This window comes from Mustela putorius, unplaced genomic scaffold, assembly GCF_011764305.1.
Source record: "Mustela putorius furo isolate JIRA1106 unplaced genomic scaffold, ASM1176430v1.1 tig00003836_pilon_pilon_pilon, whole genome shotgun sequence".
NCBI lineage: Eukaryota > Metazoa > Chordata > Mammalia > Carnivora > Mustelidae > Mustela > Mustela putorius.
In genome coordinates, this window is record NW_025421989.1 from 18,816,922 (window position 1) to 18,889,010 (window position 72,089).

At 43.8% G+C, this 72,089-nt stretch overlaps 1 protein-coding gene across 2 annotated transcripts; it reads left to right on the forward strand.

The window, feature by feature from the left end:
• The first annotated feature begins 1,175 nt into the window (after positions 1-1,175).
• Positions 1,176-59,671, forward strand: PTCHD1 (patched domain containing 1). 2 transcript variants are annotated; one of them, XM_004769181.3, is made up of 4 exons: positions 1,176-1,812; positions 2,232-2,583; positions 40,235-40,895; positions 52,784-59,671. In XM_004769181.3, exons 2-4 carry the CDS (start codon positions 2,233-2,235, stop codon positions 54,436-54,438), a joined length of 2,667 nt encoding a protein of 888 aa, XP_004769238.1. In that variant the 5' UTR covers positions 1,176-1,812; position 2,232; the 3' UTR covers positions 54,439-59,671. The 2 variants fall into 2 exon arrangements, with proteins under 2 accessions (XP_004769238.1, XP_044945342.1); XM_045089407.1 differs by lacking the exon at positions 1,176-1,812 and having other exon boundaries at positions 1,974-2,583.
• The last annotated feature ends 12,418 nt before the right edge of the window (positions 59,672-72,089 follow it).

The following is a 72,089-nucleotide window of genomic DNA, read 5'->3' on the forward strand; positions in this document are numbered from 1 at the left end:
TGAGGAGAGAAAGTGGACAGGAGTACAGATGGGTAGAAGGACCTAGGGAGCAGACAGAGCAGAGCGGGTGCGCCCCCGGGGTGGGCAGCGCAGCAGTTGCAGGTGCTGATGAGGGAATGTAGAAAGGAGGGTCTGGTGTGGGGGAAGGGAGAAGAGAAACCAAAAACGGCGGCTTTCCCAGCCCAAGACTTCCTGTTTCTAACAGGCAAGTTCCCAAGTTCAGTTTGAGAAGTGAAGGGCCGTTTGGCATTGGGGAGTCTGGAATGGGAACGTTAGGGGAATACCTCCCTGAATCGCATTCTCCCACCCATTTCTCTCTCCCTCTCCTCTTCTTCCCCCCTCCTTCCAGTCCTCCTCCTCCTCTCCCTATTCCGTCTTCCTTCTTCAGTATGCTTGTCCACGCTCCGTAGTGCGGACTACACTCCAGGGACCGCGCCTCCAGTCGCCACCGCCTCTTCTTTGACCCTTGGCACTGGGAAGCCAAGTGGGAGCGACAGGAGGCGTGGAACGGAAAAACCGAGCGTTACGAGCGCAAAACCTTGGGACCCCCTCACCGCGCACCGGTCCCCACCCCCCTTAGCCGGACCGAGCGCCTCAGTGGCCCAGACTCCGAGATCCGGCTCGGTTTGAGTTGCAATGGATGCACCCCGGGGCTTAGAGCGCACAACGAAACGCGCTAAATTGTACCTGTGCGTGGCCGTTCCCGCCGCCGCCGCAGGTCTATCCCCGGCCCGAAGCCGGCGCCCGCCTTCCCGGGAAATTCTCTGGAGGGGGAGTGCGAGGGGAACCATAGTGGCTGCCTGGTAGCTCAAGGCTGGCGCGCACACGCACACGCCCAACTTTGCCGAGACGTCGGCGCCCCCCGGGCTCCCCCGCGCCCCCTGCGGCTCGGCATGCTCGGAGACCAGTATCTCTCCAGGTCTGAGATAAGGTGTCCCCCACTCCCACGCTTGCGTCTTTGAGAATGAGAGGGCGGGGTGTTGGAGAGAAGGGGAGTAACGCTACGGATTCCCGGTTCACAAACACTCTACGCCCGCCCGCAGGGGCGCCTGCTCCAGCCCCGCCGCCACCAGGTCCCCCAGACCCGCCTGTGACGACAGAGGGAGGAGGAGGAGGCAGGGCGGAGAGCCGGGAGTCCGGGAGCTCCACCGACTGACCATCAGGACCCGCACTTTTGTTATTGGGGGACGGGGTGGGCGCGCAGGTTGAGGGGCGCACAGGAGAACTGCCCAGCCCCAATACACTCTGGAGCGACCCTAAATAAGGGCGAGAAGAAAGAGTCTCCCCAGACGCCTTTTGGGTAGACGTGCCCCAGACGCACATTCGGACCCCGTGGTCCCGCGGCAGCTGCAGTGTTGGGGATAATTTAAATGGCTCTTACTTGAGAGGAGGCGTGATTTCCACGTTCGAGCGTCTTCGCTCCCCACCCCCTCTCCGCACCAGCCAGTGCGCGCCACCACCTGAGCCTGGCGAGAGCCCGGGCGCACGCAGTCTTCAGCCTCCTCCTTTCCGCCTCTGGGGGTACTTGGCTCTGAGCGGGTCCACCCGACGCCCCCCGGGAGAACTCTTTACTTTTTGTTTGGAAAATCGGGGCCATTTCTTTATTCATCTCTGGGTCTCCCTGGAGGAGGACAGGGAAGGGGAGGGCGTGCGAGGCGGGCCGGGCCGGGGGAGGGGAGCGCGGGCAGGGGAGGGGACTGGGTGTAGCCTGGAATTCTCCGTCCTCGTGTTCCTAGGCTGGCGCGCAGAGTCTCCCCAAGATAGCGCCGCCGCCGCTCCCCGCGCCACCCCGTCGTTGGCCTTGGGGGTCGGGTGAGTGGGGTCATGACGCGCCGCGGGGGCTGCTCCGGGCCCCTCCCGCGCTGAGCCGGGACGCGGCCCCGCCGCGCGGAGCCCCTCGGGCTGGGAGGCGGCGGGGGGTGGGGAGGGCGCACGGGGTAGGGCGGGGTGGGGGCGGCGCGGAGGCCGCCAGGCTGGGGGGCTCTCTGGGCCGGCGCGGCCGCGGGCAGGAGGGCGTGTCTCCGGCCCGAGGGGACCCTCCCGAGGCGCGGCGCGGGACTCCCCGATGGTGGTGCCGCGGCTCCGGGAGAGCTCCGGGTCTCGCCTCCGCCGCCGCCGCCGCCGCCGCCGTCGCCGCCGCGGGCGCCACCACCGCCGCCGCCGCCGCCGCCGCCGCCCGAGCCCGCGCCGAGCGTGCGCCTCGCCCTCCTCCCGCGCCCGCTCTGCTCTAGGATGCTGCGGCAGGTTCTGCACAGGGGCTTGAGGACGTGTTTCTCCCGGCTCGGCCACTTCATTGCCAGTCACCCGGTTTTCTTCGCCTCGGCGCCCGTGCTCATCTCCATCCTGCTCGGCGCCAGCTTCAGCCGCTACCAGGTCGAGGAGAGCGTGGAGCACCTGCTGGCGCCCCAGCACAGCCTCGCCAAGATCGAGCGCAACCTCGTCAACAGCCTCTTCCCGGTCAACCGCTCCAAGCACCGACTCTACTCGGACCTGCAGACCCCCGGGCGCTACGGCCGGGTCATCGTCACCTCCTTCCAGAAAGCCAACATGCTGGACCAGCATCACACCGACCTGATCTTAAAGGTGAGAGGGGGGCGGGCGCGGGCAGCCTCCGCTGGGCTAGCTCTGCGCGGGGGTCCGGTCTGAGAGCGCCGCCTCTCCCATCCCAGGCGGCTGCCGCAGGGGCTCCCCTGCACCGCGCGCCCCTCGGAGGCCGCCCGGAGCCTCCTAGCCTCCTGGCGGGAAGCGTCCGGGTCCGGGCCCTGCCCTGCCCTGGCCGCTGTCGCCGCCACCCCGGCAGCTGCTGCAACAGTTGGGGCGGCAGCAGCCACGGTACTGTGGTCGGTGCGCTTGTTTTGGTCGCAGTGGTCTTGGGGGTAGGGAGGCTTGGGGGTAACTGGGCCAAGAAGGAGCAGAACAAGAGAAGACATTCTAGAAAGTCCTGGTACTTGAAAACAAAATATTACGCTTGGGCGGGGGCGATATTCAGAGACCCCTCTCCCCTCTCCCCATTCTTTACTCTCTTCCTCTGACCTTTGGAGTGATTTCAGAAAGGCTGCCCTGAGGGGCCGGGAGGGGGCAAAGGAATGAGAGGCGGGATGGTGAGGAAAATGCCTCCTACCCACCCTGGAATAAGTGTGGTGCCTGGCGAGGACGCGGGGCTGCCCTGCTGCCCTCTCCCCAGAGCGAGGTGGCCATCTCTGTCTTCCTGGGTAGGAAATGATGTCTGTCATTCGCAGTTATTTTGTCTTGCACAGTAGCTCCCCTCTTCCGAAATGCAAAAACTTCTTTGGGAAAACAGGGATTCGATTAATCCACTTTTGTTTGGGTGCATTTGGGTGTGAGGGTGAGGGGCAGAGCCAAAAGGGTGAGGACAGAAGCCAGGTTGTGTGGCCCTGAGAAGAGCACAGGAAATCTAGCAGCTGGTTAGAGGGTGACACTTGTGGAAACAGGTTGTGCTGTCAACCCGAGGTGGAAATTTGATGTGAAAAGTGAGGTTAATGGTGATAACTTTCAAGAAGTTCCTAAGAAAAGCAGAGGAGTGAGGACTAGAGATGGGAAAGTGGAGACCTTCAGAAAGAAAAGCAAAAATAGGTGAGAATGTTCCATCCAAGTCCCTGGTGGGAATTGTGGGGCTTGTTTATTACTTAAGGTGCCCCTGTGCGGAGGGTGACGACAACCAGTCCCAGCTGGAGCCCTGGGGCAGAGGCACAAAAAGGGCTGGTTTTGTGAGGGTCTCTGGTCCAGATCGGGGATTAGAAGAAGCCAGTTAGATTTCTAGTCCTCTTATGCCACTGGGAATCAGCCAGTGAACCTAGGGAACTCTCTCTTCTTTCCCTCTACAGGTAACCCTCTATATCCCTGGAGACCCACTAATTTTCCTATGTTACTTCCCTCCCTCTCTCTGTTGATGTGTTACCTATCGGCAATTAGTAATGAGGGGAATCCGACCAGGGACCCAGTAGAATTAGGACCTTCCCACGTTGGATGGCTTGTGATATTTTAAATGGCACACACATCATCACAGAACCTTAATAACAGTGGTCTGGAAATATTTGATTTTCTCATGATTATGCTTCCAATATCGAAGTGAGGTTGTTTTGGGTTTTTTGGTCCCAATACTTCAGTGAACATATTCTGACACACAGAAAAATACTGCCCCAAATGCTTTCCCAAGAAAACACATAGTAGTTTCATCGCTGGCTTAAGGAAACTATAATTTAGCCAGTCCTGACAGCTGGAAAGGTACCCTATATTTTGATAGATGATCTACTAAATGATGTTTCTCTTTGTATTTCCCCCCCCCCCAACGTGATGTTTCCACTGGCTTCCCCCCCGCCCCAACAAACCATCACGCCACTGTGACAGGCAGTCACCAGTTACATTCACTCTCAAGGTTAATGAGACATCAACAGGCACATCAGACCTCTTTTCAACAGGATTGTTTCTCTCCTATTTGATTTTGATCTGTTCAGGACACAAAACCGTATTATCAGAGAAAGTTGGTACTGGAGAGAAAGAGGGAAGCTGTCTTTGCCTCCGTGGCTAAAGGGCAACTTTAAAGGACAGCGGTCTTGTCAGTAAATTGTTTTCGGATTCGAGATGGTTTTTCATGTGCTAGGTGTCTGGGGAAAATCAGAACCAAGTCAAATAGTGGTCAGAAGCCATTTCAAGCTGATGGCTCTCTGGTCAAGTGAATTCATACAGTTTATAAAAACTGAAACCTAGAAAACTGAGGGAATTGCCTCAATTTTATCTATCCATTTTTTTCTTTCTACATCTAACTCCTGTATCTGGACAGTTTGGAGGTGGGGGACAGAAAAATGGACCTCCAATAGTCATGGTAATATGAAGTGAGGGAACGATCACTTATTGTCATCTGTCTTTCTTTCCATGAGATGAAGATGTGTCCTTTACAAAAGGTGTTAAGAGTCAAAGAGTCACTGTTTCTGACCTTTCTAGTGTTATTCTGATACTTCGCTGCTGGCATGAAGGGTAGCCCTGACAGCTAACATTGCATACAGCACCATCCAGCTCCTGCCTATTCGATGGCATCGCATTTGAAACGAAGTGAACAAAACACAAGCTGGGTTTTATGAAGGCTTTCTCAGGCCCCATTATGAAACCAGAGGAAGTACCTTGCAGGGCTGCGTCCTTTACTCCTCATGGTTCTCTGTGGTTGGACCCATTCTATGAAGGAGATCATTGGGATATTAGTCCAGCTACTTTCTGAGAAAAATAGAATGGGAAAGGATGATGACAAAAAGTACAAGTCCGGGTTGATTTTTCTGAAATACAACTGAGAGTATCAGCAAGAAAAAAAATCTAAACTGATCTTATTTGGAGGAAGCTTTCTCAAATTTGTGCAGGTGACATGGTGCCATGCTCAGTCTGTGCAGCATAGATTTCCACCCCAAACTATGAGAGGGGTGACTGTCCCTAGCAATGGTTTCCTCTGAGGTCTGTGAAGCAAAGAGGTGATGTGGGGTTAAGGGGGGGTGGGACCTGATATTGCTAGTAAAGGATCAACCACTAATTTCTGGACATCTCTAAAAGTCTTCATTTCACTAGAAGATTAAATTTAGCTCACTATTATATTTTAACAGAAAATCCAGGATGTTCATCTCAGAGCAAATTTCAGAGTAGCACCTCATGAGCTTTTATAAATCTGTTTGTTCTTGATCACCGAAAATGAAGTGGAAGAAGGTCTTGTTGGTAATTGATCTAGGCTGTGACCAAGACACTAGTTGATTTATCCCAGAGTCATCTGGTAGAATGAAGGACCAGTTTAGCCCAGTCCTCATAATAATAATATCACCTTTATATCACTCTGTACATTAGAAACACACAGTACATTTAAATAGAGCAAAAACCTCAGGGTAAAAGTGCTGCGATCCCATTTTACAGAGGAGAAATCTGTTCCTTACAAAATTCACTGAACTGTCCACAGAAAGAAGACAAGGACAGAAACAGGACAGGACGGGGTTTTGATTCCCGGTCCAGTACTCTTCACTACAATTTACTGCCTCCCATATGATAAACTACTTGAATGATTAAAATGTACATTTTTAAAATCCAAATGAAGTATACTTGACTAAAGTCTCATTCCTATCTCCCAGTGTCATCTTAGCAGTGGTAACTGGATGGTGAAGACATTTTCTTGACTGATTCTGTCTGGTGTCAGGGAAAATCCCCATAGAGAAACTCTAGATGCCCAAAGTAAAGCATAAGATACTTGGAAGTTACAATACACAAAGATAGAAAGATAAATGTTTTACTGGCAGAATCTCTGGGTGATTGGATGAAGCTATTCCCTATCTGAGCACAGTTCACTCTCCGGGGAGATTCAACTCCAGTGCCTTACACAGTGCCTGGCACATTGTAAACCCTCAGTACTTGTCAAAGGGACCTGCCTTAGTTCATTCAGACATTTATGTGATGGGTAAGAAGACTCCATAGAAACTACCTTGAAATGTATTTTCAAAATGACTTGTTTTTATTTTTGCAGTTTCTAGGCTTCTCTTTTTCCATAATACCCTTCTTCTTTCCTCGATAACCTCTGTAGTCCTATTAGAACGTATGTCAGTTTTCAAATTGTGTGGGGGCATTTCCTTTGCACAACTTCTTCTTCTTCGAAGGAACCTCCTGGGATATTTTACTCCAAACCAATGGAAGGACACATCCTCACTATGCAGACATTCTCCCGCTTACAGAGGAATCTTATTAAATTCAAATATTGAGTTTCAATTAAAAAAAACTTTTTACGTTTAAATACATTAAATAGAACTAAGTGGCAAAATGAGATTAACAGCATTTAACTTGGAATTAATTAACTCAGGCTTTCCAAGAAGGGCAGCAGAACTGCTCGCTTGGGGTCATGAAGACCTGGAAGCTGGATCCAGATTCCAGTTGTCTTCAAATACTGTCTCAGCACTAGTAGTCTCTACCGGAAGAGCCATTGTTCCTCTCTCTACAGTCTAAGAATGGGCCAATTCCAGCTGACTTTTGAGTTCAGAAGGAGGTTTTTTTTTTTTAAATTTAATTTAATTTTTTTTTTTCAGTGTTCCAAAATTCATTGTTTATGCACCACACCCAGTGCTCTATGCAGTCCATACCCTCCTTAATACCCACCACCAGGCTCACCCAACCCCCCAACCCCTGTCCACAGTCTCATGGTTCCTCTCCCCCTCCAATTTCCCCGAACTCACTTCTCCTCTCCTCCCTATGCCCTCCATGTTATTCCTTATGCTCCACAAGAAGGCGTTTTTATATTTTCAAAATATTGTAACAAAACAAAACAAAAACAAAGAATATGAGGCAGAGATGGCATATGGCTCTCAAAGCCTTAAACTATTTACTCTGTGGTTCTTTACATTGAGAAGTTCCTGTACTGTCTTCCAAACCCCTTTACTGGAGCAATTTCTAGAAGTGAATACTGTTAAGTCACGTGGAAGGCAGCGGTTCTCACCCAGGGGGTAGTTTTGCTCCCCAGGGAACACTTAACAAGGGTAGGACACATTTTTCACTGTCACGATGGCCGGGGGCGGGGGTGCTGCTGTGGGCTTCCGATGTGTGGAAGTCAGGGATGCCGTTAAACATCCCGCACACACAAGGCTGCACCCCACAGCAGAGAATTATCCGGCCCCAAACACTGCTTGAAGAGGTTCCTCCGTGTTTCTCTGGCTTTGTTAGGGTTTAAACTTTTTCTGCTGCATGGATTACGTCAAATGTAAAATTGCCAAAGAGAAGTTCACATCTTACAGGACTTCGGCTGGAGACAAATACTAGGACCTCTTGAGGAGATGCTTTCAGGCGCGGTCGGGCAGAGATCAGATTCTCCCGTGTTATTTTCCCCAAGATGCTATTTTCTTGCTCTCCCTCACACCTCTGTTCTTTATAGTCTAAAGCCAAGAGCCGCCCGAAAGGCAAAGCTGCTCCATTGACACTGGCCTTGAGACCTTTCTGAGTGGCCCTGGCTGGCAGGCCAGATGGGCGAGCTGTAGCAGTCGTCCTAGCGCACTAGGCGGGGCTCCTCCTGACAGTGTGTAAGCCCCCACCCCCTGGAGCCGTGACCTCCTGAGGAGGCAGGAAGCAGTGCTTTATTGCCTGGTCCAAGTGCTTGGCTTTCCAAACACAAAATGAGAAAGGAGCGAGCTTGTATCCAAGGAACAGTGGACCAAAGGCCCCTGGGTTTGGAGGCCGCCTTAAAGGTCACCTCTGCCAATGCTGACACTGGAATCTGCTCTTAGCATCTCAAGGTGCTTTTCCTGGTGACAGGTGCCATGGCCATTGGAGCACTCGGTGAGCTCTGGGAGCGGCAGGTACTCTGAGAAAAGATGGAGTCTGAGCCTGAAGGGGCAGCGTGTGTGGAGCTCCTGGGCCAGCCACATGCCCTTTGCCCTTTATTTCGGCACTAGGGGAAAAATTAAGGAGAGACTGAAATGACTCTTCACTCTCCTTTTCTCTCACAGGAGGTGCATCCCAGTGATCCAAGCACTGTATCCTTCTAGGGCAGTCTGCCTTCTAAACACATTTCCATGGCGTGAGTAGTAGCCTTGAATGCTCGTCAGGCTTGTCTCCTTTAGATTTGGGGAGCAATCTCTTACCTCCCCAGGCAGATGAGCACTGGGTGCAAATTTGGGTAAACCATTCCTTCACGCTGAAATGTACAAATAAAGCTGTAGCAGGAGACGAAGCCCACCTTTTTGATGCCACACAGTATCTTGATAGATGCCTATTAGAGTGAGAGAAGCGTGGTCCTAAAAAATTTACACAAAAACAGAACCTCTCAGAAGTCACCAGACTTACAAACCTCACAGAAAGAACAGCTGAGCCTTTAAGGGGTGACTCCTTCCACTAAGAGGAGAAGGAAGCTAAAAGAAGCTGTCTGTTTTCTGCCCGAGAGGGCACAGCATCCCCTCCTCTCCCTGCACGGGAGCCAGGAAGGCACAAGGGACCAGGGAACGTGATCAACTCTGACTTTGTGAGATGCGCCATCTGGTACCTGACTTTGGGGCTCAGTGTGAGCCCCAAGTGATACTTGAGATAGGCTCAAAGCAGCCCTTTGAAGTCAGCTGCTTGGTAGCACATCTCAGCAAGCAGGCCTGTCTGCCGTGCTGCCTGTGCCGCTGCCACAGGCCCGGAAGGCCGCAGAACTTCCGAGGACTCCTGCCAGACTGATTTAATGACCAGCAGGGGAGGTGAGTAATCTCTAACCTTTAGAAGATGAAAAAAAAAAAAAAGGGAAATCAACACCAGTTGTTATTTCATATGGGAAGCCCTGAATAATGTGTCGTGCCTTCGACTTCAGAATTCATATTTTGAACAAAAGGATGCAATGAGGGATGAGGGAAGCTATTTTTATCCTCTTGCTCTCTAAGAAATCCTCCTGAGAATATTGTTTCTGGTATTTTGAAAGATCCCCATTGTTAGGTCTTACACTTTAAGTTTGACTTGTGGGTTCCAAGTATAGTTGAGAGGAGGATTTCCATGCAAGCGGGTAGCTTGGGAGGTGATATCCAAAAATCCCAGTAAGAAAGTGGGGACATGAAACAAGGGAGTGGCGGGCAGCCAGTTAGGGGAGCCAGGGGTCCACTGCGGGCACCTGGGGCTCGGTGTGTCTGGGGATACATGAGAGACACTGTAGAACACAGGTCCAAGTTACCCCACTGGTGGGTGAAAACGCCAGATATTTATTCCCCAATTCTGCAGCCATCATCAGTTGGTCCAGCTGCATCTGGGGGCACTAAATGAGCCCGACAGTTCCAGATGCTGTATGTGCCCCCTAGAATCAGAATTCTCCTTGTTGCTTTCTGAAAGCCTCAGGCAAAGAGCTGCAGGTGTTTACAGTAAGAGGACTTGGCATGCAGAGGGAAGGGGGAGCTGAGAGCGTGCAAGTGGGGCCCTGACAGCGGCTGTCTGCCCCAGGGTCTCAGCCCATCTAGGGTTACACGTCTCGGAACTCAGGGCCCCCATTCCTAGGCCATGTTCATCCTTTCACTCAACAAAATGGCCATGCCTGCATCTCCACGAAGCTACAGGCAAGAATGATCCAGCAGAGCTGTTTCGTTATTCTCGAATCCGAAAACCCATTTTCATTTTTAGTTCTGCCCCTGGATGGTAGTAAAGATGATTCCCAACAGGGCTTGGACACCACCAGGACTGGGGGTTTCTATGCCAAACCCCCAGGAGTGAGGGGCCCAGATCCAGCCACTTTTCATGAATACAAGAAAAGTCCACAGGCTTCTTCTCAGAGCTCCACCTCCACCCGTGGACGCGAGTTGCTCTCCTCCCTAGAATCGCATTCACTCCTTACTTTGGGTCCAGCTGGCGTGCTTCCTACTTTGCGAGGCCTTCCCACATTCGTGGCTCCTTCCCTCCCTCAAGTCTATCTGGCTTTCAGTCATCTCCACATTCCTTAACGCTTAACTATACCGTTATTACATAATGTGCTGTATTGTCACCTGATACTCTCTCTTAAATAAGATCATAAGCTCGTCAAGGGCAGGAACAATGTCTCCTATTCCCAAATTTCTCCTGGAACCTAGAGTATGCCGCAGGTAGTTGATAAAATATTGCCAGTTCATGCCTTATAGGATGGAAAAGGTGCTCTCCCTTCCATGTTGATTTATTTTGGTCACACTAGAACTGCTAATTTTTCAACATTGAAAGTGAAATTCTTTTGCCCAGTTTTCCATGGGCACCACAACTTTGCCAAATACCACAGCTGCGCCAAATCCTAATTGTCTCAAGGGAAAAAAATTCATCTCTGCTATAGCATCATTATTATAAGTACTCAAAAAAAAATCTTTGTAACATTCAATACCTTACTTTTGTGAGGTTCCCATCATTGCCTCTTGTCTTTGTTCTTGTTTTGGCTTGGCATCTAGGCCAGTGGTCATGTGGAGTAAAAGATGAATTGTTCTTGGACTCTTTAAGAGGCCAGTCACCTGGACACCTTGGGAAAACACAGATTCCACTTCAGCCCCGGGGTGGGACCCGCAACTCTGGATTTCTAACAAGCTCTCAGGCGATGCTGCTAGTCGGTAGAGTGCAGGCTGAGTAGCAAGGCTCAGACTTAGTCCTTGTGAACAGAACACTGGATTTCGAGTCAGGGGAGCCAAGCTCAAGTCCCAATTTCCCTAACTTTCAGACTTTGAACAAGCTGCTGACACTCCCTGAGAAGCAGGTTCCTCATCTGCAATAGCGTCCTCTGCACCCACTCACGGTAAGGACACACTGAGATAAGGTATATGACGGCACTGTGTAACCACAGCCTTCTGGAGCCTATGTTATCATTATGGCTCTTGGCCTTGAAAATGTCTGTTATTCCTTCCTACGTGCCAACTCCTCCAGAGCCATCGTCGTCCATTGAGTAAATAACACATGTAAGCATTTGATCCAGCAGGCCATAATGGGTGCGCGGTCTCCATTCTTAATACTCAGATTGGCAATTTGTTGGTTTTTAATGACTCCATCTGAGTCGTAACAGAAGACCGGATTCATCCTACTGCTGAACACGCAGCTCCTACCTTCTTGGGCAGGCAGAGCTGTCAGTGGGGATGGGTGGATTGCATTTTGCCCCCTTGAGGTGCTTCCCTGGGGTTCAGAACCTCATCTTCATGCTTGACAGGGCTTCACAGGCAAAGGAAGCCTTCACTTCCTGCCCAGGGAAATGTCTGGAATTAAAAGCTCTGGGAGACTGTGGGCTCCCACTTCAGTGCTCCCTTCAGCACTCCTCACAGCATGCCAGACAGGGATTCTCCAGCTCTCTAGGTGAGACAGTTGATAACTCTCCTCTCTCACTTAATTTACATGACTACAGTGTTTCCCTGCGAAATCTTGCCCACATAAGTAGATCTGCAAGCACTTCAAAGGGAAAGGTGTTGTCAGAATTGCCAGAGATCAGGAGAACCAGGCAAAGTGATAATTGTAAAGCCCTTTGAAACTGTGAAATGTAAAATTTTGCTGACTGGGGTTTTTATTCATTTAGGTCAGTGCATTTCCCTACCTTCCCCTTTCTAAAATTTCTTTTATGGGATTATAAAAGAAATCTATAATTATTTAGGATCAAAATCAAATCCACCAAGGAAAATTCCCTTGCCTACCTGGTTCTCTACAGCCTGAACTCTTCAAATGGAACTAACCTCAGTGTAAGTGAGGATTAGTACATCTTCTCAAATTTGAATATGCTTTCTAATTCCCTGGGAATTTTATTAACATGCATATTCTGATGTAGTGTCCGTCTGAGACAGCAGGCCTAAGATCCTACACTTCTGACAAGCTCTCAGGGCTGCTGCTGCTGCTGGTTTGAGAACCATGCTTCGTGGACCCAAGGAATCTTTGTGTATCCTGACTTATTACTCAGTGCCATTTATTTATTTATTTATTAGATTTTATTTATTTATGACAGAGAGAGACAGCAAGAAAGGAAACACAAGCAGGAGGAGCAGCAGAGGGAGAAGCAGGCTTCGAGCTAAGCGGGGAGCCTGATATGGGGCTTGATCCCAGGATGCTGGGATCATGACTTGAGCTGAAAGCAGATGCTTGATGACTGAGCCACCCAGCCGCTCCGCTCAGTGCCATTTAACTGCCTCCATATTTATTTATTTATTCATTTATTTATTTATTGACAGACAGAGATCACAAGTAGGCAGAGAAGCAGGCAGAGCGGGAGGGGGAAGCAGGCTCCCTGCTGAACAGAGAGCCTTATGCGGGGCTCCATCCCAGGACCCTGGGATCATGACCTGAGCTGAAGGCCGAGGCTTAAACCCACTAAGCCATCCAGGCACCCCAACTGCTTCCATATTCTAAGAAAGGGGCTCTCCAGCTTGAGCAGGGTATCCCCTGGAAGGTCTGTCCCAACACAGATTCTGTGTCTCACCCGAGTTTCTGATTCTGTAGGTCTGAGCTAGGGCCTGATAATTTGCATTCCTAACAGGTTCCCAAGGTGATGCTGTTCCTGTTTGTTCAGGGAACATACTCTAAGAGCCACTTCTATAAAGTTGCTTAGTAATTAGCTGCCAGGTCTAATTCCAAAAATACAGTTTCCCTGTCTATAGAACCCAGCCCACAGGTATAAGCAGGTGCAAGATGTAGTTGCTCAGCAGTTAATTCTGAATGCTGTGTAAAGGCTACTTCGTAAGTAGGAACCTTTTAAGTTTTCAAATTAAGGCAAGTGTATTGGACAGAGAGGCCTGCTCTGCTGCCTGTCTGCAGGGGCTGGAGTCTGGGGGGAATGGGGCTGAGAATAAGAAAAGAGAGTCTGAGATGGAGCAGGGGGTGGGGGAGGACACAAAAGCCCCCCTACCCACGCATATGCTGTAGATGTTATTGCTACCATCACTGTGTGATTGCCCAAGTTTCCTTTTTCCAAAGACTTCCCACACAGGGTCACCTGCCATTTGCTTTTGCAGAAACTTTCTTTTACATCAAACCAGAGGCACAGTGGGTACAAATAGGAGCTGCATGTTGCGTTTCTGAGGCAAGGACCCAGCTCTGTGGTTGCCAGAGGCGAGGTATCCGCCGGGAGGGCCCTGACAGCTACTGTTCAGTTTCAGCTACTGTCTGATGTCAGTGCTGTTAAAGAGAGTTAAAGTAGAGCTGGAGTGAAGTTCAGTAAGTACTGGTTTGGGCATAGTAGAATAACAACTTCAGAGCCCCCAAGTTCCATGTTTGAGGCTGGAACTGTTAACATGTCCTTGATCAAAGTCACTTAACCTCTCTTCAGTTTTTGCTTCAACGTGTTAAGAGTTTGGAAGTTGTGACTCCCATCTTTACACTAAGAAAAACAGACAACCTGAAAATCAGTGACTTCTCTTGGACACAACAGAGAACAGGGAAACTGTCTTACCCAAATCTGTAGAAGCAGGCACATCCATACAGATGTAGTCACAATCTGCTTACCTGAAGCAGAAGGCTCCAGTATAAACACTTAAATGGTATTTTGATAAATTGATGGAGCCTGAGTATGAACTAGCATGAAAGTGAGAGACTCCTGGGAGCTGCAGCCACTGTCTTTATAGGGGGAGGAATCAGGAGGCTCATATTTTCTTGGGCCTTATCTCCAGAAGCCCCACCAGATTCCCAAGGTGAAGATCTGGCAGGGAGAGGTGGATGAGTAATCACTGTGAAATCCACCTGATCTTCCCCATAACAAAGGCCTGCTCTGTAAAGAAGAGGATTTTGCTAGAGCACAATTCTGAAATTTTGTCCTAGGTTCCTTCCCACCGAAGCCTCCTTCAGCCTTTCTGTCTCACCTACGTGGGGTGGGGGGCGGTGTAAGAGTCCATATGTGTCAAGACTGCAAGGAAATAGACTAGAAGCGCTACATCCAGGGAAGGAAACAGAGGACGATGTTGGGAGGTGGGTACAATACCACTGAAGAAATATTTGTGAAAGTCATGCCCAAAACACAGGCCCATTAAAGACTGACAATGCATCAGGAGATTATTATATAGCATTTCCCCTCCCTAAATCTTACCACCATATCAACAAGTTTCCAGTATAATAATAGTAGATGTCAGCTGCAAGACATAAATTCTCTCGAGAGGGAGTACTTTAGGGAAGTCCAAAGTCAACAGTACAAACAAAAACTGTGACAATTGAGGAATTTGAAACTTCTGGTACATATAGCCACAATAAACATTAAATATATCCTGACCCTAGAGTAATGTAAGTCCTCACTGTAAAGGCCCGTTTACCTCCATTGGTATTAATTGATAAAACATGAAGAGCTTTGGAAAAGAAAACAAGAATTCTAAAAGAAAAAAATATAGTCTAAAGAGACAAAGGAAACACTGGTACCATACTCAGATATGACACAAATGTTAGAATTATCAGATAGCAAATTTAAAATAACTATGATTAATATGTTATGGGCTTTAATGGAAAAAGTAGACATTAAGAACAAATAGATGATGTAAGTAGACAGATGGAAACCCTCAGGATGAATCAAAAGGAAATGCTAGAAATTGAAACTGTAGCAGGAATAAAGAATGGTTCTGATAGACTCATCAGTAGACTCAACACAACCAAGGAAGGAATCAGTGACCTTGAGTACAAGGTAATAGAAACTTCACAAACTGAAGGACAGAGTTATAAGAGTGAAAATGCCCGAGAACATAAAAGAATTGTAGGATAGTATCAAAAGTTATAATACATGAACAATTAGAATGTCAACAGGAGAAGAGAGAACCCAGCCGAAAAAGTATTTGAAGTAATAATGGCAAAGAACTCTCCAAAATTAATGGATACAAAATTACAGGTCCAGGTGGCTCAGAGAACCCTAAGGATAAATACCCACAAAGCCACACTTAGGCAAATCATATTCAAACTAGAAAAAAAACAAAAACAAAGAGGAAATCTTGAAAGAAGCCGGGTGTGGGGGGCAAGGGAAGGAACACTGTGCATATAGCATACAAAGATAAAAATTATAGAAAACATCTCATCAGAAACCACACAAATAGGAAGACAGTGGAGTGAAATATTTATAAAGAGTTGAAAGGAAAAAAATCTCACCAACCTAAAATTCTATATTCAGCAAAACTATTCTTCAAAGAGCAGGAGATAGAAAAAATTTCTCAAACAAAAACTAAAAGAATTCACTGCCTGCAGACCTGTCCTGCAGGCAGAACTGTCCTGCCTGTTCTTCAGGCAGAAGAAAAATTATATGGGTCAAAAACACATATCTCGGGGCGCCTGAGTGGCTCAGTGGGTTGGGCTGCTACCTTCGGCTCAGGTCATGATCTCAGAGTCCTGGGATCAAGCCCCGAATCGGGCTCTCTGCTCAGCAGGGAGCCTGCTTCCTCCTCTCTCTCTCTGCCTGCCTCTCTGCCTGCTTGTGATCTCTGTCTGTCAAATAAATGAATACAAATCTTTAAAAAAAAAAAAAAACTCATATCTAGGGGCGCCTGGGTGGCTCAGCGGGTTAAAGCCTCTGCCTTTGGCTCAGGTCATGATCTCAGGGTCCTGGGATGGAGCCTCACATCAGGCCTTCTGCTCAGCGGGGAGCCTGCTACTCCCTCCCCCCATCCCACCTGCCTCTCTGCCTACTTGTGATTTCTGTCTGTCAAATAAATAAATAAAATCTAAAAACTCATATCTACAAAAGAAGAGTGTTAGAGAAGGAATAAAAGTGAAATAAAGTCTTTTAAGTTTTCTTTTTCTTAATCTAAAAGGTAACTGTCTAAAGCAATAATAGTAACAATATATTATGTGATTATAACATATAGATTAAGTGGAATGAATGTCAGTCACATCACCACGGACAGGAGGGAGGAATTGGAAATACTCTATTATAACCCAACTGTACTACACATAAAGCATTACAGTATTATTTGAAGATGAACTTAGATATAAATATATATTGTAAGTACTACAGCAGCCACTAAATTTTTTTAAAAGAAGTAAAATTGATATCCCAAGGGAAGAGATAATGTGGAATAACTTAAAATTCTCAATTAAAACCAGATGAGGCAGAAAAAGAAGGGGAGAAAAAGAAACAAAGAACAAATGCAACAAATAAAGAATAACTACAACTATGTAGATATTAACCCAAGTGTATCAGTAGTTACTTTAAATGTGAATGGTGTTAAATATGCCAATTAAAAGACAGAGTGACTCAGAGGAAGCCAAGAAAAAACAAGACCCAACTCTTTCTTGTCTATAAGAAACCCACTTTAAATATAAAGACTGAGACAGGTTAAGAATAAGTGGGTAGAGGAAACTATACCATGTTAACACTATCAAAACAAAGCTGGAATAACTCTATTAATTACAGATGTGGCTGACTTTGGAACAAGGAAAATTATTAGGAAATAGAGGGCATTACATTAAAGATAAAGGGATCAATTCTCCAAGATATTAAATCCTAAACATGTATGCATCTAACAACAGGGCATTAAAATACATGAGGCAAGAAAATGATAGAATTGAAAGGATAAAGAAGCCTACTGTTAGAGTTGGAGCCCTCAACATTCCTCTGTTAGTAAGTGACAGGGCAAGCAGGCAAAAAATCAGTAAGTATACAGATGACTTGGACAGAAGGAAGTGGCAGGATGTTTAATAATCTGGGGAGAGTCATGACTCAATTTTTATAAGGACAACTCTTCTAGAAGTATAGGAGTTAAGTTGGAAAAGCAAGATGTTGGAGATAGGGAGATCCCCCCTCCTCCACCCAGAGAACTTTCGCTTCAAGTCTGTAAGCAAGAGGTTTTGAATAGGATTGCTATAGGAGAAAAAAGGACCTAGACTAGACCACCATTTTCCAAAATGTGTTTCAGGAAATTTTCCTTTGATGTTGCAAAAACAACAACAACAATGACAATAACAACTGGATTCTGTGACAAAATAACATTGGGAAACAATGTTTATGGTATCTCCATATCAGATCCTCCATACTTAATGCAAATTAGCATATCAAATGCTTTCAGAGGAAATCTATTTAACTCTGTCCAGCTCAGCATTTCTCAAGTTTATTTGGTCATGGGTACTTTTTACTTTTTTGGTGACCATTACTAACATCCCAAGGAACTAATATGCTTCATAACACACTGAAAACACTGTCCCTAAAATAGGGAGGTGCAATTAATAGGACTTGATGTTCATTGGATGTGTGAGTAAACAAAGGGGAAAAGGTGACATTGGCCTAGAGGTTTCCCACCTGGGTAAGTAGAAAGAGGATGCTGTTAACCATAACAGGAAGCAGGTGGGAGAAAAATCTGGAGGAAAAGATTCTGGTATATAACTGTTGGATATATACCAGTTGAAATAGTGCCATAATATGGATTTGCAAATCTTTAGGAGGCAACTGGAAATTCAAATCTGGAGTCTAGAAGAGAGGTGAGGTATTGATGTGAACCTGTGATTGGACAGCATAAAGGTGAAACACCAAACCATGGCCATGGAATTCATTGCCTAAGAAGAGTGCATTTGAATGTGAAAAAAAAATCAGAAGTGCCAGAGACAGAATCTTGAGTAATATCAGATCTAAAAAGTAGGCAAAGGTAGAGGAGTCAGACAGATCCTGGAAACCAAGGTTAAGAGGTAGTAGGAGAGAAGAAAGTCATGTCATGAAATTCCTCATGGCAGAGAGGTAGGGTTCAGGTCAAACCACATGTATTTACTGAGCACCTTTGTTTGCCAGGCATATGGTAGATGATGCAGCAGTGAAGAAAGCACACCCACGATTTAATTCAAAGGATTCCCTTTGAAAAGGTCAAGATGCTTAATCATCTTAGATATTTTTTAAGTATTACTTGACCCCATATTATTGCCTTAACTGTAAATATCTGCTAGGAGTTAAGAAAGGGAGGACTGAAAAGTAGCCATTGGATGTACACGCTTAGAAGTCATTGTTGAGTTTTGGTTGAGTGCTGGGATAGAGTCTAGTCTGGAGTGGTTTGAGAAGTGAGTGGGAGGTGAGGAAATGAAGTTAGCAAGCATGAATCACTCTCTGAAGTGTAGCTGGAGACAGAAAATGTAAAGAGCTCCTTACAGAAGGGGAGATGTGGCAGAAGCTAGAAGTGATGTGGGGTCACTGAGGCCTTTTTTCTTTTTTAACATGAGGGAGACATGAGTGTATTTCAAAGCTCATGGGAAGGAACTAGTAGAAACAGAGGATGTATTAGAGGAGATTAACAAGACTAGGAAGAGGAAAGGAAAGCCAGAATCCAGTGGAAGAAACAGATCTTAGAGGGAGGGTCATGGTCTTGATTTCCACAGGACAAGAGGACAGAAACGGATGTGGTGTCAGCAAGTTGAAGGTAATATCTAAGTGATGGCTTGGGTTTTCTCTGCAAGACAGAAAATAAGGTCGGTAGTGGAAAATGCATCTCGTCAAGCGCTAAGGAAAGTGAGTATTTGTCTAATATCTAGGTGCTTGGAAGCCAGTTGACAAGGCAATGAGGTAGTAACAGGTAGTAAATTGGAAGCCATCTCTTGAGCAGAATTTGGGTTTGAAAACCAAGAGTTTTACTTTCCCTTTTGTCTCAAGATGGGCAAAAAGTATAGAGAAGAAACTGAAGTGCAAGGCAAGTTAAGAAAATTCACATTGGGTAGCTCTAAATTTCAGAAAAACAACACAGGTTATGTAGAAAGAAGGATTTCTTTTCTTTTTTTTAAAGATTTTTATTTATTTATTTATTTGAGAGAGAGATTGAGAGAATGGGTGGGAGGAGGAGCAGAGGGAGAAGCAGACTCCCTGCAGAGTAGGGAGCCCAATGTGAGACTCCATCCCAGGACCCTGAGATCACGACCTGAGCCGAAGGCAGATGCTTAACCGACCGAGCCACCCAGGTGCCTGAAAGAAGGATTTCTTAACTCTAAAAGTTGCTTGGTATTTGGATGACTCATCAGAGGAGACTGAAATGACCTAGAATGGTTCAAACAGAGGTTGGAGCTGTGACCTCCCAAGGGTGACAGTCTTCAAATTCCATCACATACCTAAGTGGTTTTCAGCCCTGACTACATGATAGAATCACTGGAGGGATTCACATATACCAGGTCTCGGTCTCACTCCCATAGATTCTCATTCTATGTGTCTGGGAACAGGGTGGCCTCCTCCACATCCAGATTGGCAGCAAAAGCAGCGACATCCCCAGCACGGTGTGAGAATGGCAGAATCCCAGGTTCCACCCAGACCTACTAGATCAGGGTCTGCATTTTTACAGGATCCCCAGTTGATTTGTGTACACATGAGAATCTGATATATGCCGGACTAAAGCATAGTCTAGAGTGGGGCCAGACATGGGTATTTTTTTTATAAACATATATTTTTATACCCAGGGGTACGGGTCTGTGAATCGCCAGATTTACACACTTCACAGCACTCACCATAGCACATACACTCCCCAATCAGACATGGGTACTTTTTTAAAGGTCCCTGGGAACTTCTGTGCAACCACAGTTGAGAACCACTGCTACACAGAAAAAGAGATACTTTTAAAGCTGTATTTAGCTCATGTGATAAAATGTCAGCGCATTCAATGTGCAAGCCCACCCATTCAAGCCTGGAGAAATCCAAGTAAGACCCGTAGTTAATAGCAGTGTAGCAAAGTGAGTTTCATGGTTTCGAACATGTGCTTTCATTATATAAGAAGTTATCATTGGGGGAAACTGGGTGATGGATACATGGGAACTCTGATGTATACTGACTTATTCTTGTGAATCTTAAATTATTTTAAAATAAAAAGTTAAGAAGAAAGCATTTTAAGCAAAGAGAGAGCCTGCCTGGGATAAGGAACAGCTGTTCTCCATCATCCTCTAAGAAATAAACAGGCTCCGTCATTCATTCGGAAGGGAGCCATTGGAGGATTTAAAGCAGAGGGGATGACAGGTTTGAATTTGTGTTTTGGAAAAATAAATCTGGTGGCAGTTTGGAGGACTGACTAAAAGCAAAAAAAAAAAAAAAAAAAAAAAAAAGTGAGTTAGGAAGCAGAGTCTGTCGTCCAGATTATCAGGGCCAGAACCAAATCAGGAGGAAAGGAAATGGAACACTGGAACACAAGAGGATGGATTTGTGAGATCTGGGAGGTGAAATCAACAGGATTTGTTGAGTGACTCAAAGACTGTCAATGCCGGCTGTGTGTATAGGCCCCCAGGAAGCTTTTTACAATACAGATGCCTGAGCCCTCGCCAAGAGATTCAGATTCCAAGGGGTGAGGCTGGGCCCAGGCAGCTGAGTTTGTAGCGTTCTACAGGTGGTCCAAATGAGCAGGGTTGAGAGCAGCTGGCTCCGGCTGAGGAGGCGGGAAGTGCAGGGTAAACCTCACAGGTTTTCAATCCAGTCCTGCCGCTAACCAGCAGAGGAGGAGGAGGAGGCAGCAAAGAGACAGCCAGGATAAATTAGGGAGGTAGCCCTTCCTCTTCCACTTGTTTTATGTTGAGTAAAATTGTAAAACTTGGGAGTTAAAATGTATAAATCCATAATCCTTGCAATCTAGCTCTCTTCTTGTGCCTTACATAAACAAATCTATTTTTAACTGAAAATAAAACCTTAGTTCAATTGTGTCATCTAAACATCACCTCCGCTTATTAAAAACAACTTTCCGTTAACCCCAAATTTTGAAACACTTATACAAAGAAATCTTCAGGAGGCTTGGCTAAATGCTTTGACAAAGAGGTGAAATTCCTTGTTTTTTACTGCTCCTGGTCCCCCTGCAGACTCTAGAAAAGCCTTCCCAACCTCTCTCCTAAATCCACCCAGATATTCTTTCCATCTTCCTCCACCCAAGTCTTTCATGTCCGATGGGTTGGTTTTGCTCCTGTGAGGCTGCGTTTTGGAATCCATCCAAACTCTGCAACAGGTGTGGAGTGTGGTGTTGGTCCCGCTCTCTTGGGGGCCTCAGGCTCACGGAGCTTCTGAAGTCAGCACTCTGGGCTACTAAACCCCCAGACCGCATGGAAGGTGTTCTGGGAGCATGCACAAACTTTCAGAGCCGCAAGTGGGAAGCAGCCGATGGCTAACGGACTGTCTTTTACAGGGCGACCTGCCAAAGCCACCAGTCTCTGCTCATTATAACAATCTGAGGTTTCCCTACTGAGAGTTGCTTGCTGCCTATTGGGAGCTGTCTTTATAAAGTTGTGTGCAAAGCGCCGTGAAATGCTTCCATTTCAAAATGGTCTGCTCTTTAGCATTTCAGTTTTCCCGTTTAAGGGCTTTTTCTTTTGCCCATTTTTTAAAAAAGATTTTATTTATTTATTTGACAGACAGAGATCACAAGTAGGCAGAGAAGCAGGCAGAGAGAGAGGAGGAAGCAGGCTCCCCGCTGAGCAGAAAGCCCGATGCGATGCGGGGCTCCGGGCTGGATCCCAGAACCCCGGATCATGACCTGAGCCGAAGGCAGAGGCTTTAACCCACTGAGCCACCCAGGCGCCCCTTTGCCCATTTTTTAGCTTAAAAAGAGAAGTTACAGAACCCACTCGTAACCATTATAAAAGCATAGAAGCACATCGCAGAGTTTAACTATTCTTTTAAATGGTTAATGTGAAAAAAATGTTAAGATACAGGGATACTTCTTTGTCCTTCTAGTCCATCTCAGCTTTCTACTAGCTTTGTTATTTACAAGGTAACAGAATAACACCTAAGCTCATCCATTTCTTAAATGAATCGAAACCTAGTTTGCAATCTGCAGGCTTGTTTATATTGATTTTGATAAAGCTACTAAAGCTTGGAAAAAGAGTGGAAATGATAGACTGAGAGTTTAAAAAGCTCTTTATTCCTAACTCTAATGTCTTGTTCATTCAGGAGCTGCATATATTAATATCTGCCCGTGTATTCCCCTGAGGGCTGGGCTGGAAAAGCATTGCTATGCTATTTAGTTTTCCATGTAAATTGCTGCATCTTTACCATTCCACATACCAGGACATATGCTCATTGTAGCCGGCATCTTTTCCAACCTGTTCCGTTTCCCCTTGTGTGTTTGCCTTTTTGTTTTGCTTCCTCCCCGCCCCCGCCCACCAAGTCTTGGCGAACTAGCTAGTACTTCTGCTCAGTCCAGTCAGTCACAGTATTTAAGCAGGTTTCAGGACACAGACATGGCACCTGTTTAATGCATGCCGGTGACGGCAAGGCGACGGAACGAGAGTTCGTTGGCTTGTCCAGAATGTCTCTGCTTTGGGTACGGTGTGCCTGCGTGGTGCTGGGAGGAGCGATGTAACAAAGAATAAGGCTCAAAGAGCTGAAAGAAGGTGTCCTTATGATGTGGCAAGTGATGACAGATGTGGCCCCATGCAGAGGACCAGTGAGGACCTCATCTGCTTTTCCAGGGCAGACTTCCTGGAGGAGGTAATGCGTGAGTCAGGCCCGTCACTCCTCCCAGTGTTAACAACTGGAAGGGAGGGCTGGGGACGGGGACTTGACTGCTCACTCGGCAGCCCTTTCCAACGCAGCCCGCTTCTTACAGCTGCTGGGCTGCAGCCGCTCCTCCCTCCAATAGAGGACGGGGCTCTGAAAGGTGCACTGCAGATCCTCGCTGCCTCACGTCAAATAAGGCACGGCAGAACATCGTGACAGCAAACCTTGCCGTCACGCACCCCACCCCAAAGACACATGCTGCTTCTCACAAAGAGCGAAACGAAACTTCCCTCATGTCAAGAAATAGGCAGTTGCCGTATGACGAGAATACCACTAGTCAGGCAGGAAGAATATGGGATTTCCAGGCATTAAATGAAAACTATCACGTGTTTCATGAATAGCAACCCAGGGGCGAAAGTGCCAGCTGCTCTTTCTGACTGAGGCGGGGAGAGGTTCCACCATTTACTAAGAACCCGTGATGTGCTCTTCTGCCAGGCGCTCTCTCTCCACTGTCTCACTCAGAACTCACCGACTCTTCTAGATAGTAATGCCATTTTGATGAGGAGGAAACAGGCTCAAGAAGGAGACTCTGCTCAGGGTTATCAGGTGGTCACTAACTTAGTTCGCTATAAACACAAGTCTGTAGGACCCCGATGTCAGGTTCTTTCCAGCATACCAGGCTGCCTCTGGAGCTCTTCTTTCTGGAAGTCTTTCCAGTCAGTCTTAATTGTCTTGATGTAGATCTTCTCTTACAAATCAACAAGGAAAAAACAAAACAACCTGCTCTCTGAAGGGGCAAAAGGCTGGAACAGGCCCTTTGCAAAAGAGGACAGCCACGGGGCTCATGTGATTGTGCAAAGGGGCTTCGCTTTAGGCATCGTGGAAACGCAAATCAAAACCAAAATGAGATACCAGCACACACTCACCAGAACGGAAAACATTTCAAAGGCTGATATACAAAGCGGTGCTGAACATATGGGACAAATAGGACTTCCACCCATTGCTGGTGGGAATGTAAAATGGTACAATCACTTTGGAAAACTTTAAATACAGGCTTACTCTGATCCCTAAATTCCACTCCTGGGTCTATCTACCCACCCTGTGCTAGCCTGAGACTGGCGCCCCCTACTGGCTCCCGAGAGCGGGGCTGGCATTTCTCTTCCCCCCTTTTTTTTTTAAAGATTTTATTTATTTATTTGATGGAGATCACAAGTAGGGAGAGAGGCAGGCAGAGAGTGGGGTGGGGTGGGAGGGGGGGAGCAGGCGCCCCGCCAAGCGGAGAGCCGGATGTAGGGCTTGATCCAGGACCCTGGGACCATGACCGGAGCTGAAGGCAGAGGCTCAACCCACTGAGCCACCCAGGTGCCCCTGGCATTTCTCTTCCTAATTCACTTCCCCCAGGGAGCTTGAAATTGGGCCATCAAAGCTGTTTTTATTAGAGAATTCACTGTTAAACATGTAGCAATGTGCCACTGTATATACCTGAAAGAAACATCTGTGCATGTCCACCAAAGGATGTGCACAAGAATGTTCGCAGCACTTTTATTTATAAAAACCCCAACCTGGAAACAACACAAAAGGTCCTCAAACAGGAAAGAACAATGACCTCTGGTATCCTTCATGCAATAAAATACCAGACGGCAAAAAGAAGTAACAAACTACTGACGAGCACAACACGGATGAATCTCACGAGCTGTGGGTTGAGTCAAAGGTGGCAGACGCAAACAGCACTGACGGCTGCACAGATCAGAAGCTCCAGAAAAATCAAAGCGAATCAAAGTGCCTAGAACTCAGAACAATTGTTCCCTGGGCGGGGGTGGTGAGAGTATTGACCGGGAAGGGAGCTGCAGATGTCCCGTCCTGATCTGAGTAATACTTACATAGGCATGCACATCTAAAATTCACTGAGTTGTACTCTTCTGATGTGTATACTCTGTTATATCTCAGTGATGAAGAGTGTACACACACACATTCTACTCAGTGATCCTGTGAATGAGGTCGAAGAGTTAGACTACTAGCCCAGCAGTGCAAAGCATCTAGCCATGGTGGGGAATGACAAAGAAGAGGGCCTGAATTTCGCTGGACAGGTCATCCCAGTTTTCCTGACATGCGACACAGTGCCATCATGAAGCCTGTCTTCACCTGTCCCACAGTGGGGCCGACGCATGAAAAGCTGGCCACCAGCAGCACACACTCCCCGGGCACATCGCTGCCTGGGAAGGAATCCAGTGAGCACATCAGCTGTCTCTCCCACACAGAAACCGCCATCACAGCAGAAATCCAGAAATGTAAAGATAGGGACTCTCATCCAACTTGGGCAATATTCCAGCATTTGCCATCAACAGAGAACACTGAAGCCTGGGACCTTACCTGCTGACACACCCCAGAAGGATGCAGAGAGCCTGCTGTGTCTCAGAGTGGGGGTTTTTTTTTCCCCAAATAAAGTAAAAGTCAAAGCAGTGCCTACTTCCTTCCTCATCAGCAAGAAGAAAGAGGAGAGATCATGTCATCTTACACTTCCCTGCTCCCGGCAGGATGCAGGCCTAAGCCCTTCTTGAGGAGTTATGGTGCCTTCTTGTCATCAGCATACCCTAGACCCAACATGTGATTGGCTTCACACTTGAATGAAAAGACTGGACGATATCCCAAAGGAGGGGGAAGGGCATCTACATTCATGAACTTTTCAGAGCCACCTGAGAAATACTGTTGCGTACCTACTGTAGGCAGCTGGGATCATCCCCCAAAATGTGTCCGCCGTCAAAGAGGAGCTCGAAAAATCCTGACTTTACTTCCCATGGGTTGTTTTATTTTGATATAACCATATTTGGGTTTTGAGAGGTTTTTTGGGTGGGGGGCTCTAAATATTTTTTTATTTTAAATTTCTGTTAGTTATTTGCATACCAGTGTACTGTTCACTTCAGGTGGACAATATAGCGATTCAACACTTCCAAACGTCACCCAGTGCTCACCAGGACCAGTGCCCTCCTTCATCCGCCTCACCTGTCTCACACAGCCTGCCCACCCACCTCCCCTCTGGCAACCATCAGTTTGTTCTCTAGAGTTAAGAGTCTGTTTCTTTGGACATAACCCTATTTCAATACACAGGAAATTAGCAGTTGGTTTTAGAATGCTTTAGTGTTTTGAGAACAGTAGGAAACTCTAATTCTAGAGGCTTTAACCATTGTTAGACATTATCGTAGCTTGGGTTCCCACAGAAGCTGACCTTGAATCAAGAAATCAAGTAAAGGTAGTGTCTTCTGGAAGTGAAGGGCAACCAGAAAGGGGTTGGGGGTGGTGGCGGTGAAACAGGCTAGCAAGACAGAAAGGGGAAGGAACCTAAAAGAGTATGTGATCAGGCAGGCCATGGCTGGAAGTAAATGGAGCATAACCCCACTGGGAAAGCTCTGGGAACCAATTTAAAACACACTCACCCATGAATTGTCCCACCCATAGGGAGGGAAACTGGGTATTTCCATGCCAACTCCCATCTGTCATTGGTTGAAGTCTGTTCCCAGGGGGTGTTAATGCCCCAGAACTTCTGGTCTGCCGAGCAGATGGCAAAGTGGGCTCTCTGACAAAGAAGCATGGGTGCCGGCATTAGCAGGCAGGCAGGTGTGCTCTCAAGAGGTAAGCACTAGAGGATACAAGCAGGAGGCCAAGTGCCTCTGCTCCAGAGGAACTTGAAGCAACTGGCCAAGATCTTCTGAACCTGTGTGGTCCATGACAGCATTTTAGAAGTGTACATACAGAAAAGTAGAAGTCCACACATCAGCTGGCTCTGCACATTAATAAATCCACAGTGAACAGATGACACATTAATACCCAGACCTAGGAAATGGGAATCAAATGTTGAATCAGTATCATGTATCTGAATTCTGTCATCAAATTTGAGTATGCTGGCTTATTCCCTGGGCTAAGGTGTCCAGATCTCTAAAAAAGGTAGAGACGTCAGTGTTCTGCCTCCTTCATGCCAATATGTACACTGTGGTTCAGACCTCTTTTTTTTTTTTTTCCATCTCCCTGCCTCTGCTTTCCAGCTTTCCCACTGGCTGTCTACCATACCGCAGAGAGAATAATCTGCCCACAGTTCTGATCATCTCATCCCCTGCTTGAAACTCTTCATTGGCTCCCAGTTGGCCTGTAGGACAAAATCTGTCTCTCAAGTTTAGCAGACAAGGCCCTGTGTGATTTGGACTTGGTTTGCCTCCAGCTGTCCTGTGTTCTCCCACCAGCTTGAACCACTTCTGTTTCCCCTGACATCCATTTTGTGCCTTTCAGACTTTGCCCAAACTGTCACTACTGGTACCATACCACCATGCCAAGCCTCTGCCTGTAGTTAATTTCTCCTCATTCTTCAGGTGCTAATGTATAAGTCAGTTCCTCCAAGAAGTCTTCTGTGGTTCCAGCAAGGTTGCCATAGATGCCCTTTCTCACTTCTCCTGTCTTTAGAATTCCACTCAAATCTTGTAAATTTCTTGTTGGTGTCTTTATCTCTCAGAGTTTGAATGCTCTGCAAAGGCAGAGCCCTGTCTTGTTCACACAGCTTGATAGAAGATTTACTAATAGCTACGAAGAAATATTCCTTGAATAGGTGAATGGGAAGATCTTCCCCCATCTGGCCCCATTTCCTCTCCAGCTTTGCATTTCACCGCGCCCCTCCCACTGCTACACACATGCTGTGCACATGCACTTGCACACACACATGCCAACATCCTGGTCTCCCTAAGAGCCCCTGAACACCCTTTAGCTGCTTCTATCATGGAACTGTAACATTTTACTTCATTTTGTGGTTTGTATATGCTAACAAATTCTGAGACCCTGCCTGGAGTCCTTCCGCTAGATTCTTAAGTTTCTTGAGGGTAAAACTGTCTGGATGTTCTTAATCTTCCTGGGGCTTATATTATTATCCAACTTAGTGTAGACACTTAATACATGTTGAGTAAATCGTTCGTTGCTATAACTGGTGATGAAATGGAAAAGACTTTCTCCCAACAAAACAAAAATGTTCCAGCCTCCCACCTTCTGCCTAGCACGGACTTTACATGTGCAAGCCTTGAAAAATTTAATCAGCCAATCTGTGAGCCATTGCCAGCATTAAAGCAAGACAGAATCACCCAGAGTGACATCTTTGGACATGAAAGCAATCTTTGCTCCTGGCTGGGTGAAACCATGTCACCGAGACAACCGAGTGGAAGCCATCTGTCAATTCCAGCAGGGCTGGTGTGCTTAGGGCACGTAGATGGGATGTTATGAAGATGCTATAGATGCACTCCACCTCTGCATTAGCAGAACTGGGCTACATGAGAGCTGAATTCAGCAAAACATCAGAGCCTCACCATGGAAGGAAGTTGCAGTGGTGGGAGGGTAGGAAGTAGTTAGAGGCGGAAGTAGTTTTCTCAGATTCCTTTCCTGGAAGACTGGTGACAGGTTAGTGTTACCTGTAGTAAAAGTCCAGGTTCCATCAGCAGGGATGGATCTGCAAACCAAAGGATGGCCCTCTCTGCACACTGGAGGCATCAGTCGATGACATCACATCAGTGCTCACATCCCCTGAGACACTCAAAGATAAGGAGAGTGGATCTCTTGTGATGGTCCCACACTATGCCTGGTGTTTCTGTGAAATTAACAGTGCCCTCCTGCACTCTTAAAAGTGTTCCAGTCTGGATGATAAATTATATGATAACCCTACCCACCGAGAGCATTAACATCAGGCAGGGGGTACAGAATCTTCAAATAGACATGACATTAGATGTAGGTACATGAGAGTTTTTATATGTCTCTAAACTTTCTTGTATTTAAAAAGAATGCCCTCCAAAAACAGAAAACTAACAGCTATACAATAAAAATTCAAACTACTCTAGAATGAGGTATAATATATAATTATTTCAGTACCCAATCTCTTACCTAAAGTGCTTCTGCTCTTATATTTTTTAGATTATAGTCTAACCATATCCACTTATCTAATGAGATCAGCCATTTGTCTGCTCGTGTAAGCGACAGGACTGAATTCAATGTCATCTGTTTATTTAAGATGGAAATGATATGCATGTAGCACAGTAGCCTTTGGGCTACAAATGAGGTATCATTCAGTGTCACCAGAGAAAATATAAATCAGCAAGAAGGAACAAACACAGAAAGCTCAGTCAGTACATCTCTGTTGGACTTCCCCTCTGTGCCAGGGGCACAGCACAGAATGAAAGAGAGTCTGCCCTCATGGAACATATATATTCTGGTATTAAACAGCCTTGGGAGAGGGGTGATTACCACATCCTGTAGTTATCCCCAACTTTAGTCTAGTGTTTTACAAGAAATTCCCAAATTGCCAGCCCTTCCCACTAGTATGTTCTGTAAAGTACTTTTTTCTCTTTTCCCTTCTGTTTGCATACGGGGCAAGAAGCAGGCAGTCACACAGGAAAGACGCAAGACAGAAAGGATGCTTATTTGGACTGATGAAAGTCTCATCTCTTTAGACATCTGTCTTCATCTCCAGCCAGTCGTACATGCCTGTCATTGGTAATGGGGTTGTGGCTTCTCCCTGAGGTTTCTGTTGTAAATATCCGGCATTGGCTGGGCCTCCGTGTTCAGTACTTGAGTCTCGCTGCTTCTGCTAGGCTGCTTTGTCTTGTCTGACCCCTTGACTTTGCTACATTCTTTCAACTTTCAACTACACCCTTTCAACTCATAACTTCTGCTAAACATCTCCCACTGTGGCTGGACTGTGCCAAAGCCTAATACCCAAACACAGGTTCATTGCTATCCAAATGGCCAAGGCACAGAGATGAGGGTGTGAAGTCTTTACTCTGCTAAAGGAACACTCATGAGGGAACAATGTTCCAAGCCCAAGATTTAAATGTGGGCTGATCTGCAACCTACACCTTGGACCAGGAGCAAGTTATTTAAGCTCCTTGTGGCTCAGTTTCCCTACCTGCGAATGTGGATGTACCATCTACCTCCCTGAGTGGCCACAAGGATTAAATGAGGTAATAGATGCAGCATTCTCTGCATAAAACCCAGCATGTAGTGAGCACTTCAACCCTTTTAGTTTCCTCCTCCCCCTCCCCCCCACCGCAGTCCCCTGCCTGATCTGATGGGCATGGTGATCGAAGTAGGCAGCTCACCTGGAAAAGGTGGGATGGTGTCAAGCTGGAGCAGATCCTGGATTTGGAAGTGCCAGCTTTTAAACACATACAACCCAGCTGTTCTCTTCAAATCTGTGTATTGCGTGCATCTAACCCTTAGTCTCTCAGTGCCGATGTGAGCAAAAATACGTCTTTACATCCCACTGAATATGCTTTTCAAGAATAACTGAGAAACAGTTGTTTGGTAGTTGTTTAGTTAAAGAAAAAAGAAACATTGGTGGGGGGGCGACAAGGCAAAATGGAGGATAGAAATGGGGCATTTTGGTTTTGCTAACAAACCTATACAGGGTGCCACTCGTAGGTCAGGGATGATATCAAGCAGTTCGCATTCAGTTTCTCATTTATCCTTCCAGCAATCCTACTAGACAGGCACTCATCATAGGCCCTGTAGGGCCCACTTCACCGATGAGGAAAGGGAGGCACAGAGAGCTGGTACAGCTTAGTGACCAGGAGGACCAATTATCAAGTGGCCAGGCCAGCATTTGAGCCCACACAGACTATGTCCACCAACCCAAATTAGGCCACCAATGTTAGCACTTCGCAGAAGGGTCAAGGTCCGGGGAAACAATCACAGACACCATCACAGCCTTGACTGTTGGCTCCAAAAGACCTCTTTGCAGATACAGAAAAGGAGGGCAGCGGAATCACTTTTGTGATTCTTAAGGGCAGTAGTTTTGTTAGAAAAGCTTGATAACAACTACTATACATACATTTATATATATATATATATATATATATATATATATATATATATTTGCAGTGAAACAATGCGGTGTCAAGTAATAGACTTCTTGATGAACTATCTCTCGTGATCAGTCTCAGAAAGCTCATAGTCCATCATTCAGGAGTGCCATCACCATGACATCAGGTGGAACTTTTTTTCTTGTGTCTTCTTTTATAAGCCATAATTTACACTGTTCTCAAACTCAGTGCTCATGATAAACTTAGTAAATCGTTGGAAGGGGAAAAAAAAGCACCAAAGAATTCATCCAACAGAGACATTTTTTCATAATTTTGTGGATTTAACATCATTATTAATTATTTATAGGTTCAAATATTTCAGGGATGTAGGTTAAATGGTGTTTCACTTTTTTATTTTTCTTAAGCCGAAACTGCTCTAAGTGTGACTTCTGGCTATATGGGGGGGGGGCTCATCATGCAGTCTTGTATGTGGATGTGTGAGACCTTTCCCAGCCCAGAACTTCTGTCTTCTTCCTAAAAGCATGTCCTGGTACCATGAAACTGTACCTTGGAATCTAAATAAGATTGTCTAGTGTGCCAATGAGGGGAGCCCTGGTTCCTTCAGGACTCTTGGAAAGGAAGAGGGGCCAAAGGGCGGGGAAGAGTGGCCCCTCACTGAAGGTCAGTTAGGCGAACTATATAAAATTGTCACAACACACAACCACTTTGTTTCCTACATAAACGGCAATTCCATATGGCTGAATTCAATAATAAATGCCAGTGCAGACACCTTTTCTATCTTCCCACACTTCATCTTCCTAATGACCTTGTGACCCCACTTTACATATAATGAAATGGAATTAAATGCATAAAGTCATTGTCTGAGTTTGGGTTCCTCCAAAAGTTGACCCAGAGTCAAGGACTCGGTACAAGGAATCTACCTGGAAGACAATCCCAGAAAGCACCAGTCAGAGAATGGCAACATACAACAGGGAAGGCAAGCAGTCAGTTATCAGGCCCTTGTCAAGCTAGTTACCCTCTAGGCATGGCAGCTTAATCCTCCTGGGAAACTCTGCGAACCGGTGAGGAACACATGCCACAGAGTCACCCCACCTTGGGGATCGGGAGCTGGGGTATTTATACACGAATTGTTTTTAGTCAGAACTCCAGGCTGCTTAGGACTAAGACAGTATGTTACTGCCCCAGTATTCCCACATCAGCCTGGAAGGCGGGCCAGAAGGCGGGCCAGTGTACACTGAAGTCATGAGAAGACAGGGGCAGGGCCCAGCCATGTCTGCTATGGTCCCAGAGGTAGCACCCACAGAGGCAGGATTTGCATCTGTGGCACCCTTACCTCATAACCCATGTCCTTCCCAAGAATGCACAAGATATTGTCAAAACCCAGGAAAGATCAGGGCCTGCAGGATGATCAGGAATCAGCTCTAGGTCAGATGTGGACAGCTGTAAGACGCTCACCAGCAGAAATACCACCCAGGGCTTCCCCTGCTGCGTAATCACTGCAGTCCCCTTTGCAGAGCCCTCTAGAGTTTACAAAATGCATGCACTCTATGACTTCGTTTGGCCTGCCTCTTGCCCATGACAGAATAAAATCCAGTCACTCACAAGATTATTATAAGCATATCCACTCCAGAGCTACTGAACACCTGTGGTAGGAACTGTTTTAGGTAGTGGAGATGTAGAAGTAGACCCAATATGCAGACATGCTGGTGTGGTTTAACTCGTCTTCTAGTGGGGACAGCAGAATAAAGGGACACAAAGAGATGTGTAATGCAACGTCATGTCACAATTAATGCCGTGAAAAACTCTGAGAAAAAATGATGGTGATGATGAGGCATACTGGTTTTTAAAATGGGGGTGGGGTGGGGTCAGGGAACCCAGTTACATCTGAGCAGGGAAGGGAAGAAAGTGAGGCCGTGTGGAAACAGGACAGTCCTGGCAGAATTAAGAGAGAGACAGTCCACGTGACTAGCACATGGCAAGACACGTGAGTCCCAAGATGTCAGCAAAGACAGCGTACCATCTTGTTGGCTACACTCAGGACTTAGGTGTTGGCTCTCACTGCCGGGAGGGACCACTGGAGGATTTAGAGCAGGGAAATGGCATGATGTATGTTCTTGAAGGCTCATTTTTAAAAAAATTTCTCTCTAACTCATGTGATCAGCAAGACATAAAACCAGGATTTAAATTCAAGTCTTCCGACTCCTGATCCAGGGCTCTTCCCACTCAGATTCATGGTCATTTTCCAGACCTGGATGTCCTTGGTACTCTGTTTTTCCTGTCCCTTGAAGAGTTACTTGTGCTCTCCTGACCAAATCTTAACACTGCTGTTACACATTCCCCAGGCATGTGGCTCTTTAGGACTTCCCTTTATCTCTTGGCCAATCACCTTTAACGTTCTACCACTTCTGAGAGCATCCTGTCCTCTTAGAGATATTCACCAAAACTCATGACCCACAAATTTGCTCTACCAGAGCTTAATCCTGACCATGAAAGTCAAGTGAGGACATTGGGATTAAAAGATAATCACTCTAATCAGAAAGGTTAGAGATCACAAGTAGGCAGAGAGAGAGGAAGGGAAGCATGTTCCCCGCTGTGCAGAGAGCCCGATGCGGGTCTTGATCCCAGGACCCTGAGATCATGACCTGAGCCGAAGGCAGAGGCTTAACCCACTGAGCCAACCAGGTGCCCTCTAATCAGAAAGTTTAACACAACACATTTCCTGGGGTCTGCATGATACCAAGGAATTTTTTAAATTAAGACCGCCTGAAAATTTCCCCCAGACTTCGGAAATAGAGGGTACCAGACCTCTGCCTCACCACATTGTCTTTCTCCTCCAGACCAACATGGAATTGGGCCAAATCTGCAAGGAGATATTATACTTGCCTTTTCCTTCATCATTACTGTTTTTTGTTTCTAAAATCTCAGATTTATTTGCTGTAGATCAAAAGCTGCATTGCTTTTTCAGCCAAGGCTGCAAAGACAAATAGCCTGTTTGGGCAATTACAATGTGGGGCTCTCTTGGCTGCTTTAGTGTCAACACCAGCAACAAGAGTGTTTACCCCCTGGTGTTAGAAGAAGAAGAACAACAGACACATCCCACTCTCCCAGAGTTCCACTGGCATGATAGTACCCATAGAGGTACCCATTTGTCTTTTGACACTAGAGCAGGCCAGGCCAACAGTGGGCACACATGTATAGAAGAAGCGTGTAGACAGATAGTCACTTGTTTGGCTACATCCACAGCTTAAATTTGGTGTCCTCCAAACATGAAATGTTTCAAAGGCAGAATGATATTTCTGTTCACTTATTAAGGGATGACTAACTTGCTTTTGGCTGCACTACAAATGAATCACGGTAACAATCCCCAACTTGCGACTTCTGGTGTTCTGATGTAATGCATTTCTATTAAAAGAAGAGGAAAGAGAGTGGGTGAGGGTGAGATCATGCAAAGACAGAACATAACACCGAGGGAGCTAGTGTAATTGATGAACTGCTGAGACCAAGTCCATCCACTTTGAGGTGCTTTCTCATGTCCTGGGTGAGGATCCCTTGCCAGTCAGTTCCTACCCATTTACAGTTGCAAAATATAGACCCAGATTAAGACATGGAACTTGGAGGAATTCAACGAAGGAAAGATTTCATTTGGGGGTGAAAAGCAGATATTCCTTGAAAGCATTTTTAAAGCAGTTTTGATTTAGTGTCACTTTGAAGGTAAGTACTTGGAGGCAAATGATGTAAGTTAGAAAAGCTAACAACCTCCCTTTTTAAAGTGTTTTAATGGGGGTGCCCGGCTGGCTGGCTCAGCTGGCAGAGCAGGCGACTCTTAATCTCAGGATTCTAAATTCAAGCTCCAAGTTAGGTGTAGAGATTACTTAAAAATGAAATCTTTTTAAAAAATTGTTTTAATGAGCACAGCTCATTTGTAACCCTCAGAAGGAAGGGGTAGGAAGGTGAGGCAAGGAAAGGAAGACAACTGATCAAGGTGGACTATCAGACTGACTCTCCCTAGGGAGCTGGGGACCCTCACCACCTGCCAGTCTCTCCTCACAGGCAAGGATGCTGGGAACAGCTTGACGCAGCTCCTAGAGCCCGTTAATTGCCCTGCTTGGCAGAGTGGCTTTCTGGCCTTGATCCTCCCCCTTCTCAATAAAAAACAAATACAAAGAGGAGCTGAAAGGTATCGTAGAAGATCCTGTGAACCCACAGGTATTTTTCCTATGTTAATCACCACTCAGGACCAGACACTTCCTTCCTCCTAGATCCCTTCTGTACTCTCTACAAGGTGCCCCTGCTGTCTTCTGAGGAAGATCTCAGTGTGCCAAGGAGAGGCAGAGAGGAAATTAGACTCTGGCCTGTCGTGACCGGCAGCCCACACTGGCTTTGTCCCAGGCTCTGGCAGAAGGGGATTAGAAGAGCCAGTGCCTCCCCAGAACGGGAAATCACTCAGAGAACGGAGTCTTGTTTTGCCTTTTTTTTTTTTTTCCCAGTAAACCTATTTTCCCTACCCTGTGGTTTTTTTTCTGGATTTCATCTACTATGAGATCTGTCATTGACCTAAAAAGAACTTTGGTGTGTTGAAAAAGCATACTTCAAGCAGCTACAATAAATCTCAAATTGATATTTATGAAGTTAACTTTCTCTCACCCCACATCTGATTGTATAGTATATGTGGATGTCACTCATCCAAGAATTATGTCGTGTTGGAACCAAAAGGGTCTGTCCATAAAGATTAGCTAAACCAGCCTCCTGTTTTTTACTGATAAATCTGAGACCTGAAGGAATGACATTCCTAGGGTCTCTGGCACTCCCACGGAAGCAGCAGAAGCCAGACTTGAAGCCAAAACTTCTTATTACTGGATTCCACTCTGCCCCTTAGCCTTTCTTCTTGGTAAGTCAGTCTGTGAAAAGTTTTATTTGGCAGCTACGGAGTCTGGAAGGAAAATAAGAAAAGGCAGTAACCTCCAAGCCCATCCCCTTCACTACCTGTTAATATGGCCACGTAATGCTGCCATCTACAGATGAGGTTTGGCTGTTAGGATTATGTCTGGTCTCTCTTCATGGGCTCCCGATCCTCAAGCATGGCCATCCCACAGCTCAGTCACCGCCATGGCCAGTCATGTGAACCGGATGAGCTACCAGCGCTTCACCCCTCCCCAAATCCTCTTAGCCCTCATTCAAACTTGTGCTGGGCTAAGGCCACGAATCTCGCTGCCCCCAAGTTCCTACCTCTGCCCTTGACTCACTGGGTCAGCGTAAGTGACCTATTGACATCCTTGAGGCCTCAGCTGCTCCAGCTATAAAATGAGGATAATCATTTAATGATTCCCACCGAGTCTTATTTTGAATAAATTTTTAAAAACTGTAAAGAAAGTACTTAGCAGACTAGTCACAATTACTGTTATCATTCTTAACCTGAGGGGCAATGAGAGCAAAGAAGCTAACAATTGAAATGGTATGGTCAGAGTCTGGGAATGAATCTCAATCTAACATTTAGTTCTGGCCTCTTTGGCAGCAAATACAGAATAGAAAATATTGTGATCAGGATTGACATTGGATTGGGCTTTACTAGCACAAAGGGTTGGCATTGTCTACTGTTAGAATATTCCCTTTGTTTCAAAGGTTGTATCTCTTCAGTGATTTTCCATGTGTGAGCACGAGCACACTAAATTCAGGGAAATTATCCTATTATTGGCAACATGGCAGATTTGATGAGTATTTATTGAATGTGTGCTGAGTGAATAATCTAGAATCTATACATAGTTACGGAAACATGGATTATGTGTTGATTCACATGACAGATTCAGACTATATTAAGGTCAGAACTATTACTTCGTGTCACTTTCCCTTGTTTTTTTGTTTTTTGTTTTTTTCCCCTGAGGGTCTCCTACGGAACTAAATAATAATATTGCATGGCTGGAGGTTGTCCATGTCATGGACAGAGGTGTCTTAGTCACCTTAGTCACCTAAGGTTTTCCTGGCTCGCTTTCCCCTTTCTGGCCCCAAGAGAAAACATTAATTTAAAGGCAAAGATAAAGTCACTATAAACTAACCTGTCATCATTTTCACCTTCCTTTCCCAGTGCAGAAATTTAAAGTAAGTATACGGGGGGGGGGGGCAAAAAAGAGCACAGCTTCAATCTCTGGCTTCCTTTTTGCCTTGGGAATATATCTAAGGACACCTATTAATGTGTATGCTGTTCTCAGTGGGGCTCCCTTAGGAAAGTAAATCAGGGCATTCTAGAACCCCAACAAGGTGCTACCCAGGTAGCATGTGCAATGTGCCTGCCGACAGCTACGCACATGGCCAAGCACACACACATGTGTATGCTTGATACGCAGTCGTAAGAACCAGAGATCAGAACTGAGGTGTTTGGGGTTTTCTCCATCCCTCCTATTATCTTCTCACCTCTTATCTCACTGTAGAATCCCACAGACGCCTCCAGCCAGGTGAGTGGGCTCAGCCAACGCCCCCTCTCTGGCTGCTTTGTCATTCAGCAGCTCCCTGCCACTCAGAAGCAAGAGTGACACATACTCTACCCACCTCTCCATTGGAAATTCAAAGCAGCTACATCTCAGGGCAGCTCTGGTGCTGAGAATTCAGTAACGTTCCTTCTCAAAAACTTCATTAAGGTCTCTTTTACCAAGTCTCCCTCCTACGATGTGGTGGTATAGGAGTTAAGAGTGTCTGCTTTCTTCAGTCTGTGGTCCCAGGGATGGGAGCAGCAGATCTGCCGAGTTGGCAGGTCACTAAATAGTTTCTAACTCCCCACCCAGCAGGGCACGGTCGCCTTAGAGATTAGATGGAAAATATCCCCCTCGCTATAACTGGGTCCAGCCCTGTGGCTTAACACCATGTTATTTGGCAATCTTTTCCTCTTGACATATTTAGTAATCATTCTAAGGGAGATTTATTAGACTGTTCGTAGGAACAAACAAAGCACTAAATATTACACATATACATGCTTTCAATACCACTCCTTTTCTAGCCTATTCTGAATCTTTCCCCAAAGTCTTTCTTCAACACTTATCAAAACCCTCTTGTCTTTAAATTCCCCCTTGGTTCTTCTCTCCCCTAAAATAACTTTGTATTGGGGATTTTTTTTTTTTTGTAGTTAGAAGTTCTTGTAATCAAAATTCAGTGGGCCATACTTAGAGAAGAATGGATAAGAAGACACATTCAAAGTTTAAAAATCACTGAAGACATTTTGCTCATCATTAATTCCAAAACACCAAAGCAAAAATTTAGCAGATGGTAAGAGTTTTGTGAAAATAATATCTTAGGTATCTCTGGGAGATCGTGTGTGTGTGTGTGTGTGTGTGTGTGTGTGTGTGTGTGTATGAGGGAAAGAACTCAGAATTATTTCAGCCAAACATAATATGGTGAAGTGTTTCCTGAACCGGAGGGTTGGTGCCCATGAGGAGATGTGGGGGAGGGCACACTGAGAATTAGGATTAACAACTCTTTCTCTGTGCTAACTAAAGGACTTTGACAGCTGGTACCCCTCTGACATTTTCAAAAAGCATAATAAATATCCCACTCACCCTGGCACATGCACAGCAAAATATCTTCACAAATAATCCATTTGGGCAGATTTAAAAGAAACTATATCAGGGTCATGGAGACTCTCAGAAGGTTATGACTTCCAATGGCATAGTCACGGTGTGGCAACTGGGTGTTAAACTTGATTCCCTTTACATATGAAATGTTTTTCTTTGTTCATTAGATACAGAGTGACTATCTCTGCTCCTGCAAGGTCCCACTCAGTGCTAGGCACAGGCACACTCATTACTTAACACTCAATTACATGCCTACCACTGGCCTTGTGTTGCAGACTGGGCTCATTTTACAGTGAAAAGGCCTAATTTTCTCACCTTAGACTGTAAAATACATATACTCCCACATATCTGAACTTGAGCACTCGTGATTTTTTAGGCCACCTTAGCACTTGGGCAGTGCAAGCACCAATTCAACCATTAGTTGCTAGCAAGAACTTTGATTCAACTACTGGCATTGTTAACCTAGAAGTCTGAGGTTGTGGGCCAGGAGCACAAGTTCTGGAGCCAGGCTGCCTGGCTCTCTCTTTTACTATGTGTGTGACCTTGGGCTAGCAACCATCTCAGTTTCCTCATCTGTAAAATGAGCCTAGTGCTTGTACCTATATCATAGTCTCTTATAAGGGTGAAATGGGCTAATCTGTGTAAAAGGCCTAGAATTGTGCCTGGCATATAGTAGGAGTTGTTAAATGAAGGCTTGTAATACAAATGTAGTGATCTGAAGGGACACGTGCACTGGAATGTTTATAGCAGCAATGTCCACAACAGCCAAACTATGGAAAGAACCTAGATGTCCATCAACAGATGAATGGATAAAGAAGATGTGGTGTGTATATATACAATGGAATACTATGCAGCCATCAAAAAATGAAATCTTGCCATTTGCAATGACGTGGATGGAACTAGAGGGCATTAAGCTGAGTGAAATAAGTGCATCAGAGAAAGACAATTATCATATGATCTCTCAGATATGAGGAATTTGAGAGGCAGAGCAGGGGGGCTGTGGAGGGTAGGGAAGGAAAAAGTGAAACAAGATGGGATCAGTAGGGAGACAAACCATAAGAGACTCTTAATCTCAGGAAACAAACTGAGGATTGCTAGAGGGGAGGGGGTGGGAGGGATGGAGTGGTTGGGTGATGGACACTGGGGAGGGTGTGCGCTATGGTGAGTGTTGTGAATTGTGTAAGACTGATGAATCACAGACCTGTATCCCTGAAGCAAATAATACATAATATGTTAATTAAAAAATAAGGAATTTTTTTTTAAATGAGCGCTTGTGTTCCCAGTGTCCACTTTGATCACAGGTGTATAGAGCTTGGACATGGCAAATGCGACTTGAGATGAGGTGTGCAGAATAAATCCCACTGTGCTTCCTTAGCATGACCTCCGTATATCCCCCCCAGACTCTTGCAGTTCTGTCTCCCCTCCCATATAAGCAGATGAGGAAAGCCGGAGAATATGAGGTCCCTCAAGGTGAGCCTCTTGTCTTTTATGGCACCAAGTGACTGAATTGGATGGGGAAGTCATTTAGGGGCCCTAGAGATCAGCAGCAAGGGATTGGCCTCCACGTGAATTTGTGCCTTAGTTCACTTGGTACATTATATCTTCAAGATGGTGGTCGTATGTGAGATTTTCAGACACTTACAGACCAACTGAGTCACAAATAAAGAAGAGAACACGTGGAAATAATGCTGGTGCTTTACGCCAGTGCTTCTCAAACTGTACCTTTACCAGAATCCTCTGGAGAGCTTGTGAAAACCCAGATTCCCGGGCCCTAGCCCAGAGATTTCTGATTTACTGGGTCGGAGGTGGAACCAGACAGTTTTCACCTCTGACAAGTTCCTGGGTTGTGTTGATTCTGGTTTTGCATCCTTGCTACCTGTTTCTATTGTTAAGTCTATAACATTTCATTTGAACTGTTCAGCTTGAAAATGACACAAGTGACTCCGCCCCCCCAGTGGACATATTTGAATCCACAGAGCTAAGGTCATGCATCGAGGTCTTATTTTTGGTAATAAATTAACTTTCATTTTTTTATCCCATAGTTGCATGCGGCTGTGACCAGGATCCAGGTCCCAAGGCCTGGTTTTAATTACACGTTCGCCCACATATGTATCCTGAATAATGATAAGACTTGCATCGTGGATGACATAGTGCATGTCCTGGAGGAGCTAAAGAACGCTCGGGCCACCAACCGGACCAATTTTGCTATCACATACCCTATCACTCACTTAAAGGACGGGAGGGCAGTGTACAATGGACACCAGCTTGGAGGCGTCACTGTGCACAGCAAGGACCGGGTAAAATCCGCAGAGGCCGTCCAGCTCACCTACTACCTGCAGTCAATCAACAGTCTCAATGACATGGTGGCTGAGAGGTGGGAGTCCAGCTTCTGCGACACTGTCCGACTGTTCCAGAAATCCAACAGCAAAGTCAAAATGTACCCTTACACATCCTCCTCACTGAGGGAAGATTTCCAGAAGACCAGCCGTGTATCAGAACGTTACCTGGTCACCAGCCTGATCCTGGTGGTCACGATGGCCATCCTGTGCTGCTCCATGCAGGACTGCGTCCGCAGCAAGCCCTGGCTCGGTCTGCTCGGGCTGGTGACCATAACCCTGGCCACGCTCACCGCGGCCGGGATCATCAATCTTACCGGTGGGAAATACAATTCCACCTTCCTGGGAGTCCCTTTCGTCATGCTAGGTAATTACCGCTCTTCGTTTTTTTATTTCCTCCTGCTGCTGGTGGTGACTGGGTTCCTAAATGGCAAAGAGTAGCCACCTAATGACTCTGTTTTGTTTATCGTGTCTTCCTTTTGCCCAAAGTCCTGGGACCAATTCTGTAATGTTCTGGCCATTGGCAAGGGGCAACCTTATTGGGTAAATGTGCCAGGAGTCCCAAGCCATGGGTCCCAGCCCTGGTTCTCCAGTAAGTAGCGGTGTGGCAATTAGATGATATGAATCTTCTCTGGTGCTGCAGTGTCTTCGGTGGGGCTTCCCCAGAAGCAGACCCTGACACAAGGATTTAGATAGAAGTCGTTAATTTGGGAGGTGAGCCCAGGAAGCCCCGGCGTCGGAGTGAGAACACAAGTCAGGGAAGGAAGACAACTCGGGCTGTGTTCATGGGCCGCTTACTGCTTTAGGCTCCAGTGGCTCAATCCCTCAGGGGACCTTTGGGAGACTTAACAGAACGCACCTCAGAGAGGTCCTCCTTGAGGGGTGAGGAAGCTGCAAGCTGGCCCATGTACCCAGAAACCTGTGGACGAGTCACTGACAGCTCTCCCCAGGGAATACTGAGCACAATCCTGCAGCCCCCAAAACCCCTCAGGTGGATGGTGTTTGTCACGAGAAGACTTCCTTGAGCTGCGGAATAGTGAATCGGAGGGCACATGGGTTGGGCACTGACAGGGTCTGCTACCCTCAGTTTCTCCACCCTAGTGATGGAATGGAGGGGAATATCACAAAAAGGGACATGATAAATGTACAAGAACTTTGAAAGCAACGAGTGAGAAATAAATAAGAAGGTATCTTTTTTCCCTGTCCTTGCTATAAACTCAGGAGAATGTTTTAAAATGATGGTGTGAGAATCCCAGTATATTCTCTCTTAGGGGCTGCGAGAATTTCCTGATAAAGATCACAGTGAAAACAAAGCCAGAGTGGTTCTAGTACAACACCAGTTGCTCTGTTCATCTGGTATTGAAGATGGCATGCCCAGCAAGCCTGATGGCAGGGTTCCTGCAGGCCAAGGGTTCCAGGGGTTCACTTCTCCCTTTTCTGTGGCCACTTCTCATCAATTCCTTTAGCAAAATTAAAATGTCATTTGGAATCAGATACTGACATGACAAATGAAGTGGCATTTTTCATTGAATGAGAAAGAACTATGGTTGAGTTCATTAGAATCCCTAATGCCCAGTTCAGGGGTAGCAGAAGGAAAGAAAAGAATTTACTCAGGAGACCTCAGCTGCCTTACAGTTAAATGATAAGCAGGTGGCAGGGCTGCAAGGTCACAAAACAACATGCTGCCCTCCAGGCTCTGAGGCCTGTGGGAGTACAGACCTGGACAATAAATACGTATATGGTAGCTCAAGAGAAAGGGAGCACTGCAGAGACCGAGCAAGTCGCACATTCACCAGGTCGCTTTGCTCATCGCTGTCAAACACAACACAGAAGAGGGCTGCCATACTTCTTCCTGAATTCAGTCCATTAAGAAGGCAGCATAACTAGCCTCTTGAACCCCAAGACGATGTGAGCTGATGGTGGGCTCCATGTTGGTTCCTTGAAGACTCAGTGTCACTGGGTAGTAGCTTCCATGGATGCTTGAGTCAAGGTTTCTTTAAATGAACATGTTATACCCATGATTAGTCCCATGTTTGGATTTTATCTTTCAGCTTTTTGTTTGAAAAATGCAGTGGTTTTTGTTGTAATTTTTTTTTTTTTTTTTTTTTTTTTTTTTTTTTTTTTGCGGGAGGAAGAGAAAACAGAAATAAGGAAAGAGGGGAGAACTGAAGGAAGTAGGTTTTTAAGATCAAGAAGAAAGACTGTCAGAGCTAGAAAAAGGACTACTGGCCCAGGTTTGATGACACTTCAAGTTGTGATTGCTGAGGCCAAAGGATGATTCAATATTTAAAGCTTCCTAAAAACTAATTGCATTAAGTAAAATAAAACTTCAATATTTAGAGCTTCTTAAAATTATTTCTAAGTAAAACAACATAGCAATAGTCAAAACTTCTTAACATTAACCTCACCAAAAAAAAAAAAAATCCATCTCACTAAGTAAAATGAAATGGAACATCTGAAACTTCTATAAATTAACTTTATTAAGTAAACTAAGTTATGATATTAAGATTTCTTCAAACTTCTTTTGGTACTTCCTAACGAAGTTTTAAACATGGTAAATCAAAGCCAGCACAAAAAGGAATATACCAGCTAGAATCGGTGCAAGGAAAGACGTAAGAGAGTGGATGCTGTTAGCCAAGAAATGGCCTTAGAAAACAAATCCAGAAATAGTAGCGCTGCAACTCCACAGAGACAGAGGATCACTGAACTTGACGTCAGAGTTCAATTCAGAAAAATCTGGTGCTCGTGGTGAAAGAGACCAAGCGCCGCAGGTACCCAATACTCTCTTGTTTGCAATTTGTGAGGAAAGTTAAATGCATTGATTTGATGGCAGTTTTCCCTGCTGACAGTCAGTATGCAACCTTCCTGTACATTTTCAGCCCAAAGAGATCTCAAATTACTTAATCACAACAAAAGAAGCTATGCATTTTAGTAGCTGGGGCCCATCAGCAATAAATAGTTTGCACCATGTAATGGGTGCTTAATATGCTCATAAAGCCAACAGTGCCTGTGTTTCACAGATAAACTCTTCATTCTCAGAATTTGATTGTAAAATGAAATATAAGCAAGAGCATGTTCATAAATGCTGCATTAAGAGCCCATGTTTAATTCTGGATTTTTGATTACCAGTCCCAAAACACCAATAAATATTTCAAATGACCAAGAAAAAAATGCGGTGCTAAGGGTTTTGCATTATGAGTCAATAAACTGTTCACCCAGTTTTAAAATCTGCCTGTCTATAAAATGGCTATGCCTAAGCTAAGATTTAAGCAAAACTTGATTTTCCATGTTATAGAAATACAATATCAAATTAAAATGTAAAACTATGTGGCCTCATTTAAAAGGAAAAGCATCTCAGGAAAAAAAAAAAAAAGCCTCTATACAGATTTCCTTGGCCAACAACAGGTCTATAACGTAATAAACATTATATTTAAAATTCAACAAACTAAACATTCTCAGTGTGATGCCGGTCACATAAGGCCAGATCCAGCCAAATGCCAAAATGGCAGTAGACTGACTTAGAATGGAAAATTTTAAGACCACGTGTGTCAAGCAGTATTAACCTGACAAAATTCCAGAATAGGAAAGAATTTGGATAAACTCTGAGAGTTCGCCATAATGGGATGTGACTGTGCGTTTCTAGCCAAAACGATACGTGACATCTCTGGCAATAAGAATATATCCTACACAGATGAATCATTTTGACAATGATGTAAGCATAGATACATCATGATTTAGAATGTTTTTAATCAGCGTCATGCATATTAGACAATCCCACTTCTGCCAAAACCCCTGTCCGTATGAGTCAGATCAGTTTATTCAGAGCTGAAATCCTTAAAGGTCTACCTCATTATAAATGTCCATTGACATTTTTTAGTTACTATAAACTTGGAGAAGAGTTTATCTCATCCATACCCATTATTCGTAAAGTACTATCCTTTCTTTCCAAACTATATTAGTATCAGGTACTGAATGAAGTATTTGAACTGTCATTTGTAAACATCGAACACTCATCATTTTAACCTGTTATGGAACTTCCTTTAAAGGATGAGGCTTTACACCATTGCCCTCCACTTGGCTATGATTTAAGAAATTGGCAAAGATTTTGTGCATGCAAGCTCTCCTTACAGGCTTACTATTTGCACAGCTTTCCTGGTCAGATACAAATCAGGAAGGGAATGGAGTGTTGGAGAATATAGGAGGGAACCGAAGGAAGGTTTCTTCCTTCTTAATGTGGAAGGTTTGTGACTTCATGTATATTCTGACCAGCTGAAAGGAGAGAACGGAAGTTGTGGTGAAAGAGAGTTTTGGTATTAGTTTGAACGTGGTAATCTAACTTATAAGGGGTGCTTTGCATTTACCAAGATACAAAAGCCATGGAGATCAGATGAGACAAAAAAATGTTCTTCAAAAAAATATTCCTCAAGCCGTTTCATAACAGATTGCTAACCACTATATGACCACAGTGAGCTACTGGGGATTCAAAGCTCTTTCAAGTGTTTGGGACTTTTGAGAAGGTCAAATGCCACATCCGGGGTGCCCTCTTCCTTCTGAATTTTCAAGCCTGGCCACTCAAATTCAAGGATGGGAAGGGAAGAAAGGATGTAATTAAGTGATAGGAGGAGAATAATAGCAGAGGCATTTGGTTCTTTTCAAGTATATTCCAAGATTATCTGTATTTAACAGAAACCAGAAGATCGGCTCAGTTTTCTGAGAATTTGTTCTCATCTGATGCCACCTGGAATATGATGCAGTATAAGGAGTTTAGGCTTTGAAGAAGTGAAAGTTCTTGTGCAGGAAATTTTGTTCTGAGAAATCAGAATTCTTTTTTTTTTTTTAAAGATTTTATTTATTTATTTATTTGACAGAGAGAGAGAGAGATCACAAGTAGGCAGAGAGGCAGGCAGAGAGAGGAGGAACCAGGCTCCCTGCTGAGCAGAGAGCCCGATGCGGGACTCGATCCCAGGACCCTGAGATCATGACCTGAGCCGAAGGCAGTGGCTTAACCCACTGAGCCACCCAGGCACCCGAGAAATCAGAATTCTTAATTACTTTTGCTCTAAACTCAAGCAGACCTGAAAGGTTTTGCTTTCTGGTTGAGCATTCTGGCATATTTCTTTTTTCTTCTTCTTTTTTTTTTTTTTTTAAGTAATCCCTATGCCCAATATGGGGCTTGAAACTTAGGACCCCCAAGATCAAGAGTCACATGCTCTACTGACTGAGCCAGCCAGGCGCCCCATATTCTGGCATATTTCTAAAGCCGTGAAACATGTGGGGTGAGGAAATCAACCAGATAATTATGAAGTTCGAGCCATAGGAAATTGCCAATATTTAACTGCTTTTGACCTACAAAATTGGTACAAATAACCAGCCATTTTTGAACTAAAAAGCAGTAATTTCTTATGGTTCAACCTAATACATTATTGTAGAAGTCCATTATCTGCAACAATATGACAGACTACATGACGGAGTAGAATGCTGTGGAAATGCTCTGCTTGGAACATTAATCACTAATTGGTTCAGTAATTTCTGGAGGAAAAAAACCCTAGGTGATAGGGGTTTTATTATTCTCAGTTTTGTTTACATGTGATTTAAAATAAAACAGTAATTCCATATAATAATTTCAAAGTTTTTTCCCTGGGTATCTTTTTTATAATGTCCAGTGGCTATTTGGGAACCAATTTACAAGGAGATTGTACAATCTAGTTTTGTGGGTAGTTCTCACCCTTTTATTATGCCTCACCAATCATATTCCATTAAAGGGTGAGTGGGGAGAAATGGTTCTGGGGAAAATGGTATAAAACGTGTTCTATTGTTCTATTCTTAACCATAAAGGAGGATGAGAACAGGACTGATGGGTCCCGTCGAGGAATGCAGAGCTCAGTAAGGCAGAGGAATGCAGTGACTCCTCCTCTCTGACCCTGGTCTTGGTACAGTCTAGGTGGTCTAGCCCCACCTAGTCTAGGGACTGGGGAAATGGCAGATTTTACAAAGGAGAGGCAACAGCAGGACAATGAGCTGTTAATAATAGGCTATGGAGAAAAATACCTAGTTTGGTGTTGCACTGGGCCAGCATCTCAGGAAGTCACTGCTGGGACCAAGTAGTAGTGACCAAAAGGGTCTATAGGAGCTCACAATGCAAGAAGATACACAGTCATTGTCAAGGAAATTCTGAATTTCACCTAGGCTACTTCAGTAGCCAAGAACCAAAATGTAGATGGAACATAAGAGAGAGATTCTAGCCTCTTCTCTGCACTGATGGTATAGTAGCACTAGCATTTCTCTTCCTCACCAGCAAAATAACTTTCAAATCAGCGTACTATCCATCATATGTGTGTGTGTGTGTGTGTGTGTGTGCATGGTATATACCACATCAGCTATATTATATGTCATATGTAATATGATACATTATGCAATAAGTTCATGTGCATATATGTGCATTTCACGTTTATAACATTATGTAGCATATATTTTTTGAATATTTGAATATAAATACTATATATTTCCCTATTATATAGTATATATTCACACATTTTATATGTAAATATATAAAACATTTGAATAGGATATGACATATATGCATGTATTTATATATTACATATGTCACCTATATGTAAAGATATTACACAATGACCATAGCATATACCGCGGACCCCATTTGCAGACATGATTTCATATAGTGCACACACACACACACACACACACTCAGTATCTAAATACCTTTCTTTCAACAAGGAAAAGCTATTTGCATATTCATTTCTTGGACTCTTATTTGCAGCTCTCTAATGAAGGAAAAGCATTTCTCAGATTAAAATCCAATGCTGTGATTAGAATTGCCAAACTGTGACAAGTCTCTGGTAGAAAGCATAGGATGAGTGTGTTTGCCCTGATGTGTACATCCTTCTTAACTTAAGCATAGTATACCTTCCTTAACTCTCACTCTTAACTGTGACACAAAACAGGCTGGGATAAACCAATCAATTCAGCATAGAAAGTAAATGTTTGTAACTGGCAAAGTGTAAATGTAACCCAATTAATGAACTTCCCCTGAAAATAGATGTTACTCAACCCTGACATTCATACATCTTAAATTTCTTCTCAAAAAAACCCCCAAATCATGAATTTATGGGGATGTCACTGAAAGAAAAGTATTTTATGAACGTGAGCTACTTAGTGAGGCTCATCTAAGAGTAAAATATGTTTTAAGCAGATTTTGCTCACACAAAATCATCATATTCTGTATTCATCATACTCTGGGTCTTCTAGAAAAATGTAGTAATTTTATTTTCACGTAAGAAATTTGGCACTGCCCAGGCATGCTATAAATGGCTTCATTGTCTCTTGATATTAAATGTTTTTACACTGAAACTAAGAGATCATCCACCAGCAAGTCATCCCATTTCACCTCATCTTCTCAGCTACTCCTTGTGTTCTGGAACTCCAGATGAGGAAATCCTGCTAGTATGGAAAGGATGAAAATGTGAGTAGTGCCCAAAGGCATCAGCCTCTGTGCTATGTCTGTGTGTGTCGGGGAAGGCAGGAGAGTCTGGGCTTGGAGAAAAATCTGCCCTACAGAATCCAGATGCACAAAATAGATCAATTTGCTTGCAATTATTCATTGGCAAAAAAATAAACAAATCACCCAGACTGCCTCTGATAGCAAAACCATTACATACATTGAAAATATTTGTTTTATGAATAGCTTTCCTAAAGCACGACTACTGGGTAAAGTTGGATTAGCTCTCAACTATTCGTTGGTAAATTCCTGCATTAGTGGATTATAAACAACCCTGAAGGCCTTGGTCAGGCCCCAGAAAAGGGTCTGGGTAAGGATGAGATTTGATCTGAGAGTGTTCCTGAGCCTCACCCTAAGTGACTGGAAGATTAGCCAGTTGGGGTTTTTCCACCATTAGTGCTATTTATCACTTGTGCTGCTTTCTCTCCTCATGGCTCCAAAGCCTGAGAGTCATGTGTACATACAGATATAAAATCACTTGGAAAAGCAGAAAAATGATTAGCCTAAGTCCTCTAGTATTTGATTTTACTAGATGATAATCCCAAAGTCTACTGCTAATAAAACATAAATTGCACTCCTGGTACAAATTATATCTGAATGTTGGCAAAGAACTCCACTGTCCTCACCCCAGGACCTGGCTAAAAGCCCCCACTGCTTCAAAGTGTTCCCTCATGAATAATCAGAACTTGGGCCTGTACGTGTGACACATACTGACACCCATGGAAGTATACAGACTTGCAGTGTACCGAAATAGAAACAAACATCTTGCATGTGCTTTTAAAAGACAAGTGAATACTTTAGAAGTCTCTTTATCTTAAGAATTTGGTAGAATCAATATGTGTGGTTTAACAGTTCCCTTTGGCAACTCCTCAGCCTTAAACACTGTGACTGTAAGAGAGGGAATCCCGTGGGGTATCAATTGGTTTCTGGCGTGCTCACCAGGATAGTCTTTACTTCCGGGTCTTGGGCCATGGACCTGCCATTGTGAGGTTGAGCCCCGCCTCCTTTAACCACCACAGGCCCTCTGGTCACCAAAGGCGAAGTCTGTTTGGAACTTCAGGTTTGGGTAGCTCCCTACATGAGTGCTGCTATGAGAGAGTGCTCGTGAACAGGCTTGCAACTCGGGAGATGGATAATGGTCCCTTGCTAGAATGATGCTTGGCACCAATGACATACACCCCTTGGTCAGACTTAATAGAGAGGCTTACAGAGTTCGGACTTCATAGAGAAAAATCTTAAAACTACAATGCTAAGAAGACAGCAATATTTTTGCTTTTAAAGCACCTTTTAAAAGGTGCTATTTTTAAAATAGGGGAAATGACAGCCAAACCTCTGAAAAGTATCTTCAGCCCACATGCAGTATCTGTTTGCCTACATCTGTGCGATCTGGCCTCAGAGTCCTGCTTGCTGGACCCCAGCCCCAAAGCTAAGAGGGTGATGGATGATGGTGACACTAAAGTAGGGAGGCACCTGCTGAGAGAGGAAAGTGAAGAGGAAAGGAACCTACCAAAACCTGTCTTCCCTGCCTTTCCTTGATTTCACCAGCCCATTTCTGAAATGGGCTACAAAAGATAAGGCCAGGGCTAGCTGGAAGAAAAACTGCCAAGGGTTTAGTCTCTGTGAAGTCCACCCACCTCTAATTTCCTCTTTCTTGCCTCCCCACCCCCCAGACTGAAGGGAAGCTGCTTCAGGACACAGTACACTGTCCCGGAGGGGTCTGTCTGCATTTGTGAGAACACCCTCAAAGGCCAAAACCAAAGGGAATTCAGCTCTAATTATGGGCAGAGTAGGCATTCTGGGGGACTGCGGGAGCAGGCAGGGTATTCCTCGTGTCCTAGGACTCCTAGAATATGACTCCCCTTGAGTCCAGGCCAGGAAACAGATACCCCATCATTCAGCTTTCTTTTAGGGTCACAGACTGACCTCTTCAACATAATTACCTGCTGTGAATCAGGTCTAGGCACAGCGAGGTGCTCCAGGCTGGTAATCCCTGGGGGGCACCTCCAGCTATGCTGGCACTCATCTTCCTCTTGACGGACTGAATTTCAGGAAGGAGGCCCAGTTATGGTGTACACAGTTGTCCCTGAAATCCTAAGAGCTCTTCAAAGACACTGCATACTTCCAATTTGGAATTTAGGGTGTAAGCATCTGCCAGAAAGGTATGGCTTGAGAAACAAGAATCTGGCCTATCAGCAAGGATGGTGGGGGCCTTTAGAGGCAAGAACAACAATAACTAGCAACAAATTCTGAGTGATCAAGTGGAACAGATTCTTTCTTGGGGCATCCTCTTCTTGCCTCTGCAAATGTCTACATGCATACCCCTGTAGCGAGAGGAAAGAAGGAAACGTATAGTTTCCAAAAAGTCCCTAAGAATAAAAGGAAAATTCTCCCTGGAGCTGCCCCAAGAAACAACATCATATGCAAAGAGAGTCAGGACTCAATAAAAATGATCAAACTGTAGAAGGACAAGGCATTTAAAATGCAGCAACAGAACTCAGGAGACAAGCTCACGGTCTATTTCCAACTTTCCTTGAGTCTGATTATTTTCATTCTGGACCCTCGAGCCTCACTCTTCACGTAATAGTTTTGTTAATTCCAATTCCTTTCCTCACTTAGCCTCTAAGATTACTCCAACAACATTGTGAGAAATGGGATTCTTAGGGTATTTTTCAACAAGAGTCGGAATCAGATAATGTTATAAAACATCACATTGACTTAGATTTAATTTAAATTCTACTATATGACTAATTGTAATCCTGCTATATGCATTCTTATATTCTTAACATATTTAATGACTCAGTACTAAAGCCCTGTTTTAAAACATTTTTCTTGTTTCTAGCATATAAACACTGTTTAAAAAAAAAAACCCACTCCATTTGCCATTTTCAGTGAAATTTTTAAGTGTGTTTTAAGTCCAAGAGAACTTAGTCTACGTGGCCGCAGATGAAATGGTCAGTATTGTCTGCCCAGGATGCAGATGCCTTGGAGGGATTAATCCTCTTTTTACTCTCATTGTCCTGGAACAAAGGTCGGTCAATCCTTCCTGAGAACAATGTGGAAACAGACTTAATAAATAGTCTTCCCTTCTGAGACTAGACAGTGACTTTCTAAAGCATAATTAACAGGATTCCAATCAATGAGTGCACTTTTGGCTGCATGTCTGGGGAGTTCAGGTGCCTCCAATTGAGGGGGGGGGCACAGTGCTAGTTATCGGGTTGACAGTCCCAACCTGCCCTCTTAAAGTGGCTGCAAAATGATGCCTAGTAAATGCAGATAAATGCCAAATCCTTCTGAGAAAACAGGCCTGTATCACGACTACAAAACGGACATCGGGTGTGAGAGCGAACAAGACTTCACAATAAGGATGTAAATGCCAGCCTGGGCATGAGGGAAGGTGTTCACCCAGTTACTGAACACACAAGATAACAGTGACTCACTTCACTCAGCATTATGCTTGGCCAGAGATTTTTAATACCTCTTTAAAAACAAAACTATTGTACCAGTGGGTAAAGATTTTATTCTCCTCAATAATGGGATTGAATATGCCAAGACATAGAAGCAGAAAATTAGATCTGCTGATCCTAGTGCCAAGATAGGGGTGACTGAAAGCTACAACAAGTCACTTCCGGTGGCTTTTCAGTGTCACGAGAGCCTGGAAACCCAGGGAGAACCATCGGGAGAGTGTCTACCTCCAACCAGGAGAGGTGGGGGAAGGCAAGCTAGATCTAGTCTCAAGCAGGAGAATGGAATCAAAACATGGGCACTTCCCATACCTCTGCTATTCCCGTGCTTCTGGAGTACTAACCAAGGAGGCCAAGGCACTAAGTAGTTAAGGAAAAGGTTATTGATCTGGGTCTCTTCCTCAGAGGCCATTGCCAAATAGTGCAGAGAAGCCAGCAGGGTCAGCCCCTGCTTGATACGTCATCTACAAACAAGCAAAATTGGTCAAACAGGTCCCTGAAGACAAAACTCAAACTATACATCTACAAGCAGAAATTTAATTTTTATCAGTGGCAGGGAGAGATCATGTGAACCGTGTTGCAGTTTCTGTCTTTCCTATTCACTGAAACCCAGTGCTACTTATTGTGCTTCCCTCTGTGTCTCAGATTTCTTGTTCCCTGGACTGATACTTGGGGGTGGGGGAGGGGGGAAGAGGCTGTGATTTAGATTCCTGTCAAGACTCAAATTAAATACAGTGCCTCTTTCTCTTCCTAACGCCCTCCATTTGGCCAAACATAGATGAGATGATGAGACATTAACTCAGAACCCTCTGCCCACAGCCCTCCTCTGTGCTGACCTCCAGCCAGACTTATGGGGATGCCAAGCCAAGTGATGAGTGGCCAGGAGCTTTCTCTGGAGTGTTCCACCAAGCAAGGGAAACAAAAACTCTGCAAGCTGCCCCAACAGCCCTAACCTCTCACTGTATATAATCCCCAAGAGACAGATGCCAGTCTACTCGGTTTTCCATAGGCAAAATTCTAGCCCACATTCTTGAGCCAGAAGGGAGCAATGGAGATCTTAGCTCCTCGATCTTATCTTTCACTTGCCATTAACATTTAGGATTAACTAAAAGACAGGGCTCTCTTCCACGGAAGAAATTCTTGGCATTCACAATCTGTCACCACCAAGGCTGGTTGTACTCCCCTTGACCCGGTAGTTGCCCGTGACCAAGTCGGTTCCTCTCTTGAAAGAGGTTAGTCTTTTCAACTTTTTGATCTGGTCTTTTTCTGCCCCCTCAGGTCATGGATTGTATGGGACTTTTGAAATGTTATCCTCCTGGAGGAAAACTAGAGAAGACCAACATGTTAAAGAGAGAACTGCAGCAGTCTATGCAGACTCCATGCTCTCCTTTTCTCTCACCACTGCCATGTACCTGGTCACCTTTGGCATAGGGGCCAGCCCTTTCACGAACATTGAGGCAGCCAGGATTTTCTGCTGCAATTCCTGTATTGCAATCTTCTTCAACTACCTCTATGTACTCTCGTTTTATGGTTCCAGCCTGGTATTCACTGGCTACATAGAAAACAATTACCAGCATAGTATCTTCTGTAGGAAAGTCCCAAAGCCCGAGGCATTGCAGGAGAAGCCGGCATGGTACAGGTTTCTCCTGACAGCCAGATTCAGTGAGGACACAACCGACGGCGAGGAAGCGAACACTTACGAGAGTCACCTATTGGTATGTTTCCTCAAACGCTATTACTGTGACTGGATAACCAACACCTATGTCAAGCCTTTTGTAGTTCTCTTTTACCTTATTTATATTTCCTTTGCCTTAATGGGCTATCTGCAGGTCAGTGAAGGGTCAGACCTTAGTAACATCGTAGCAACTGCGACGCAAACCATTGAGTACACTACTGCCCAGCAAAAGTACTTTAGTAACTACAGTCCGGTGATTGGGTTTTACATATACGAGTCCATAGAATACTGGAACACTAGTGTCCAAGAAGATGTGCTAGAATACACCAAGGGGTTCGTGCGGATATCCTGGTTTGAGAGCTATTTAAATTACCTTCGGAAACTCAATGTGTCCACTGGTTTGCCTAAGAAAAACTTCACAGACATGTTGAGGAATTCCTTCCTGAAAGCTCCCCAATTTTCACATTTTCAAGAGGACATCATCTTCTCTAAAAAGTACAATGATGAGGTTGATGTAGTGGCCTCCAGAATGTTTCTGGTGGCCAAGACCATGGAAACTAACAGAGAAGAACTCTATGATCTCCTGGAGACCCTCAGGAGACTTTCTGTCACCTCTAAGGTGAAGTTCATTGTCTTCAACCCGTCCTTCGTGTATATGGATAGATATGCCTCCTCTCTGGGAGCCCCCCTGCACAACTCCTGCATCAGTGCTTTGTTCCTGCTCTTCTTCTCGGCATTCCTGGTGGCAGACTCTCTGATTAATGTCTGGCTCACTCTAACGGTTGTGTCCGTGGAGTTTGGAGTTATAGGTTTCATGACCTTATGGAAAGTAGAACTGGACTGCATTTCTGTGCTATGCTTAATTTATGGAATTAACTACACAATTGACAATTGTGCTCCACTGTTATCCACCTTTGTTCTGGGCAAGGATTTCACAAGAACTAAATGGGTAAAGAATGCCCTGGAAGTGCACGGGGTAGCGATTTTACAGAGCTACCTCTGCTATATCGTTGGTCTGATTCCTCTCGCAGCTGTGCCTTCAAATCTGACCTGTACACTGTTCAGGTGCTTGTTTTTAATAGCATTTGTCACCTTCTTTCACTGCTTTGCCATTTTACCTGTGATACTGACTTTCCTGCCACCCTCTAAGAAAAAAAGGAAAGAGAAGAAAAATCCTGAAAACCGGGAGGAAATCGAATGTGTGGAAATGGTGGATATTGACAGTACCCGAGTGGTTGACCAAATTACAACAGTGTGATAGAGTCTGCTTGTTTTATTTTCACCCTAGGTCTTATCGAGAGCAAAGAGATTATGTTAATGAAACAAATTCAAAGTTGTTCTTTCTTTTTTAAGAAACAGACATTGCCAAAGTAAAGGACAAGGGGGGAAATGGGCATTGCATATTTTCAGTCTTTTAAACAAAAGGACTGCTACCAGAAAGAATTTACACACACATACACACACAGACACATCTCTTAAACTAAGATCAAATAGAAGAAAGCTTATTAGCAAGCAGAATCCTATTTTATTCACACTGCAGATGTTGCTGGTATTGTGACAAAAACCTACTGATTGAAAGGTCAGCTGCCAAAGCAGAAATAGCTTTAAGCATTGTTCAAACAATAAAGCTTCCAGAACTTCTGCAGAGCAGTAGCTCCGGGCAGAGTCTGTGGTTTGAGGTCTTAGCTGTCTCATCTAGCTCCCCAGCACCCCAAGGAGATGCTTTCAAAAGTTCTAGCCAGCAAAAGCAAGCCACAACCTTGGAAGTGACCCATGGTAGAGTGGCCATCACCCATGGAATGAAATTGAGTGATTCCCAAATTCGCCCAGGTGAGGCAGTTTTGTTGTGCAGAATGAAGAAATCATAGCCCCCCATCAGCATACTTTGACCATGTGTATGATTTGGTGAATACACCTTTAAACCAATGACAGCTCCAGCACTGCAGAGTTGGAGCGATTCTATTTTGGAATATCTTGTTGCTTGTCACCAAATGGATCTGCTTTATTAGTTACAGCTCTTGGCAGGAGGCTCCGGGTACCCAAAGCTGCAGAGCCAATCCCAAATACCTGGCAGGATGAAGGAAAAGCAGGTGTCTACTTGAACCCAGAGGCAGTGTCTCCATTTTAACAAAAAATATGGCCAACTGGTACAGCTGTTTGTGGTCTGATCCTACATGCAGTGTTTGCGTGGCTGCCCAGAAGCAACATCTGCCTGTGCATAGCTGAGGAAGGAGAAATGAACACTGACATGGTCATCTGCCATAACATTTCAAGTCATGGCTGCTCAGAGACACAGAGGAGAAAAGGAAGTTCTTTGGTGAGTTCTAAGTCCTGAAACTGAGAAGCTTCATAGAAGTGCAGGCAGGGAGATGAAGGACTGAAGGGGAGACAGATGGAAATGACTGGAAGACGTAATCACCAATACACGTTTATCAGTGATGGTGGTCAAACATTTCTGCTAAGCTGGCTGCACTTTCATCATCCTGGTGCCCCCCACCCCGCCCCCCCATACCTTTGCTGGTGCCCGTCCAATGCACTGCACGGCCCTTCTGTACATTAACGAGCCTAGATGTTTATACTGTTGGTCACAGTATTTACAGGCTCTAAACAGAAACAACTTTGACTGGAAGAGGCTGTGTATGTTGCCCCAGACCTCTGCATTTCTTTATGTCTATAAAAATGACGCTATTTCCTGGTCACATTTGAGGCAAATGTCTACAGTATTTTTCCCTTTTAGAGATGTAGCTTATTTAGACATCTATAGTGGGAAGTGTTTCCCAAAAGCACCTTTGCTCTCTGTACTGTGCAACTTCCCCATCCTCCGCACAGAAGGAAACTGAGACCTAGGAGAGTAAAGCGACTCAGCCAGGGTCACACCACTAGAGGGTTTCCATCATTTTAGCATGCCTAAGACAGGGCAAGCCACTTTAAGATTTTCCCTTAAGAGGGCTATTACTCCCTTCAAAGTACATTTCCAAGGAAAAGAACATAGGACTTTATTGGCCACATGGCAGATATATATATATATTTTTTTTAATGTCTGGGTAATGTTTGGGATTTTGGTTTGCCATTGTCTTTCCAAACAGCAAAAATGCCCAAATGATTCCAGTGTAAATGCACCAAGTGCAAACCTGTGCTTTCTATTTCCTGTACTGTCGTTCACTCAGTTCTCAATACGTAGCTAGTGAGTTACACATTTGTTCAGTCTCTCCTGCAGACACACTAAGCGATCATACCAACGTGTTATGCACTCAACTAGAAGATAATGAGCTTTAATCTGAGGACAAGTATGGTCCTCGACAAAGGGCAAGTTCACATAATAGATCTGCGATCAATTCTCTCTCCAAGGGGCCTGCAACTAGGCTATTATTTATAAAACACAGCTGAAGAGGGGATTGGTTTTATTCTTAAATCATATGTTGCTAAATCATTTTCTGAGCAGTGTGTTCTAAATCAGCCATTGATTTAGTGTCGGCCACATGGAGCACCTCGGGTTAAAGCGACTCCACAAACACTGATACAATACACACACCAATTAAATGGATTTTGCTGAGAATTTAATCATTCAATTTGATCAACCAGAATGACTTGCTGTGGAACTTTGTTTTATGACAGATAGTAGTTTCCCAACTTGATTGAGTCTCTGTATACCTTGGAATACTGTATTTTTAGACGAAGGGCATTTTCAACCTTGTCGACTTCCCTTTTCAGCACTTGAAATCAAGGCTTATGGAATTCTGACTATGGAATGATTTTTTTTTTTTACTAGGGGACTCTGCATGCCAAGATTTATTGTTTATTGTTAGATCATTATTATTTAATCATTAATTATTATTTACTCGTTAATGATTACTGCTCTGACAGCATTGGGTTAACCCCATCATGGAGAAGACACTTGAGAAGCAACTCCAAATCACATCCCCGTAAAATTTAAGTCTTTATCTTTACTTCATCAAGTTTTTCTTTTTCAATTGCTATAAAGAGGGAAGGAACAAGCCTAGCAAACACTTGCAAAAGTTTTAGTTTCAATTAATTCCAACCAAGACATTAATGTTCACTTTACCAAAGAAACTTATTGGTTGGTTTTGAGTTGGTGTTTGTTTACCAAAGAAAATATTCCATTCATCAAAAACATTTCTCCTGGTCAACTAAAAAACTGTGATACTTGGGTGTTCTTGACCAGTCATAATGAAGAAAAGGAAAGGGTCAGGGTGATATTCTTTCATTGAATAGAGCTCTGCAGAATATGTAAATTTACAAGAAGCTTGGGGTTTGCAACAAAGAAAATGATACTGAAACATGGCATTATTGTTTAACCCCATACCAATGGTCCAACAAATACCACGAGGGCTCCTTGTGCTAAAAGAAGGCCATTTTCTCCACAGAAAAAAAAAAAAATAAGACAAAAACCCTCATGAAACTCCCTCTTTATTGTTCCAGCTCCTAAGTTTTGGTTTGGTTTGGTTTGGTTTTGGAGTTTTGGATTTTGTTCTGCATTGGTTTGGTTTGTAGTGTTTGTGTTTCCTTGTTTTGCTCCCGTCTTTCCTACCATTTTCACCCCCTCAATCTTCACTCAGAAGAGAGATAATCAAATGCCATCCTCCATGGCTATGGTTATTTATGCAAAATGCTGCTCTAAATGAGGCCCTTAATAACCCTGTTATTTTAACTAACCACCACCCAATTGTTCTAAGTGGCACTCCGGGACCCCAGTACCACTCTCCTCCAGCCCCAGCAGTGGAGCGTGGCTGTGTCTATCTCAAGAACAGGTGGGTTGGATAGCCACACTGGGGGTGTGGCAGAGGCAGAGCCTCTTGAACACAAATGATATCCTCCTCATAATGGCTTTATTCCTTTGGATCCTATTAAAGTAACCCTGCAGCTTATAATAGTGTTTGAACTCTGTGAATCTGTTTTCTCATCTGTAAAATGGGGATAATAACAGGAACTGTCTCTAAATTCAGCAGATATATACTGAGTGCTAATACCACCCAGATACTATTCTAGAGACTGGGGATAGAGCAGTGAACAGATAAAGTAAACCTGCCCTCAGAGAGTCTACATTTGATTTACTGTGAGGGTCAAGGGAGATGATGTTGAGAAAGTGCTCATGGCAAGGACTGGTGTAGAGAAGAAACTCAAGACATTATTTATAATTTCTCTATCCCATACAGTAGCACTAGGGTTCATGATGTAAATAAAGCTCAGAGAAGTAAATTTTTGCAGATTGGGGCACAGAATTAGGGCTATATGAAGATGCAATTAGTTCTCCTGGTCATTTCAGGACATTCAAAATTTGGCTGGATCACCATTCGGTGGGGCAACTGTCAAGAGGGCACAAGCTCTGGATGTTGGGGTTGGATTGTAATCCTTTAAAAAAATGGGATATAGGCACTTGGGGATGAGAGTCGGGAGGGAAGGCCACTTGCTATTTAATTACTATGCCTGACTTGAAGATATTTGAACACTCCTGCTGGGAAATTTGCTTTTAAGTTTGTTCTCCACAAAAAGCACTGGGTAGCTGAAGAAAAATTTCCCACTTTTTAAAAGCATGGTAAAGCTGTGACATGGAGAAAAATATTAAATTAGTATTAGTGGATTCTCTGGCAAAGACCTGAGGATGGCTGCAGCCAGCACATGGCAGAGTTCCTCCCCGTGGTGGTTACAACTGTTGATTTCTGTTTCCTGCCAGTCCACGAGCTAGCAAATAGGAAAGTGAATGAGCTAGAATCCGTTCACCTGAATAGGCAGTGTCAGGATGTCTTCCCCAGTCTTGCCCCTCCCCTGCCCCCCTTCTGCCCAGGTGATCTGTTTGAAGTCCTCTTTGCTATCTACAAGGGTACCATGCAAGGAAGAGGAAGTGAGGCAACCAGAGAGCTATGGCCTCTGTGCAGATTTTCAAGTTAGATTAAAATTAGCACCACAAGCAATCAGAAGAGCTTACTGGGTAGGAAAAGAGGGCTTTATCTCAAAGTACAATAAAAGCAATGTATACCAAGGAGGCAGCCCACAGAGGAACCTTGGTGGAAGGAATGCTGTTGCTGTGGAATGTGCCAGCCTCTTCTCCCTCCAGAATGTTGACACCAGTTGAATCTTTGGATAGAATTACACTTACTCCCTCTTTTTTCACCTGAGAAAACCGAAACCCAGAGAAGTGAAATGACGTGCACAGAGCTAGTTAGAAGCAGATACAGGACTATAATTCAAGTTTCCTAGCCTCAGTCCTTTTTCCATTCTGCCACTTTACTGCCAAATTCTATGTATCTAAATTATGGGGTCTTAACCTGGGGGCCATGAATGAGTTGGTGGGAGGGCAGGACTCTGAACTCCCTAAAATTAAATTATATGCAAAAATGTGTGTATATGTTTAATATGTGCATTTTCTTAAAAGGAGAGTTCATAGTTGTCATCAGATTCTAAAAGATGTCCGTGACCCAAAAAGGGTGAAGAACCACTGTCCTAAATTAATAAAGACCTCAATGGGAGTGTGATTCTGGTGTCCTCATTTTGGCTAATGGGCAATCAAGAGTTCCTCAACCACTTTTTCTCCAAGAAGCCAAAACTACTTCAAATATTGGTACCTTCATGCCCATCCAAGTGCCTACTTCCATTCATTTATTCTTCATTCATTCATCTGTTTATTTATTTTGCATATTTATGTTCCAGCAGCAGCTAAACGTACTCTCCAGGGAAGAACTGGGGAAAGGACCCTTCTGCCTGTGCTCTTCTTGACAGAAAGAATACCAGGTTGCTACTACATTCTCACTATTGCAACAACGTATATGTAGCCTCAAAATTACAGTAAGCACAGCCCACACGCATACATATACAGAGGGGGCATCCAACGAAACCACCATATGAAAGTAGGTCCTGTCAACGAACCAGGGTCAGAAGAACCTACTTCCAAGTTATATAGGTACCAGCTGTGGGGCAGCAATATACCACATACTTAGAAGGGCTGCTCCCAGGCAATTCTGAGATGTCTACACGAGGCATGCATGCACACACTTGGAGCAGCTGCCTCACCAACAAACAGGGAGAGCATGTGTCTCATTCATCATGATTATCTGTAGCAGGCCAATAGGAAATCATGGCCATGGACATATGGTTACATTTAAGGACAGGTGTGTCTTGGACACAGATAGGCAAATAGAAGCCCAGTTTTCTTGACTCCTAGCCATAAGCTAGATATAGTGCACATTGATGGAGGAAGCTGGAAAAGAAATGACTCTATTTGTACCTGTTGGTTGTGCTTTCTCTGGTATAACTTTGGGCACAGTGGAACATACCTGGGTTGTCCTAATGGCATTGCTTGGGGAATCACCACTTGGTCTTCCCTGAAGCACAAAGAAGGCAGCCAAACAGTCCATTTATATGACACCCTGCCCAGCCATGACAAGGGAAGCCTTCTAGGAAGATGGAAGAATATTCATTCCACTTTGTAGCATCTGATGTGAAGTTAGAAAACTTCATTCATTGAGACATCTAAAGTGCTTTGTTTACTTTCTACAAAATGGCAACGACTCAGCCCATTTCCATTTCCCATCCCAGTTCATCATTGGGAAACCAGGATTCTCTTTGGCCAAACAATGTACTTAATTTCCAGGGTGAGCCTTCAACATGTTTAACTCGGAATTTCAGATCTTTATTCTTTAACATCCTGCCAAAATTGACTTTGCATCCTATCCAGAATCACCAAGTCAGATCCCATGATGCCTCCTAGGGCCATGGATAACTACTCAAAACTGATAATCACCTGTTAGGTCTGCTTCGTACACACACACAGGCACACACACACACACAGAGTATGTGTACACTCAACACACCCATAACACATGTACAACATAAACACATATACATTCATGCACACACATAACGCATGCACACTGCCTTTTACAACATACCTGACACATCTTAAGATACATTAAAATGCTTTAGCAGCTCCAGCCCTGTGGTTCTGTGGGGCTTGGCAAGCCAAGGTCTTCAGCTATCTGCAGGAAACCATAAAAAAAATTATCTTCCCATTCTCGTTGTTTCCTGTGCATGAGTATGTTTGAGACCAGCCATACAGTACACTTAAAAAAAGAAATCCAGGGAAGTGAATGTTTCTTGGAATTTACAAATTACAGTTCTATAGCAGGAAACTGCTGATGGAATTCCCTAAGTCATAGGTGAGAACAGCAGAGACCCCAAACCACAGAGATTACTCCCAATGTCTAGAATTGTGGAAATATATCTAAAATTTTTCTTTGTGATCAAGACAAGGGGAAAAGGACTTGGGAGGAAAGAGGAAGGACACACCAGGTGGTCTCCCCATCTTAGAAATTCCCAAACTTAAGAAGGACTAGGAATTTTACATTTATCCCTACCATTAGTTTGATAGGAAAGCCAGTACCTTTCATCCACTTCAAGGAAAGAAGGTGCCATCCAGGGAAACCTGGTAGTAGGAAACTTCAGTTTGGGAGAAAAGTCACCAAAGTAACAAAACTATCCAAGACTTACATTGCACACATGCACACACTTGGGAAGCGGACATTAAGAAGAGCTGGGGAGCAGAACCCTAGCAGAGTTCCTAAAATTTAGACAGAATGTAGAAGGAAAAAAGTAGTGATTGGGAAGATGAAACATATCAAATTTGTACAGAAGGACTGAGAATATAAGCTGCAAATCATGGAGTTGTTCAGGAATCTCTGTAAGATAAAAATATGGAGCCTGAATCTGTACTTTTTGAATAAAGTCAAAGGACTCCACATTTTCTTTTGCATTCACAGCCCATAATTTCTCTTTAGTAACTTGGTAAGGACACATTCAGGTTCTATTTCTATTGTCTATGATCCTATGTTCAATCACCCACTCCTGCTTGTGTATTCACACTCCAGCTTAGAGCCTGTGAGCAGAATTATTGAATGCTAGGCCCAAACAAGGAAAGTTACAGCTTTGGTTTAATAGCTCCTTGGTCAAATCTCTCTCACTTCTCTGAATGTGCAAATGTTTCAAAGCTGTAAAAACTTATGTCTAGACACCCAATGCATTTAACTTTTTTAACATCAAAGATATCCCCTCCCAATAATTATTAACAATGACATAGTCATAACAGTTAAATTTCCTTTAGTCCAATTTTAGTGAGTGACAACAAGGAAGTGAGTCCCTATAAAATATCTAGTGATGTTAGAAAAGATCCTCACTTTAGATATAAAATAGTTTAAGTAGCAAAATGTGGTCCTTCTCTTATTGTCATCACTGATAAAAGAAGTTCCTGAAATTGCGTATTATTTTGTACAGTTTTGAGCTAAATCACAATGAACTTTTAAGTTGTATCCATGGTGATTAGGCATAAGATCACATCTTGTCAGATTAATCACTAATACAGCATTTGGTAATCTGATCTTTTTCTCCAAAAGCAAGCCCCCAGCATTATGTTATGTTTCCCAGTTTTCTAGCTGTGTTTCTTCATATAGAGCAAGTAGGTGATTTGGGAAGTAATAACCTGTTTTTAAAAAGATGTTATTTATTTGAGACAGAGAGTGAGAGAGAATACAAGAGTAGGGTTAGGGGCACAGGGAGAAGCAGACTCGCCACTGAGCAGGGATCCCAATGCTGGGCTCTATCCCAGGACTCTGAGACCATGAGCTGAGCTGAAGGCAGCAGCTTAACCAACTGAGCCATCTAGGTGCCCCTCGTAACCTGTTTTTAAACTAAGAAAGAATATCCAAATCCTAGAGTACACAATCAGTTCAGGTTGGTCCGTTTTGAGAGAGATCAGCATCAAAACCTACTGGGAAAAATAGCACAGTGGCATCCCCACCTTGACAAAACATGGGTCACACCACCTCTGATCCATGACAGGCACACCCGCTTGGGTGGAATCAATTGAAAAATTGATAGAAAAATTTCCCACAAAGAGTTAAAACACTTGTCTAATAAGAAACATTAATAAACTGTACTTTTTACTTAAAGTCAAGATATTCTAAAGATGTTTAAGGAAAGTCAATGTAACAAGTGACCAGCTCTTCCTGGAAAAAAAAAATGATATCCTCTATTTTGTACAACTTGAGTCTCTCTGACACCTAAAATGTGTATTTACATCATCCCACAGCTATACAAAAACAAAATCAGCAGGGAAAACTGTCCCACTGATGATTGGCAATCCCACAGCTCCTCTCCATCTGACCAGCTTTCACCAGAGGGCAATATTTCAGGCTTACACATGGAAAGCATAGACTGCCAAAGGCCCTAAGCTACTTAGCATATTAAACCTTGAAAAAGGCTCATGCCAAATCACTGGAGTTCTTAGTTGACTGTCCTTTCATATTAAACTCCCAACTGCCAATGAAGCATCTTGTTTCTAATCTTGATCTCCAATTCCAAGTGTAAAGAAGATTTCATATTTATTGCTTTCACTTTTTCATACGTGTTTTTAATTCTCTGATAGACACACACCAAAGAATGAAATGGCAATGAGCCAGGGGAATATTTTCACTTTTGCTTTTTTCCTTTTCTTTCTTTTTTAGATCCTGATTATTTCAATACTCTTTGATAGCAACTAGTATGTGTTCTTTCTTGTTTTATCATTTTTTTTCAAATGAACAGTCAAAACATTTATATAACTTAATGTCTTACAGATAAAGGAGATAAAGATTTGTTTTTTTGGTTTGTTTAGCCAGCAGATATCTTTTTATACAACTTTGCATATTGGTTTAAAGGTCACATGTTACACCTCTGTCTCTAGAGAAAGAAAAGTCCATTTCCTGGTCTTAGTTTAATATATGATCATAAACAGGACACAAAACTCATAGCAGGAAGCATTCTATATACCTACATGCCTGAGCTTAAAGGATGTCAGTAGAGGCCTAAGAAAATATGTTCAGCCTTTCCCTTCTGAAGTATTCTGGTCTACTACAGGCATTTGGGGTTGAGGAGAGAGGAAATGCTGTATGTAATAGTTGTACATCAACACTGGTGCATAGAGGGATGAGAAAAGCCTGAGACAGGGGTAACAAGCAGTATATATGAACGGGGTGTCAAATCAATTGTTGGCGGGAGTAGCAAGTGGGTTTTCATTTTTTAGTTTATTTCACAGGGCTAACTAAATGGATCCATGGTTATCACTATGACAAAGTCTGAATCCAAAATTACATGTCACAGGTACCAAATTATGCTATTGACTTCCTAATGTAAAGAATTGGAATGGTTTCAGATTTTATCTCAATAGTTCTGAGCTGGGAATAGCAAAGAAGTTGCACTTTATACTCCTGTCTGTTAAAATCCTTATTTAGCCCATTTCCATGGAAACTGAAATCAGATCTCTCTCTCTCTCTCTCTCCCTCTCTCGCTCACATACACACACACACACACACACACACACACAGAGAGAGAGAGAGAGAGAGAGAGAGAGAGAGAGAGAGAGAAACCTGTATATAGTTTGGTGTGTGCACACATGTGTCTGTGTCTGTGTCTGTGTGCGCCCATGTAAGCATCCACAGGAGAATTTCTGTGGGGATACTCTCTCATCCGTGGTAACTTTTCCATAAATGGAAGAAATGCCAGCAGTGGAAGAAAGGCCAGACTGACTTCCTTTTTCAGAAGCCAATCTGTAATGTAGATAAAAATCCCAGGTCAGAAAAATAAGCATATCACACCCAAGCCTTTCTTACCAATTCCGTGGAGAATTCCATTTTGTAACTGCATGTTCATTTAATTTAGGTAACTAACTCGGGAATTTTTATGGTAGAAAGTCATCCGCAGGAACTAAATTTAATCCCTTGGACTTTTGCCCACTTTGCTTTACTCTCAAGCATTTGACATTTCCCTAAATAGCCCAGAAAAATAAGGGCCAAGGGAAAAGAGAAAATGAATGGGTTCATTTTAATATTTCAACATATACTTGGTTAAGTTTCCAATCTTATGGCAAAATAATATGCACATGTTCCAGATTTATAGAGATATTTAGTCTATTATTCCATTATTGTCCACAACTGCCTTGAAGATAGATCAGCATTCAAATTACTACCTATTAAAGGGCACTGCTAAAACCTATAGTAAGCTTTGAAAAAGAATGAATACTGCCCATCTCCATATTTCTTGAATGATGTCATCAGGCAACTTCCTTCCTTCTATACACGGACAGTTTTTGATAGGGGGAAATACTTTACTTTCTATTTCTGTTCCTTTTTTCCACAAGAAAAGATAAGAAAAGATAAAATGGGATTTCTTTTAAAAGAATTTCATTTTAGAATGAATAGTAGATGATGATTTTGGATCTTAAATTAGATTCTCTTACCATACTCTTCAGCAATGTTGGTGAGTTTTGCAACTCATGAAGTATTTAGCTTTTGCTAGAATCCAAAACAGAATAACAAGATATACATTTCAGCTGGCAAAGATCAACAGGGCAACAGGACAAAACTCATGTTTGATCTTAAACATGAGATTTTTGTTTTAAACATCGCTACAACATATTCTCATTTGTGCTTCATACTTGGATGGGTAGGCTTACAAGGGTACAGTCTGTATTCAACACCTGGGGAAGGGCAATAATTTTACTTGATAAAATGGAAAAGTCACTTCTTAGCATAAAAAAATAAGGACGAAGAGTAAGGGGTGGAAAAAACAAAATTCCTTTTATTTAAATAAAATTTGCCAACATTTAGTACATCATTATTTTCAGGTGTGGAGTTCAACAGTTCATCAGTTGCATACAACACTCAGTGCTCACCATATCATGTGCTCTCCTTAATACCCATCATCCAATTACTCAGCCCCCACCTAGTTCCCCCTCCAGCAACCTTCAGTTTGTTTCCTATAGTTAAGTGACTCTCATGGTTTGTCTCCCTTCTAATGACATCCCATTCAGTTTTCCCTCCCTTCCCTTATGATCCTCTGCACCGTTTCTTTTAGTCCACATATGAGTGAAACCATATGATAATTGTCTTTCTCTGATTGACTTATTTTACTTAGCACAGTACCTTCCAGTTCCATCCAGACTGATGTATTCCTCCTTTCTGATAGCTGAGTAATATTCCATAATACATATATACCATATCTTCTTTATCCATTCATCTATTAATGGACATCTCAGCTCTTTCCACAGTTTGGCTACTGTGGACAATGCTGCTATAAACATTGGGGTGCAGGTGGTCCTTTAGATCATAACATTTCTATCTCTGGGGTGAATACCTACTAATGCAATTGCTGGGTGGTAGGGTAGCACTATTTTTAACATCTTGAAGAACCTCCATACTGTTTTCCAGAGCGGCTGCACCAGCTTGCATTTCCACCAACAGGGTAAGAGGATCCCCTTTCTCTGCATCTTTGTCAACATCTGTTGATTCCTGACTTCCTAATTTTAGCCATTCTGACTGGTGTGAGGTGCTATCACATCATGATTTGTATTTCCCTGATGCCAAGTGATGTGGATCATTTCTTCATGTGTCTGTTCGCCATTTAGATGTCTTCTTCGGAGAAATGCTCTGTTCATGTCTTCTGCCCATTTCTTGATTGGATTATTTGAGTTTTGGCTGCTGAATTTGAGAAGTTCTTTATAGATCTTGGATATTAGTCCTTTATCTGAGAAGTCATGTGCAAGTATCTTCTCCCATTCCATAGGTTGCCTTTTAGTTTTGTTGACTATGTCCTTCACTGTGCAGAAGTTTTTATCTTGATGAGGTCCCAACAGTACATTTTTGCCCTTGCTTCCCTTGCCTTTGGAGACATGTCTAGCAAGAAGTTGCTGCAGCCGAGGTCAGAGGTTGCTGCCTATGTTCTCCTCTAGGATTTTGATGAATTTCTCTCAGATGGAGGTCGTTCATCCATTTTGAGTTTATCTTTGTATATGGTGTAAGAGAATGGTCCAGTTTCATTCCTCTACATGCGGCTGTCCAATTCCCCCAGCACCATTTATTGAAGACACTGTCTTTGTTCCATTGGATATTCTTTCCTGCTTTGTTGAAGACTAGTTGCCCATAAACTTTAGGGTACATTTCTGGGTTTTCTATTCTGTTCCATTGATCAGTGTGCCTGTTTTTGTGCCATTACCATATTATCTTGATGATTACAGTTTTGTAATAGAAATTGAACTCCGGCATTGTGATACAACCAGTTTTGGTTTTCTTTTTCAACATTCCTCTGGATGTTCGGGGTCTTTTCTGGTTCCATACAAATTTTAGGGTTACTTATTCTAGCTCTGTGAAAAATGTCCATGGTACTTTGATATGGATTGCACTGAATGTGTAGATTGCTCTGGGTAGCACACACATTTTAACAATATTCATTCTTCTAATCCATGAGCATGGAATAATTTTCCATTTCTTTATGTCTTCCTCAATTTCTTTCATAAGCTTTCTGTAGTTTTCAGAGTACAGATCCTTTCCTTTTTGGTTGGGTTTATTCCTAGGTGTCTTATGGTTTTGGTTCAATTGCAAATGGGACTGACTCCTTAGTTTCTCTTTCTTCTGTATCATTTTTAGTGTATAGAAATGCAAGTGATTTCTGTGTGTTGATTTTATACCATGTTGCTAAATTCCTGTATGAGTTCTAGCAATTTTGGGGTGGAGTCTTTTGGTTTTCCAGAAAAAGTACCATGTCATCTGCAAAGAGTAGAGTTTCACTTCTTCTTTTTCATTTTGAATGTCCTTCATTTCTTTCTGTGGTCTAACTGCTGAGGCTAGGACTTCTAGAACTATGTTGAACAACAGTGGTAAGAGTGGGCATCTCTGTCATATTCCTTACCTTAGGGGAAAAGTTCTCAGTTTTCCCCATAGAGAAAGATATTCATTGTGGACTTTTCAAAACCAAAATTTCTTATCACAAAGGCATGGTTCAAGATGCCAGGCTTCTCCCTCTCAGGTGCAAGTGTTATTTTATCTTCCCAAGGGTATTACATCAAGATGACATTTCATCATCTACATGAAAATCCTCATTTCTTCAGGGAGCATCACTGGTTCACAAGAACATGAAAACAAAAAATTCCCTTGAGTCACAGGACTTAAGTCACCAAATCAAAAACATCATTTAGGAGAGGGAGCCCTAAAAATGTGTAATAAATACCCACCACAACAGCTTGAACAGGAATATAGATATTGAATCTGTAAGAATGTTGAGTCTCACGAACTTGAGACCATCAAACAAAAGATCCTATCCTGTCCGCACTTACATGAATTAAAAAATGTTGGGTTGTAAAGTGTGTACCTTTTTTCACTTCAATTGACCTTGTATTGTAGAAAGTGATTTTAAAAAACACCCCAAAACCCTAGAAGTAGTACTGAATGTTGTCAGGCCATGAAAACTGACATTCCATGGTTAAAAAGTAAATTTTAGAATCAGTGCTGTTGAGTAATTTTTATAAAAATACATACTGAGTCCCATGCTTAAACTTGAAATAACTATAGTTAAGGCATTCTGAGATTTGTATCCCTGCATGCCTTTTATGAATGTGAAAAAGAAAATCCTCTTCATCCCTTATACTTTTACTATTTTAGATGTTTCCAAAAATATGCCTAGACTTCAGACAGAGTGGCTCAGAAGCTCTCCAAACAAACTTTTTCAAGTGTAAGCATGCAGGGGTTCTTCAAAAGGGTGGCTGATACAGATTCTTGATGATTTGTATCTTAAAAGTTATAGAAATAAGTACCAACAACTAAAGGACACAGTTACAAACTAAAATACTGTGACACATTGTGTGATGTCATACAATCAAACGCAATGTTTAGTAAACATACATTTTTTGTCATTTTGTATTTGTTTATACAGAATTAAAAATAAAGCACAGGACTAAAAACAAATATATATGTGTCCCTTTTGCATTACTCTTATAATGGTAAAGGGAAAACACAACAAGCACCACTACAAAATGTCTGACCCTCACACAGCATTAAAAGTAAAGTAGATGCCAAGCTGAACATTTATTAGTACGTGGGCTGCCAACCAAGAATCCTTCTATTCAGGTTTTAGAATTCAAGTGTTTTTTAGAATATGGCTCATGTCTTCCAGTTTGTTATTGGCATAAAAATGACAGTGATGGGGGGCTAGGTCAAGATGGCGGAGAAGTAGCAGGCTGAGGCTACATCAGGTGGTAGGAGATCAGCTAGATAGCTTATCTAAACATTGCAAACACCTACAAATCCAACAGGAGATTGAAGAGAAGAACAACAGCAATTCTAGAAACAGAAAATCAACCACTTTGTAAAAGGTAGTACTGGCAGAGAAGTGAATCCAAAGCAACGGGAAGATAGACCACAGGGGGAGGGGCCGGCTCCTGGCAAGCGGCAGAGCAATGGGAGCACAAAATCAGGACTTTTAAAAGTCTGTTCCACTGACGGACATCGCTCCAGAGGCTAAACCGGGGTGAAGCCCATACGGGGTCAGCGTGGCCTCAGGTCCCGCAGGGTCACAGAAGGATCGGAGGTGTCTGAGTGTCGCAGAGCTTACAGGTATTAGAGTGGGGAAGCCGGCTACAGACAGAGCTGAGGAGCAAGCTCTCAGCTTGGAGTTACCTTGAACTGGTCACAGGCTCGGTGAGCTCGGAGGGCGGCCGGAGGCCAGGGAGACGGGAGTAATTGAGCACTTTTCTCTGAGGGCGCACTGAGGAGTGGGGCCCCGAGCTCTCGGCTCCTCTAGGCTGGAGACTGGGAGGCCGCCATTTTCATTCCCATCCTCCGGAACTCTGCAGAAAGCGTTCAGGGAACAAAAGCTCCTAAAAGCGAACCTGAGCGGATTACTCAGCACAGACCCTGGTAAGGGCACTGCAATTCCGCCTGGGGCAAAGACACTTGAGAATCACTACAACAAGGCCCCTCCCCCAGAAGATCAACAAGAAATCCAGCCAGGACCAAGTTCACCTACCAAGGAGTGCAGTTTCAATACCAAGGAGAGCAGCAGAATTCCAGAGGAGGAGAAAGCAAAGCACGGAACTCATGGCTTTCTCCCTGTGATTTTTTAGTCCTGCGGTTAATTTAATTTGTTGTTGTTGTTGTTCTTGTTCTTCAATTTTTTTTTCTTCTTCTGCTAATTTTTTTTAACTTTTACCCTTTTCTTTTTTAACATTTTTTATCTAGTTTATCTAATATATATATATATTTTCCTTTTTATATTTTTTCTTTATTCGTTTTCTTTTTTTAATTGTTTCTTTTTTTTTCTGAACCTCTTTTTATCCTCTTCCCCCCCCCCCATGACTTGGGGTCTCTTCTGATTTGGTTAAAGCATATTTTCCTGGGGTCTTTGCCACCCTTTTAGTATTTTACTTGCTCCTTCATATACTCTTATCTGGACAAAATGACAAGACGGAAAAATTCACCACAAAAAAAAAAAGAACAAGAGGCAGTACCGAAGGCTAGGGACCTAATCAATACAGACATTGGTAATATGTCAGATATAGAGTTCAGAATGACGATTCTCAAGGTTCTAGCCAGGCTCAAAAAAGGCATGGAAGATATTAGAGAAACCCTCTTGGGAGATATAAAAACCCTTTCTGGAGAAATAAAAGAACTAAAATCTAACCAAGTTGAAATCAAAAAAGCTATTAATGAGATGCAATAAAAAATGGAGGCTCTCACTGCTAGGATAAATGAGGCAGAAGAAAGAATTAGTGATATAGAAGACCAAATGACAGAGAATAAAGAAGCTGAGCAAAAGAGGGACAAACAGTTACTGGACCATGAGGGGAGAAGTCGAGAGATAACTGAGACCATAAGATGAAACAACATTAGAATAATTGGGATTCCAGAAGAAGAAAAAGAGAGGGGAGCAGAAGGTATATTGGAGAGAATTATTAGAGAGAATTTCCCTAATATGGCAAAGGGGAAAAGCATCAAAATCCAGGAGGCACAGAGAACCCCCCTCAAAATCAACAAGAATAGGTCCACACCCTGTCACCTAATAGTAAAATTTACAAGTCTTAGTGACAAAGAGAAAATCCTGAAAGCAGCCTGGGACAAGAAGTCTGTAACATACAATGGTAAAAATATTAGATTGGCAGCGGACTTATCCACAGAGACCTGGCAGGCCAGAAAAAGCTGGCATGATATATTCAGAGCACTAAACAAGGGAAAACATGCAGCCAAGAATACTATATCCAGCTAGGCTATCATTGAAAATAGAAAGAGAGTTAAAAAGCTTCTAGGACAAACAAAAACTGAAAGAATTTGCAAACACCAAACCAGCTCTACAGGAAATATTGAAAGGGGTCCTCTAAGCAAAGAGAGAGCCTAAAAGTAATAGATCAGGAAAAAACAGAGACAATATACAGTAACAGTCACCTTACAGGCAATACAATGGCACTAAATTTATATCTCTCAATAGTTACCCTGAATGTTAATGGGCTAAATGCCCCACTCAGAATGGGTAGAAAAACAAAATCCATCTATATGATACCTACAAGAAACTCATTTTAGACCCAAAGACACCTCCAGATTTAAAGTAAGGGGGTGGAAAACAATTTACCATGCTAATGGACATCAGAAGAAAGCTGGGGTGGCAATCCTTATATCAGATCAATTAGATTTTAAGCAAAACACTATAATAAGAGATGAGGAAGGACACTATATCATACTCAAAGGGTCTGTCCAACAAGAAGATCTAACAATTTTAAATATCTATGCCCCCAATATGGGAGCAGCGACTATATAAACCAATTAAGAACAAAATCAAAGAAACACATCAACAATAATACAATAATAGTAGGGGACCTTAACACTCCCCTCACGGAAATGGACAGATCATCCCAGCAAAAGATCAACAAGGAAATAAAGACCTTAAATGACACACTGGACCAGATGGACATCACAGATATATTCAGAACATTTCATCCCAAAGCAACAGAATACACATTCTTCTCTGGTGCACATGGAACATTCTCCAGAATAGATCACATCCTGGGTCCTAAATCAGGTCTCAACTGGTATCAAAACATTGGGA

Bases quoted from the DNA above. Each gene is read 5' to 3' on its own strand.
- PTCHD1 (XM_004769181.3), top strand. From the start codon at position 2,233: ATGCTGCGGCAGGTTCTGCACAGGGGCTTGAGGACGTGTTTCTCCCGG. The intron at 2,584-40,234 runs GTGAGAGGGGGG...TTTATCCCATAG, and splicing joins ACACCGACCTGATCTTAAAG to TTGCATGCGGCTGTGACCAG. The intron at 40,896-52,783 runs GTAATTACCGCT...CTGCCCCCTCAG, and splicing joins AGTCCCTTTCGTCATGCTAG to GTCATGGATTGTATGGGACT.